The 70,925-nt window shown below is 40.1% G+C and overlaps 8 protein-coding genes across 9 annotated transcripts in view; 2 read left to right on the top strand and 6 right to left on the bottom strand.

Annotated features, from left to right (window-relative positions):
- The window catches only part of LOC108600572 (uncharacterized protein F23B12.7), a 3,676-nt gene extending 3,169 nt beyond the window's left edge, over positions 1-507 (bottom strand). Inside the window, exon 1 of the mRNA XM_017988241.2 lies at positions 1-507. This exon is cut by the window's left edge and continues 131 nt beyond it. Coding sequence (XP_017843730.2) covers positions 1-325 — 325 coding nt within the window. The 5' untranslated portion in view covers positions 326-507.
- A 3,668-nt stretch (positions 508-4,175) lies between these two features.
- Positions 4,176-5,117, bottom strand: LOC108600574. Its single transcript, XM_017988243.2, has 2 exons — positions 4,910-5,117; positions 4,176-4,858 (listed from the first exon to the last, which is right to left on the bottom strand). Exons 1-2 carry the CDS (start codon positions 5,064-5,066, stop codon positions 4,176-4,178), a joined length of 840 nt encoding a protein of 279 aa, XP_017843732.2. The 5' UTR covers positions 5,067-5,117.
- Positions 5,118-5,428: 311 nt separating this feature from the next.
- Positions 5,429-7,555, bottom strand: LOC108601107 (protein Mo25). Its single transcript, XM_017989024.2, has one exon. It carries the CDS (start codon positions 7,449-7,451, stop codon positions 6,432-6,434), a length of 1,020 nt encoding a protein of 339 aa, XP_017844513.1. The 5' UTR covers positions 7,452-7,555; the 3' UTR covers positions 5,429-6,431.
- Positions 7,556-7,814: 259 nt separating this feature from the next.
- Positions 7,815-8,985, top strand: LOC108598262 (maker765). The gene is made up of 5 exons (XM_017984878.2): positions 7,815-7,906; positions 7,965-8,081; positions 8,138-8,235; positions 8,304-8,481; positions 8,534-8,985. The coding sequence occupies exons 2-5, from the start codon at positions 8,060-8,062 to the stop codon at positions 8,983-8,985; spliced, it is 750 nt and encodes a 249-aa protein (XP_017840367.1). The 5' UTR covers positions 7,815-7,906; positions 7,965-8,059.
- Positions 8,986-11,621: 2,636 nt separating this feature from the next.
- Positions 11,622-32,766, bottom strand: LOC108600196 (tyrosine-protein kinase Abl). Its single transcript, XM_033293432.1, is given in 11 exon segments — positions 11,622-12,318; positions 12,350-14,394; positions 15,459-15,535; positions 15,610-15,730; positions 15,799-16,054; positions 16,343-16,929; positions 16,999-17,272; positions 17,274-17,415; positions 17,482-18,016; positions 19,529-19,582; positions 32,328-32,766. Coding segments are annotated over 11 exon segments (5,088 nt in total). The 5' UTR covers positions 32,680-32,766; the 3' UTR covers positions 11,622-11,673.
- Positions 32,767-34,230: 1,464 nt separating this feature from the next.
- LOC108600597 (endothelial differentiation-related factor 1 homolog) lies at positions 34,231-35,312 on the top strand. The gene is given in 4 exon segments (XM_017988275.2): positions 34,231-34,270; positions 34,356-34,479; positions 34,732-34,892; positions 34,954-35,312. Coding segments are annotated over 3 exon segments (564 nt in total). The 5' UTR covers positions 34,231-34,270; the 3' UTR covers positions 35,233-35,312.
- A 990-nt stretch (positions 35,313-36,302) lies between these two features.
- Positions 36,303-46,414, bottom strand: LOC108600596 (elongation of very long chain fatty acids protein 6). 2 transcript variants are annotated; one of them, XM_017988274.2, is made up of 4 exons: positions 46,331-46,414; positions 44,667-44,895; positions 38,356-38,493; positions 36,303-38,277 (listed from the first exon to the last, which is right to left on the bottom strand). In XM_017988274.2, exons 2-4 carry the CDS (start codon positions 44,837-44,839, stop codon positions 37,635-37,637), a joined length of 954 nt encoding a protein of 317 aa, XP_017843763.1. In that variant the 5' UTR covers positions 44,840-44,895; positions 46,331-46,414; the 3' UTR covers positions 36,303-37,634. The 2 variants fall into 2 exon arrangements, with proteins under 2 accessions (XP_017843763.1, XP_017843762.1); XM_017988273.2 differs by having other exon boundaries at positions 46,264-46,382.
- A 1,751-nt stretch (positions 46,415-48,165) lies between these two features.
- LOC108598886 (protein sprint) lies at positions 48,166-52,283 on the bottom strand. Its single transcript, XM_017985647.1, has 4 exons — positions 52,031-52,283; positions 49,084-49,357; positions 48,746-49,026; positions 48,166-48,687 (listed from the first exon to the last, which is right to left on the bottom strand). The coding sequence occupies exons 1-4, from the start codon at positions 52,067-52,069 to the stop codon at positions 48,487-48,489; spliced, it is 795 nt and encodes a 264-aa protein (XP_017841136.1). The 5' UTR covers positions 52,070-52,283; the 3' UTR covers positions 48,166-48,486.
- Positions 52,284-70,925: the final 18,642 nt, after the last annotated feature.

Here is a 70,925-nt window from a genome sequence, read left to right as displayed (position 1 = left end):
CACCGTCATCATCAAATTTGATCCTCTGTGGTTTCTTCAGCTGTTCACTGTTCGCGGCTTTCTTGTTTGACTTTTCCTTAGCAGGCTTTGCTTCAGCTTCACCGTCAGCTTTTTCCTCACCATCATCATCAAATTTGATCTTTTGTGGTTTTTTCTGCTGTCCATTTACCACATGTTTACCGTTTGCTACTTTCGGTTGTGCATGTTTCTTAGTCGGCTTTTGCTTAGCTGGCTTTGCCACAGCTTCGCCATCATCATTGAATACAATCTTTTTGTTTTTCACCGGCCCACCGATTTGCGCAACTGTTGCTACAGCTGCTGGCATATTGTCGACGTTTTAATAAACAATTTTAAACATTAAATAAAATACACAAGAGCGCTTGAGCCAACCGCACGTGTATTTTTTGCCAGTGCTGCCCTACCATTTTATTCAAATATAAAATAGTGGATGACATTGAGTTGCTCGCAGACTTAACCAACACTTAATTAAAATCTGATTGGATTATAATTTAACGCTCAGTTATATCTTAGTGAAATTATGGAGATATCTGAAATATCTCAACATCTATTTTTGGTTATTTTACATGTTATAAAATGCATTTAGTATATGATGATCAGTACAGTTCAACGAGTGTGGTGGTCTATGAGAGTAGTGAGGTTCAGACACGCTATGCGGTGCTCTTGTTCCTTAACAGCAAAAACAAAACTGTACTAAAATGTACAAAATTCTCCACACTCTATAATTTTTCATATAATATCTACCATTAGCGATGAGTTCTTAGTCAAACCATATATCACGCGTATTATGACATCTCGCACAGACGAGATCAATTTTGCTCTTCAGTATATTGAAGATATAACATTTAAAATATAATATTAGATATTTTTAATATTTTGTACAAAATAATCTAATTATGGACACTTTACCATCAATAGTATTTCAGAACGATTTCCTAAAACAGAACTGAACTATTTACCGTTACGTCGGGCTCTTTTCAATTTTTTTTACATTTAAAAAAAACTAAAAATATTGTCATAGGCAAATCTATGAAAGCTTTTCACATATTTATTATATATGAATCTCTCGCTCTATGTTTTTATTACTTAAGGCACTAATTTTCTAACAGCTGAGAATTATGCACGAGAGTTGCTGAACAAATTTCATTCACACATTATATTACATTTTTTTTTTCTTGTATGGAGACTTTAATAATGAAGTCATAAATTTTATTTTTTTTGTGTTTTTGGTTTATTGCGCTTAAATTTCACTCTCGTTTTCTGTTTAGAAAATTGGTATAAAAATGAAAAGATTTTTTGTTTTTCGGGCTTGCAAACAAGTTTGCTGCTGCCAGCTTTGGCTAGTTTCACTTTTATTAAGTAATTTTAGAGACCGCAATGCTGACACTTGTCAATTGCACACGGATGCGGAATTGCTGCCAAAGCGATACAATGAGAAAGAAATAACAAAAGCAGCCAAAGCAGCAATCGACGAATCCCGAGCTGCATATAAATATACGACCAACACACAACAAGCTAGAATCCTAGGACCATGACCCACAAGGTTGAGCTATAACCCGGCGCCAGCGGAGCAACAAGTACGAGATCTTAAGATATTATCTGTCTTTTTATAATGCGACACTTTGTCCCACTAGTCCAGCATGCATCATTACATCATAAGGAGTCACGAGACATCTAGTCCCAACTTCCAGTGCATAGACGAGGCAGGCGTTCAAGATAGACGACGCGAATGAGCTTCCACGAGATTGGGGGCGTAGCGAGCCCGCACAGATGAGAACGCAGCAATATCACGCTCCATTAGTGGGCGAAAGTTATAAGAATCCCTAGCCACCGCCTCAAGGCTGGACACAGATAAGATGTGCTATCCAGAGAGACCTTCTCCATTGCTATCTGATAGACACAAAGTAATCGGAAACATCTTCATAAAACTATGCCCGACATTAGTAGTGCTTGCGCGCCACAAGGTGCGCGCCAATTACCGAATCACAATCTAGAATATAACACACAACACGGAACAAGAGAATTAGACAGTATTCACAAAATACCAGTAAAATATACAGAATTCGATCTTTAGGATAACATCTTTGCTTCGGATATATCTAATTTTAGTGTATAATATCAGAGAGCCCTTGGGGGTTGTGTGCCTGATAAACATAGAGCGAACTATTGCCATACATGAGATGTCTTTCTAACGTTATAATGATATCTATATAGCACGGTCAGTCGCGCGTTATCATTAGAAAGTGACTAAGAGGTTACATAAGGTACTCATATAATAACAATTTAACAAATTTTGAGAAGCGTAGCACAGCATATCAGTCCGCATAAACGAGTTACCTATTTCATAGAGATCTTGTATAAAAATTACATAAACACACAGATGGGTGGAAGCACACTTGATTCAACACAGATGCGATGTGCCACTTGAAATCGGTCATATTTTTGCCTTAAATATCATAAATCGAGGCATAAAAAATATAATTGAGAGGCGAGATAATTGAACTGCTAATACAATATTCTCTTTTTAGTCAGAGCGCTCACTATGCCTTCTCCGAAGAGCGCAGCTGTAGTTCCTTGTTTATCAGAAGCTGACACACGACATGCTAAACTATCCACTACAGAGATATGATAATTAGATCTACCATTTTAGGAGACACACTTTTACCCAAAATAAGCACCAACACTTACAAACAAAGTCATATAAACTGGAGAAACAAAGTATAGATATAAGAGGAAATCTGAGATATAGAGCAAGGAACAGCAATAATCTAATTTAAGCCACATGATGGATATCCTTTTGGCATTAATATGATATATGCCGCTCTATGTTAATTGCTCCTATCTCTCTTCTCGGAAAAGTTTTTAATGCATCAATTAAATATGCCCAAAAAAAAAAAACATCTGTGGCTTCTTGTGCCTCATGCTCCTGTGCGAGTTCTCTTTCACGTCCATGTTTGAGTATATCGTAATATACAGAAACCGGTGGCTGCACCCAGCATTGTGCCAAGCAATGCTAGTTTTAAGGTACCATTAGTTTTAGTTCCATTTCCATGTCTACTGCCTGCGCCACTTGTTGCGTTTGGGTCCTGCTCTTATTTACTTCTTGCGTATGGTACAAACATTCCGAGAGAGCATTGCCTAGACGTCCAAATATGAACTTGTGCGTTAGCGCGTGTGTCTGTGCGAGCTATTAATAATGCACAGTCAGATATTTGTATCACTGAGATAATATTGTTGAGTTTATCGTATAAGAGAACCGCGCGCTTTATTGCTAATTGTAGCATGAGATATATTGATCTAGAGCTCATTTAAATATAAAGCCCATATCATACGTTGTCAACAATTTAGTAGATCTATAGCATTAAGACAAGCGTAGCAAACTATAAGTTATTATGCTCCGAGAGCTGTTAAAGAGACGAATTGCACTTATCACATCTAACTCAATACACAGATAGAGAAAAAATTCTGCCAGACTGCAAGTTCTTATCTTCTCGTATTAATAAACTAAACCGAGACCTAACACACTACGCATTTCAGCACTCTACCGTGATGAAGAGGAACAGAGCGTGAAGGGGGGTACGAGTCTCTAAGACGAGATAGGTACCATAATGAAAAAAAGAGTAATAACAAAAGAAATAATTTTGCGCAGACAGAGTGCATACTATAATATGATCAATTTCAAGGCCACGAACACTAAGTCTCTGTGAGCGTCCCTTGTCACGATTATAGATAATGGCGTAGCGAGTCGTCGAACGGATTTATTTAGTTGTCAGCTTAGCTTAGCGACCACAGCGCGACTACTCTGTACTGGTCGCACAGCTTTCTCAGACTGCCATCGAGACTAGTGCGCGACGTTGCCTCTATCGGGAGCTTGCACCATTTATCTCACACACTGGAGACCGTCTCTCCATGTCTGGAGGCACCCCAGTGAGTAGCACAGCGACTACTCTCTGCTCGCCACTTCCAGCACTTCCACCGGCAAACTAGCTTGCGAGCGAGCGTCTATCTAAAGACATACTCAGGCGAGTATTATTAAAAAATATTGCTGTGTTCGTTAAGTCGCATATTTTTTCTACACCTAATATTCTAATCTAATTTATTTTACTAATAGTAAATTACCATAATATGGCACATATCACAATTAATCGAGAACTAAATTAGAGAGCTTTTATTTTGCTATTAATACACTTATGATTCAAGTTAAATATAACAATTTTATTTGGCTGAATGTAAACCAACTCGTCGTTTTCCAACTGATATGTGTGTTCTACCTTCACGTCAAAGTGAAGCTCCAGTGTGACTCCCACTTGAATACTGGCAGCCATATTTGAAGTAATTATAACATTATAGATACTTTGCTCCTGTTGTACACGCGCCATATAAGCGCCAAAGCACTCGTGGATGCTGAGTACCTGCACTCGCTGACCTCTTATACCAAGACGTTGGTTATGCTGGATGCTGCGATGGTCCATATGCTCCCTATGCATAAGGCGCAGGTATTCCTGAAGGTATCCTCCTTTAAGGCAACGGTTTTGTGTCTTACTTTGTGCGATTTTCTTGCCATTGTTTGGGGCTGGCCGCTGCTCTGTGTTGTTTAGGAGATTAGCCTCGAGTGATGACATAGGTGAGCATTCAATAAATGATTCCTCGACTGTGCTTTCGGAAAGCGACGTTTGCAGCATGCTGCGGCTACTCTTGAGCATGCCAAGGGTTGTTCTCACGCTAAGCCAAGGCGATCGGCAAGATGATGTAGGCGTAACAGGGGTTTGTTTTGGCTGTTGCTCATATTTAGTTGCAGGAGACACAGACGAAAGACCGCAAGTGCTCTGGCTCACTGACACTGCCAATGGACGAAATTTATTCTGCGGCGTTAAGGGCGACAAGACCTTACTCCTGTTAAGGATTTGTGGACGCTTTTTGTTTTCTTGTTCCTCCTCCACTTTGTGAGTGCTGCTTTCGTCGCTGCTTGTATCCGAGATTTCGACGCCCACATAATACTTCTTACGCTTATATTTCTGCGTATTGGTTTTGCGAAACCTTTTATGCATTTTTCTAAATCATTTGATTTTCGTGCGCTCAATTTTCACAGCTGATCTGACAATCAGGGCTGCAAGCTATTATGAATTGTTTAGCGACTCTGACGGACATACCCTGTAATTTTAAGCAAGTATTAAGTGTTTAATGTCACAATTTATTCCCTACCCATACAAAAACGCAATTGCGGTCTTCTGTTTGGCTGTTATATTTAATTTTGGGAATAATAGAAATTATAATAATTATTTATTTATTATGCTGCTTGTAATGTTGTTGTTTTACTTCCCTTTTACTTTTACGTATGTATTTATGTGTGGATTTTTAAATGAATTTTTTAAGTGAATTACAATTAATATTTAAGTTTTTTCTTTTTTTCGCATATTTTTATAATAATTTACCATACTTGTTAATTTCGGCATACATTTGAAATGTTTAATGTCTAAATATTAAGTCAAACCACATGTTATCTTCATTGTCCTGGGGATTTCGTTTCAAAAACGCTAAATTTCATTACAACTATTTAAATAGGCAAAAAATGAAATTAAAAAAAAACGAACAAAACTTTTTTATAGTAGCAGCATCAAACTTACATACATATGTATGAATGTATGTAGGTATATATAGGTCTAGAATCGAGCGAGGATCGACTTAATCAGAACAACAAACCAAACTGTGTACAAGTTAAAAGCAAATTTGACATACATAGGTCGAGCCCGAGCCCAATACAGCGCTGGATTTGGACACAGGAAAATTGCGCTACACAGAACGAAAGAAAAGTTAAGGTATATATATATAATTATATACATATGTAAATTATTGTTTGTGTTTGTATATGTGTGTATCTGTGTTTTTTTTCTTCGTTTAGTTTAATTTGCAGAAAGCTGCGGCTGCATTTTCATCTTTAACACTATTACAAATACAAATAGAATGTGTACGCATGTGTGTGTGTGTGAGTTTGTATTTGTTGTTACTACTTATGTATTTTGCTTTATCGTTATTTATCGTTATCATTTTGTTGTTTGCTTTGTCTAAATTATTGTTTAGTTACTCACAAGTGCTGTCGTCATCGTCTTCGTCTTGCTGTGTTGTGACCAAATATGTGCACGCACTGCATTTGCATTTGTATTGGCTTTACCTTTGGCAGAGCATAATATGCAAATGCCACACACACACAAATAATCATATTTATTAATTTATATTGTCTGTCTTCGTCATCGTCTTTTGTCTGTCGTCCTGCGTTCGTCAGCCAAGGCATACGTGTTGCTGTTGTTGTTGTTGTTCTCCTTCTTATACTCGTTCTCATGATCTCTTTCGACGTTGCCAGCACAGTCGCAGTCACCGTCACCGTCGCCCGTTGCAGCCGCTGCCGCCACCGCCCACTAAGCCTCGGGCAGCGGTTTCAGTTCCCTTATCTGCTTAATAAGATAGGCTTTCTCGTCATTGAACTGCTCGTCCTCGGATCGATCCGTATGGAAGCTGGTGAGAAAGTCGACCAACTTCGTTTGGTTACGCAGCAGGATGTCCAGTATAGGCTTCGGCTTGTTTGGATTCGCCACAAACACCTTGAAGACGTGAAACGCCTCAAACTGTATGTTGCGCGAACGCTCCTTGAGCATGTTCATCATCAGCTTCAGGTTCTCGGGCTCTGATATATACCGCGTCATAACCGTAAAGTTGTGCCTATCCAGCAGCAGTTCGCCTAGCAGCTTCAAGCTCTGGCGCCGTGTCACATAATTCTCCGAGTTCAACAAACGCTGGTAATGTTGCGAGAAGAATTTATCGTAGTTGGCGTCCAGAAACTCGGCGCAGAGCAGCTTGTGACGCGTCAACAGCTCCTTGAATGTGGAGAAGGCGTCGGATGCTATGTCAAAGGTTGACACCTCTACATAGCGGAAGAACTTGAAGAACTCGTCCGAATGCAGCATTATCTTCGCCAGCGCCTCGTAACGTGCGCACTCACGAAGCATGGTGCCCGAGTTGAGCGCTATTTCCGGATGCGCATCCTCGTAGCCGGCCATCAGTGTAAAGAGTATCTCCGGCTTGGTGCATATGTATTCGACTGTGGGCGACCGCGTACCAATCTGTCGGCGCAACACATTGTTAAATATGAGTGCCACATGCTTCTTACCCTCAAAGTCGATGCGATGCAGATTCTGTATCAATAGCAGCAGCAAATTGCTATTGTACAACTCTTGCGACAGTTGGGCCACAACGTAATCCGCTGGGGGTTCCGAATCGCTGCTACCGTACAGCATATTCTTAATGGACACCAGATTTTTGCTAACATCTTCTTGTGCTTTCTCCACCTTGCGATCGCCCGCCTCCAGTGCGTTAATAGCCTCCTTTAGCGACTTAACCAACTCGGCTGGAGTCTTCTGTGATTTACCAAACAGTGGCATTGTATGGGCTGCTGCTGTTATTGTTATTACTGTCGCAATTAGCTTGCTATCGTTAATTTCAATTTCAATTATTACGAAAAATTCACTAGTTTTAGGCTATTGCTTTTTAGGTAGGGTTGTTGATAATATATCAATGTATCGATATATCGATATATGCACTGTGCGATTATAAACCAGATACTTATACATTTGACTTTCGATGTATTCGCTATCGATGCCTTGTACGATATTTAGCTCACACAAATTAAATCATTTTGATTTTTCTTTATTCAAATTAATGTAAGCATTAAATAACAATGACAAAACCCTTACCGTTTCAAACCTCGTTTATAATTATATCAGGCTGAACAAGTAAACTAATTTTTTTTAACCAAATTAACTCATAAATAGAAAGTTAGGGTGTTCACGAAGTGTTCTATCGTTGCAAAAGTGCAAAGCACATCATACCAAAAAGTGTAAGTATTTTTTCACGACTTTTGCAACACTCATTCTGCAACAATTTTCGCTGTCAAGGTTCGGGGTCTTGTTCACGTTGCAACTTGCAAAGTCAACATTAACGTGCAGATATTATTTAAGTGCTTCGCACTTTTGCAACGATACACATCTTCATGAACTCCCTACTTGTAAAAAGTAAGTAGTTGTTTCTATATGCAAATAGTCTCAAATAAACCGTTTTTAATCTGCAGTGAAAAAAAAACGCACAAGAGTGAACGAAGTAAAGAAATGGAATGACAAGGAGATTGTGGACATTCTCACGTTTATGCAAGCGCACAGAAACGTAGAGGTAAGACATTTTAATATTATTATTATTATTATTAGTATTATTATTATTTTTATTTTGATATTTTACAGAAGCCAACTGCGCAAATATATTACAGAAAATTGCTGGCCGAAACGAAGATCGTTGCCAGCTGGAGCATGGTACGCTTTAAGGTGCGTCACTTGAAGACCCTTTTACAGAAGGCGGAAGAACTCAAATGCTCGACTAGCGTCAGCTTGAAAGACGGCCACCATGAAAAAACTGTTGATGGTAAGTTTGATTGCATTCCAATAAAGTTTCACTTTATATTTAACATTTCTAGAAAAAATATTGAAAATGTGCCCACACTATGGCCAACTCAGTGATATATTTCCCGGCAGCAGGGAGATAAAATCGGTTGTCCGTGAAACAATGCCAATTGAGGATGACTCATCCTCAGCGATCGATATGGCTTTTAATGACTCGGTGGACTCCATGGACTCTGCTGTGAGCACTTCACTTTCAGCAAAGTTGAGAAAAAGTGCAGAGAAACCTGCCCTATCAACGCCAATGTCGATGGAGACAGAGAGGACTGAGATGCAGAGGGATTTGGAGATAGAAAAATTCCTGTGGGCCAAACAGCTGGAGGCCGACAAAATGCGTTTAGAGGAAATGCGCATTCGGATTGAGGATAAACGTCGAGAGGATGAGTTTCAGCTGAAGAAACTGGAGCTCGAGCAAAGAGAACGCATAAAAAGGCTAGAGTTAGAGCTGAAATACGGCAGAAAGAATTAAATTAAATTTAAATCAAAAAGAAAAACTTTTATTTGAGAGAGATCATAGACAGCTAATTTCTTTCAGCTGGCGAACTAACAATATCATTAATTACTAGGTCAAGTAGCCAACAAATCTTCCTCCTCTTGTTTTTGAATACATTGGAATCATGATAACCATGATAACTGCCTGGTTTCCCGTATTCGCAGCTTGTGGTCACATATATCCAGCAGCTTAACAGAATAAATCCGCTGTCATGAAAAGTAGGCTTCGTGGTCAATAGGTGGCTTCTAAAAAAACTTGCCTTCCGTCCAACAATTTATGTAACGTTTGCTCCGCAAACTGTTGGCGCTTTGCTGCGTTCGACCATTAAATGACGAAAAAAGAAAAACTCTGTCGTCTGCCATCCGCAATTCCAAATAGTGAACAAGTTTTTCGCACCAATGCACTGCTTCCAGAGGAGCCCATTCTAAGCAAAACACTGCCAATTGTAAGTCCATCAACTATTGTCTTGAGAAGCCCAGTGCTGCGAGCGCTTCATCATCATTTATGAGTTCCAAAAGCATGCAAAATTAATTTAAAACGATTAAATGAAGTATGCTAATTCGTCAAGATATTGACTTTGGCACTTTTTTAATGTCTCCTCTGCGTCGTTAATAAATGCTGACGACATCCCGAATTTCGATTACCACATAATGCATTCCCACTTACTATCAATTATTAAATTACGTTCATGAATTGCTTGGAGTGTTCTCCATTCCAAAATGTGAAAGCGTCTACTTTTATAGTCAGGTCAACATTGTAACACTTTTTGTCTACACCTTACAATGGGACCAGCAGTGTTGCAAACAATCTCTTTGGCAACGTTACAGCACTTCGTGAATGAATATAAATGTATTGCATACTTTATGCTGTTGATGATGCTCGATCATATGCCGGATATTTATTATTTGGCTCCTGGTTCATAACGATACCTTAAATGTGCGCCCACAGTTTCAGTTTTTCAATTATTCCCTATTACCAGTCATTATCCACAAACGTATTTGCTTTAAATATCATTTTATTTCTCGTTGAAGTATTTTGATCCATTTTCATTTTAAATAATATATGCTCTGTTATAGAAGTTACAGAAATATATGTATGTCTTTTGTTTTATTTGGAGTAGATATTTTGGAGTAAAGGTAAAATATATATACTTTTTAATGCTGCACATCCAAGTTAATATATATATTTATGGTAAGTATGTCAACTTGGTTTACATATGTATGTATGTATGTATGATGTAGGCATGATGCATGTATGTATGTAGTCCCACCCTAATTCGCCAGATTTATTTATTTGAAATGAATGTTTATTTGGTTTATCAGTGTTGAGTTGAGAGATAGAGTGTGTGTGTGTGTGTTTGTGTGGGTGTGCTTTACGTATAAAAGTTTTGTTTTTTAAAATTCATAAAATATCAGATAATAATTACAAATTTGTTGTGTATACATAATTATATATGTATGTCTAAAAAGCGTTTGCCATCAATGTTTTCATATTTTGTTTTTCTTGCGTTTTTAACATAAACTATTTAAACAAGTCCATTTAGTCTTTTGCAACTAACATATACATTATATCTTTCGAGTAGTTGTTAATAATAATATCTTTGGGCTTTGCTACGGTTTGTAATGCATGCCAAGTGTTATGTGTAAGTACATACATATGTAAATACACATACTAGGCAGGTATTACGAGTAAGTATACACTAAAACACGAAGAAAAGAGTCTAAACGTTGAAAAGTTTTGAGTGAGTTTTAGTTGCTCATTTAAGGGGCATTTTATATAATAATATCTTGTATAAGTAGATATAGTACTAAAACACTTTTATCGACTAGTATATATGTATATATATATTTATATATAGATTTATGTGTAAGATGTATACTGTATATGCAATTTGTAATATTTACGCGCTAGTTTATTGAGATATTCTATGAATATTTTTCATTGATCTTTTTTTTGCATGCCTATTTATGTATTTATGTATATTGCCAGAAAGTGTTTGAAGACATTCTCGCATGTCTTTCCATGCACGCTGAATATGTATGTGTGTGTGTGTATAAATATATATATGTATGTATGTAAATATAAAACGAAGCTCTAGCTTAAATTGCGTTTCTTAGTCAAAGGAACGAAAGGGATGCTTTTTTTAGAAAATTAATTTCGCGTAAGTAAAATATAATAATTTACAGTTAAAAACAAGTTTGTTTTAAAAGAAGATTTGCGAAAATATTTTGCTTTGCAACACATATCTTATGAAGTCTTCTAAGCCCAACGATTTTAGCGTATGCAAAATATGTACGTATGTATTTATGTGTATGTATATATGACTAGATGTATGTGTGAGTGTGTGGTGTGGTGAGTGTGGGTGTATGTGATAAACGTTCACGGCTAACTAAATACTAAGCTGACGTCAAGTGTATGCTTGTATATATTAGATATGATGATGAATTATGAATTAAGAGTAATAATAATTATAATTTGAGTTGTAGTTGTAGTTTTGCTGCGCTTTCTTCCTCTTCGGCTGGGCTTGAAGTTACGGTTCCAGAGTTTACTCATTGCTGTACTGTTCGTGTCGTTGTTTGGGTATGGTGCTGGTATGTTATAATGTGGTCTGGTGTGTGTGTGAGGTCTCCGACGGGGATGGTGGGTACGATGTTGGGTCTATTATCACTGTGGTTGCTTACGCTTGATGAAATTGCCCTCGGCGTCCAGCCAAATGCCTGGGCCGTTGTTGTCCGGTTCACCGCTCCGCTTGGCGTCCATCCCCGTTCTTATTATTTACCTATGCAATGCATTCGAGATCTGCTTCAGCGACTGACCTACCTCACCCATCAAGCGCTCATTGTCCTGCACATTCTTGCTGCCCGCCGAGCGCAAATTCTGCGATTGCGTCTCCACACGCGTCACCAGCTCCCGGAAATGAAACTTGGAGTGCGGCGGCATTGATTCATTCTCCGCAAAGACCACACAAGAGTTTTGCAAAATGTTGAGCTTGTCGCTGAGCTGTAGCCACTGCGAGGCCGAAATGGCGTTGGCCGGATGCTTCAATGAGCTCTCGAGCAGCGTCACCAACTCCAAGATGCTCTCGCGCGAGATTTGCGTTGAGTTGATGTTGTCACCGCCGCCGCCACCGCCACCCACGCCCACGCCCGATATTTTGGCAATGGGCGTGGCATAGATGGTAAGCTTGGTGGGCTTGTGGGGCACCGCCGGCTTATTCTGATTGATGCTGCTGGTGCTTAGTTGCTTGCTGTTGTTGGCGTTGCCGATCTGCTGCAGCTGCTCGCCGCTGTAGAGAGACTGCGTCATTAGCTCATTGGCTTCCGTCTCGCGCGTGGCCTGCGCTGCTGTGCTCCTCGTTGCCACTGCTGCTTTGACTGTGACCCTCGGCATCTGTGAAGAGTTGCGTTGAAAGAGATGTTTTTATTGCTGTTGTTGTAGTTGGGTTGTTGCTAGTGCTTGCTGCTCTTGTTGTTGTTGCTACTGCTGCTGCTACAACTATTGCTGGCTTGGATTGTGCTGGAGTAGAGGAGGTGCTTGGATTGCTGCTAACTGGGGGCGGTGGTGGCGGCGCTGCTGGCGGCGGCTTATTACCAAAGTGCTTGGACGTGGCCAATGGCAGCGAGCTCTTCAGCCCGTACTTGGGCGATAGCTGCGTGGAGTGCTGCTGCACCCCATTGCTGGCCACGCTGGGCAGCTGTGCTTGGGGGAGTGTGGTGCTGGCGTAGTCGCCGCCACTGGGCGCCTGCTCCCAGAGTTTCTTTAAATTATTAATACTACCTGTGCTGCGTCGCTTGCCGGGCTCACTGTTTGGCTCGCCAGCGGCATTTGTGTCCGTCTCGGCATTGGAATTTGTCACATCAATTTTGATTTCAGTCTTTTGATTTGCTGCTGCTGCTGCTGCTCCTGCTGCGTTGCTGCTTAATTTTTTGCCTCCCTCCTCTTTACGCGCTGGACAATTGGAATTGCCATTGGGATTGCCAGTTGACTGCGGCGATTGCTGCTGCTGCTGCTCCTTGTCCACCTTACGCAAATGCGCCTTAAAGTCAATTATGTTGGATGGTTGCTCGGTCTTGGGCAGCGGCGAATTCAGTTTCTTGGGTTCCACTTTTTTCAGCTGAGCCTTGAAGTTGTTGTTGTTGTTGCTGCTGCTATTGCTGTTGCTGTTGCTGTTGCCGTTAGTTAGCTTCGATTTGGGCAGATTCATGCTTTCGGCCAGTTCTGTGACCAGCTGCACCACAGGATCCACAGCTGGCGGTGCTGTAGACGCTACGCTACCATTGGACAGCTCCGCTGGCTTGTTGGCCGCTTTAATCTCGGTAATAAGCTTCTCCTTGAGATTCAGACCCTTCTCGGGCATGGGCATGGGCGCTGACGCAGGCGCAGGCTCGGGTGGCGACCCCAGCGAGCTGCAAGAGTCGGTGGATGGCTCACGCTTGCGTAAGGAGACGCCAAAGCGGGAGCTGGCCTCCTCAACGCTGGGCGCCGTGTTGCTGACATCGTTGCTGCTGCTGTGATGCGCATGGAGATGCTGCTGTATAGCTTGGACGGCGCTCTCTGGAGCTGGCGGCGGCGGTGGTGGCGGCAAGGCCTCAAACTCCTCCAGCGGTGGCGGCGGAAACTCTAAATTGGCCAGCGCTGCCTGCGCAGCGGCTCCGCGCTTGGGCGAATTGCTGCTGCCGGCGGCTCGGAACGAGGAGAAGGTCATCATGGTGCCTTCAGTGGTGGTGCGATGACGCTGCAGCTTGTTCAGACTGGCGGCTGCATTGTTCTGCATGGTCACGCCGCCAGAGGAGTTGCTTCTGATCATTTGCTGCGGCGACGGTTGTGTCTTGTTCGCTGACGTCGGCACCGCTGCGGGCGCACGTGCTGCTGGCGGCGTAGCATGTCCGTTGGCTGGTTGCTCGCCGCTGCTGTTGCTGCTGCTGCTGCTCTCCAAGCTATCCAAGAATGCGCCAATGCGCGCCACCTTGGGCAGCGTGCCATAGCGATTAACCACTCGCTTTACATTCATCACCTCCAAGGCGCCCACTTGTATGGGCTGGGCAGGCTGCAGCGGCACTACACCATTGCCATTGCCATTGGGCATGCCGTTGCCAGGCTGCTCCCTGGCGGGATGCTGCTGCGAGCGTTTGCTCTGACGCGTCTCCAGGCCACGGTTGCCCATAACGGGACGCTTGAAGGAGCTGTGCTGCTGCGAGGAGCGCGGCCCAATGCCGCTCGGAATGCTCGGCACGCCGCCATGCAATGAGTGCTGCATCTTGTTAGGCGGCGTTACAGTCAGACTCTGCTCCAGACTGTCGCCAGTTGCGTCTGTATCGGGATCAGCAGCTGGATCTGTTTCCGAGTCATAGCGCTGCGTCAGATTGTTTATGTCACGCGCCAGACCTGCAAGCAAAAATAAAACAGCATGAGTATGTTTGTGGTTGGGAGTGGTGCAGTTCATGCGCGTGCTGGATGTGGATGTGGTTGTGGGTTAGGTGTGTGATTAGCAGTGGCAGCTGAGAGTCATGGTCGTGGCAACAAACCCATATTGTCTCAATATTTGTCAACACCAAAACATAAAAGCAGTGAAACAAAAGTAATAGCTAAGCATAAGATAAATAAGAAATATAAAAAAAATACAAAGCAAGCACCAAAATGAAAGAAAATATAATAAATTTAGTTTAGCTAGATTCTATATAAAAAGTTTATAATTTGACGAATTAACTAGAATTTTTAGCGCAAGCATTTACTTTTAAATTGTATCTAGATAATTACAATATTCTGTAGCTAACGATTATATTATTAAGCAGTTCCGCAAGTTAAACGCAAAAGCATGTTTTTTTTTTTTTTTTGCTATTCTGTTCGCGCTGGCAGCATAATCAAGCTCATTAAAAAATGAGTCATACTAATTTGGCTGAATCAAAAGTTAAATTAAAAGTCTATTGTTTGTTAATATACGAACGTGATCAAGATACAAAAGGTAAGCGAGCAACTACATAGAAAATTAAATAAAACATAGGAGGGCCACTAAACTAAAGAAATTAATTTAAAGTTATATTACATACCATTTAAATAATTATAAACTAATACAGCAAAGGCAACCGCAATACAACAAAGTTAAATAAAATAGAAATTTTTGAAACACAAACCAATGATGGGATACAAAACGAAACATAAACGTAAATAGTAAATCTTACTCCATTGACAAATACCTCGAAATAGGAAGTCGTAAAGGAAACTACTGCAAGAGGATGATTTCTTAATAGAATACGTTTGTTCTTGCTGTTGTTGTTGTTGTTGTTGTTGTAGAACTTTATGTTGTTTTGGTTGTAGTAATTGTTGTTTTTGTTGTTGTTGTTGTGTACGTATTTGTGTCTGTGTTGGAATTTGGGTTTTAAAATTTCTACTGAGGGTCTGACTGAAAATATTGTTGGAGTTGAAGTTGAAGTGGAAGTTGCTACTACTACCATTGGTATTGAGCTCATCGATATAGTTGCGAGCATCCTCCTCACGATATGTAGAGTCACGACTGCTGGAGAGCAGGCTGGAAAATGGAAAATGCAAGTGCAATTAGACATAATGTGCCAGGCCAGAGCATGGAAACTTCTCTTTTCTCACCTGGTGCGCTTGGGGGGCGCTGGCGCCTGCTTGCCCTGCTTGTTGGTGGTGCGTCGCATTTGCACATTGCCCTTGCCCTGGCTGGAGAATGTGCTCAGCTTGGTGGAGCTGGAGCCGGTTTCTGCGACAGTATGGAATGAGTATGAGTGATTATTCGATCTCGCCTGACTGTTGCTAACAGAGACTCACCTGACATGGGCGTGCTGGCCAGTTGCTGCTGTTGTTGCTGCTGCTGCTGCTGCTGATCGACGCCGGGCAGACCCTTCTTGACCATTTGCGGTGTCAGACTGAGCGAGGCAGATGCCGATGAGCAGGCGCTGGCCGTGGCTGCTGCTCCTACCGCCGCCGTCGATGCCGTGCCCGATGTGCCCCCTGCTGAACCGGCCGAACTGGCTGTGGCTGTGGCATTTAGCTGCTTCTCGACCGCTTCGGTGATGGACGATTCCTGCGGAGCGAAGAAGGAGAGACGTGCAGCACGTGGGTCATTATTGCAATCACTACTGTTCTGGTTGTTGTTGTTCTTGTGGTTGTGGTTGATTGTGAGGCAATCGCTATCACACTTGGCGCTTTGACAATCCCGGCGCGACGTTGATGCGGACGCCAATTGCAATCAAAGCTCAATGCCATTGTCGTCATCATTGTCGTCGTTGTCGCCATCGTAATCATCGTCGATATCATCGACGTCATCATCATCATCATCCCACACCTCGATCTCGAAATCACCGTCACCCACCTGAAACATATGCTCCAACGCATGGTGTATGCTCTTAAACGTCGGCCGATCCGCCGCATCCCACTGCCAGCACTGTCGCATTAGATCGTACACCTCCGGCGGACAGCCAGGCGGTCGCTCCATGCGATAGTTCTTCTCCAGCTTGTGGTACACGTCGGTGAGATCAATGCCCGGGTACGGCGACATGCCATATGTCGCTATCTCCCACAGCAGCACCCCAAACGCCCAGACATCGGACTTGGTGCTGAACTTGTTGTACGCCAGCCCCTCGGGCGCGGTCCACTTGATGGGAAACTTGGCGCCTGCATGCGCCGTGTACGTGTCGTCACGCATCAGACGCGCCAGCCCAAAGTCGGCCACCTTGACCAGCTTATTGTCGCCCACCAGGCAATTGCGTGCCGCCAGATCGCGATGGATATAATTGCGTGACTCCAGATAGCTCATGCCTGAGGCTATCTGAGTGGCCATATAAAGCAATGCCACCGCATCTAGCGTCTCTCTGCCAGCGGAACGCAAAAAGTCTAGCAGATTGCCATGGGACATGAACTCGGTGATGATATAAAAGGGCGGCTCGCGTGTGCAGACACCTGCAAAAGGGAAAGGGATGAGATACGTTAGTTGGGCTCGCTAGCTTAGAGTTCTGGTTAGAGGTTCACCGATCAGCTGCACGAGATTCGGGTGCTTCATCTCTTTCATGATGGCCGCCTCTTCCAGGAAGTCCTTGAGCGCCATAGTGTCCTCCTTGAGCGTCTTGACCGCCACCGTATTGCCGTAGCGCTTCCACACAGCCTCGTACACCTCGCCATACTGGCCGCCACCCAATTTATGCTTCATCATAATGTCCGTGCGGCAAATCTCCCACTCGTCTGGCTCGGGACTCAATGGAAATACTGTGGGCTTGTTTTGCTTGGGCGCTGGATAGAGCAGCGGGAGTGATGAGGCCATGGCCCTCATGTGGCACGCTGTGATGATGCACCAGCTCCGCGAGCGTATTGAACTTGGCCTCCTGTGTGACAAAGACCTTGCCGTCGGGGTCCTCGGAGATGCGATAATGATACACGCGTCCCTCATACCTGCAAGCAAATCAGAGACTATAGTTTACCATTTACCCTGTGTGTGGGTGTGTGTGGGGAATCTACCTGAGGCTTATGCTGCGCTGACCGGGTGAGCTCTCGCTCTCGCGCACCAGGAAGCTGCCATTGATGCCGGAGCTCAGCAGATACTCGGCGGCATTGCGTGAGATGGGACCGTGGTACCAGGAGTGCTTCTCCAGCGAATTCAATGGCGTCACATAGTTGGAGGGCACCCAACCCACATTGCCGGAGTCGGAGTGGGCCTCACACCATTCGCCGGACTTGTTGTAGCTTAGTATGCGCACCTGCTCGCCCTTCTTCAGGCTCAGTTGGTTCTCGCCACCGGCCTGAAAGTCGTAGAGCGCCACAAACAATTGTGGATCATCCTCCTCGGGACCAGGCGCCAGCAGATTCTCTTTGGATGTCCAGCGATGCGCCGACTCGAATATCGATGTCGCCGAGCTGTGGCCACCACCACCACCAACGAGCGATGACAGCACAGGCGACTCCTGGCTCTGCAGCTCGACGGCGTCAGCGAGCAGCGAGGCGGCCGTGCTGCCGGCCGGAATGTGTGGCAATGGACGTGACTGAAGCAGCGCCTCTGCAAAAAAGAGAGAAACACATGGAATGGCAAGGTGAGTGAACGTTTAAACTGATCACGATACAATTCGAGCGAGGAGACTACAAACTCGTTTCTCCAATACTCACACACACACACACGCACACACATACAGAGACAAAGACACACCGCATCACAACACACAGGAATGCGGGCGATTTGTGGCAAGAGCGAGGGCGAGGGCGATGGGGAGACAATGTGCCTACAATTTTCAACTCTCTTTTCATTGAGAAACATAAATTATGCATAAAGCAGCATTAAAAAAAAATTACGTTGTCCACACAGGAACAAAAACAACAGCGAGCAGCTCATTCGACATTCGCATTTATTGTGGGAAATTCTAACAGATTTTCAGCGTTTGCGTCTGAGTGGCGTTCTGGGCACTCGTGTTTATCTAACTCTACGCTTGTCTGTGTGTTCCATGTGTGTGTGTGTGTGTGTGAATTACTGTACTTGTAGTTGTAGGCACGACACGCCAGACAAAGTGTTTATCATATGCACTGAGCAAGGCTTTATAACTTTTGTATGCAATTCGAAAACATTTTACACATTCACTAACAGTAAAAATATATATAATAAATTTCTAAGAAATACCACAAGGCAAAATAACAAAAACATTCAAGCTGTGACTTCAGCTTCGACTCTTTTAATACTTTTTATTTACAGTCTTGTAACTGTGGTCTCTAGTTTATATATAAATCTATATAATATAATTTGAGTCATCTCATTATCTGCCATTTGTTTTTCTCATATTAACTCTGTTTCGAATAGCGCATTTGTTGTTCGGCTCTGTTCTAATTTACAGCTTGGCTGTTAGCACAAATAATTCAGTGAAAATTTACATTTGTGTGCAACGGTTTGTTGTTTTTCATTAAGCAGCCACTTCCGTCCGCACACAGATACTGAGAGCGAGCTCTGGGCGAACTGCGTCGAGTGGACACCGGCAGTGCCTCCACCAGTTGAACCCTGAGCAGGCACACGACATCGTTTTTCCCATTTTGATGATTGAAACATTTTCAAGATTTGCCGTCTCTGTCTGGACTTTGAATTTAAAGCGCGTCTTTAAATGTAAATGTGGGTGCGCTACGATTTCGAAACTACTCATAAAATCCCAGAAAAATAATCAAAAATAAAATGTGATATTTTGAGTAGGGTTCCCCCCCATAACAGAAACTCTCTCAATTGCTCTACACTGTTAATTTATGCGCATGAGACAGGAAATATTAATAGCAATAGCAAATAGGTAGTAGAATTTATGGTGGGAGAGCGGAAACTTTAGATCTCATGGTGGTCTACGACTATTTAAAGCTCAGCTTGGTTTGGTCACCATTTGTTTTTTATAAGTTTGGGCAGCGTTGGATGATTCACTAAATTCATAAGTAAGCCACTTGGGTTTGGCTTATCTAGAATTCAGGGGATTCAGCTCCAGTTTTCATGCATTTTATGTATATTTGTTATAATTATTAAGAATGACACTACGTTTATGCTTGTTACCTAAATTCACGTGATATTTGCCGGGATGGCCGCGAAAAGAGCTGTGCTTGGTACCTGTAGAAAGAGAGAGCATGAGAAAGAGCGGTTCAGACAGAAAACCAAAAGAAATAGACGCAATAATAAATTATCATCGTTGTTAAAAAGTTCATTATACATATTTTTCTAAAAGTTGCAATGACTTCGACTTCGACTTCGACTTCAAGTGTAATTTATTTTTTACAATGACTCGACTTTGATAATGAGATGGTGCGGCGAAAAAAAAAAATGAAAAGTAAATTATAAACATAAGTACACATTACAATATATACAATTTTCTACAAGAAATCTATTTACAGTTAGTTGAATGACATGAAAGCGGCTTTGGTTTCAAGACAAAATATTTTTTATATTTTATTACTTTATTGTGCACTTATTTATTTTTACCATTAGTAGCTTGCCACAACAGCTGGCAACAAAAAGAATAAATTAAATATAATAAAACACAACAACAACAACAACGAAGCGTAATAATAACAAAGTCGCTTTAAATGCTGTAATCTGCAGCGAGAGCGCTTAAGAAGAAAATAAGAAAAGTATCTGACGGATGCCTAAGCAAGTTTTACAATGCCGTAGCCGCTGGGTTGGCTAGCCACGCCCCTTTTTACGCTACTGACATTTGACAAAAATGCTTTCTCGCCCGCCCTCAAATAAAGTTGACTGCCGAATTGAGGGCAACAAACTCTCAAGCAGCAGCCACACATACTACATGGCCCCCAAAGTCGGATACATCCGTCAGTCAGTCAGTCAGTCAGTCAGTCAGTCCCTCAGTCAGTCTAGTGGCAAAGCAAAGACTTGTGTGCAAGTTATTAACGCGAATTGGAGCAAGCACAAGCGCTGAGATTTTGTGAAATGACGCAGAGCTAATCATAGAAGTGCCGCATACTCAACTGTGAGGATGCAGCTTATCAGCCATCACCTACACCCCCACCCCCTGCCCATCATCATTGCCGCTGCATGTGGCAAATAAATAATGCAAACTGCAGCGGAAAATTACTTTGCTTAACATAGAGCCCTTACCCGATAGCAAGCACTTGCATAAAATACGCCGTGGTTTGCCATTAAGACGGACCCTTCCCTTATAGTAAAAACTACGCTGCTTCTTCTTCTTCTATCTTGTTGTGTCTGCTATTTATTAAAGTGCCGATGCATTCAAGTTGTAAGCAAACTTTTACATTTCCATTCAATAACTCATTCAGTCGTTTTGTCAGTCATTCATTAGCCGCGTTTTCTGCTTTTGTCTTTAAGCGAAAAAGAGAGAGCGAGCTCATTTGTATCTTTTGCATTTGAGCACGTCTCGTTACAACCATCATTACTCCACTGCCGCTCCCGCTCCCGCTCCCACTCCCTCTCTCCCTTGCCGCCAAGCAGCGCTCAAGGGCTTTTGTGTCACGGCCCTTGCAGCTCTGCTGCAGTGTCTGGGGCACTTGCCTCTGCCTCTGGCTAGCTTTGGGTTTCTCTTGTCGGATTTCATTTACGTCCATTTGGGGCGGGCGCAGTTCATGTCCAGTCGAGTCGCCGTCGTCAGCAGTAATAAACTTTGCAGGTTAAATTTAATTAGTCACTTCTGTGGCTTCCGTTGCAAATATGCACAGACCCAAAACACACGGACGGACGGACGGATAGTTTAGTGACCAAAGCCGTTTGGGGTTTTGATTTCTCACGTGGCATTGGCTTGCTAGAGCTTCACTTGTTAAAGTCAGTTGCTTATCCGTAGCCTTCATAATTGGCATGTTAGTCATGTTAAAAAGCAATTACAATTAATAAAGACATAAATTAACTTGGGACATTCGATACGGAATGCATTCAATTGATTTTTAGTGAGATTTGTTTCCCAATTGATTTTCCAATTAAAGCAATTTCAGAAATAGATAAATTAAAGACTTTCCAACTCATTTAAAACAATATTTCAATATATTCGCAGCTATTGCTTTAATTTTCACTATTTTCATTTAATTTGCACTGCGCAATTGCAGCTGCTCCCTTCGGAAGTACCATATGGTTATCTAGGCAAGGAATCATAGTCAATTTAAATATATATACAAGGACATATATATATGTATGTGCCTAGGCGCCCCTCAGCTCATTTTTCAATTTGACATCGCATGTTAAGTAACTGACACTTGGACATATGCTGAGGAATGTAAAAGAATTTCAGTTTGCATACCACACACACACACACACACACAGTCATGCATGTATGTGTGTGTGTGTGAGATTCGTAAAAGGTGCAAAGGCTCCTAGGGGAGGATTCTACAGAAAAAAAACTCAACAAAGTGCGAATAATATGCGACGTACGAAACTAAAGACAATGAGCAACGCAAAAAATAAACAAAAGCAAGTTTGCTTTGAGAAAATTTCAACTTGGATAGTCTATAAAACAATTTTTTATTGGCTATATGGCATAAATATTTAATTTCCGTTTTTATTTAGTCATGACTTGCTGGCTTCACAGCCATTCATTAATTTTTTTTTTGCAAGGCATAAAGCAAAGATGCAAGCAAACAAAGAAAAAGTTTAGACTAAGGGCAGGGCCATATACTGACGGCTAAGGCGGGCCAGGGGGGTGGGGGGGTGTGGCACAGTCAGTCAAGTCAGACACCATGCACTTGGCACTTGGCAAATCCACCCCATGCGCTGCAGCACTGACTCCGAGTCGAGGAAGAGAGAGAGAGAGAGCCGCAGGCACTTTTACCACTTTTGTAAGGATTCCAAACTCGAAGGCTAGTCGCAGTCCCAAGCTACTGCGTGTGGACGTCTCGTGTGCAAATACGCTTATCATGCAGGCAATGTCAAGTCGTATATATATATATATTTTTTATATATTATATAAATGTGCCCATATGCCAGGCTTTTGTAGATGAAAATCAAGTGTGTGCAATAAATAAATATTAAAAAGAATGAAAAATAAAAGAAATCAATAATCAACAAGCGGCTCTCGCTCTCTCTCTCGCTTTGTTTGAAAGCCATCAAACTAATTGAAATGCAGTGGGCTGCAGAGAGGGAGAAGTGCACTAAAAAATTTGTTAAGTATATTTTATCGATCGTTGGGCTGCTGTGCCACAAAGTGTTGCAACTATGTGGCAACTATGTAGCCGTGTCCTTGCAAGGGCCTCAAATTGTTGGCATTGACATGCATTCCCCATTCAGTGGCACGTTCATGATGAAAGGCATGCCCCAGGGCTACTAATTACACTTTCATGCACTCAGCATCAATAGAAGATGAACAAGCTACAGTGAGAGCACGCAAATAATGAATTTGAGTGAAATAAGTTAATGAATTTTAATGAATATACAAATTCAGTCCTAGACTTGCTGATTGTTTTTACTTTAAGTAGACAAATTGAAATTATCATTAGGCGTAGGCAATTGGCGAGTGCTTATCGTACTTTTCTATATATATGTATACCATATGCATGTTTGTTTAGTATAAAGGTCACTCTATTAAGCCAACTGCAAACAATAAGCTATAAAGGTCAACTGCGATATTTATTTTATCGCTGCAGTTTCATTATCGCAATATATTTTTATTATCGTCACTAACCTATCTTAATGCTAAGCCTCTTACTTGGGCCTACAAATTAAGTGTTTAGCTTTAACAAATTTACGTCACGTGATTTATTGCCAGTGTCCACTTTTCGTTTCGTGCATGAAATTACCCAAATTCTTGATTGTTGACTTTGGCCAAAGAGCAAAAAGGCATTGACATGCATAATAGTTTTTTCTTTCTATTTGTTTGTTTGTTTTTTTGTTGTTTGCTTGGCTTGCAGATATGCAAACGTGAATCAGAACATATATGTTTTTACTTCTAAGAGCGAGAATGAGCGGGCACACGACACGTATACGCCGCATTGGTCAAGTTCACATTGAAATACTGCGAAACAAATGACTCACGACAAATATGCGCGACACAGTGGAGCAAACAATTATTGAATATAATTAATACACAACTTAATAACAAATACTAAAATACATAGAATGCATTTAATACAGAAATCATTTAATTGAGTCATGTCGTTTTTAATAAGAAAGAGCAGCATGAATTAGTCATCAAATTTATGCTCAACTTTAATTTCCAAATATAAACATTTTGGTGTTAATTAATTATGCACACTTGCCCCACTGTGCACAGTTGTTCTATGCGCAATATGAAGTGTCTGTCTAAGATGTTTGTTTTGCTTGTATGTGCTGTTGTGTGCTCATGCATTCAAGTTAGCTGGCATTACGTATTCTCTCGTTTTTCTGTCTATTTCTCTGGTTTGTTTTGTTTTGTTTATGTTTTTATGGCTTATTGTTTATGCAGGCAGCGCGAGTGGAGAGTGCGTGGTATTTGTCAAGTATTTTTATTTAGTATTTTAAGCATTTTTCTGTTCCTTAATTTGCTTAATTCTCTTCGCAGTTGTGCAGTGGCTGCTTCATTCATATTCTCAGCCAAATCGCGTGGGCGTAATTTACAGATAATAAATTTAAACGATAAAAGCCATTGGGGCATAAAATTTGTAGATAAGCAAATATGAAATAAAAAGCTTATGCGACACTCCACTCGCTGCTGCTTCCCAGACAAACAAAACACATGTGAGAAAAGCCAAGATGAGGGCAAAGTTAAAAATGCAAAGAGAGTTGCTTTTTGTTTATGTCTTATTTAAAGCATGGGAAAAGATAACAAAACAAATACGTGGGTTCTTTTGCCCAAAGAAAAAAGCTCAATTATTCTATTGTGATAATTTCCTACACACTGAGTTGAGCTATAAGGTTAGTTTAAGTTTAGATTATAAACGCTTTTAAATTTAAATAAAACGCTTTGAGTTATGGCCTTGCTTTAACCTTACTGCATAACTGTTGGCGACTAGTTCATTCAACCTATGCACAGGTGCAAAACTGTTAAAAGGGCAACAAGTACTGCGCTTTCACTTTAAAGCTGATTTCATTTCATTCAGCCACCAGCCAACCAAGCAAGCAATAAAAATATTATATATTAATACAATAGAGCTGTGTAAAGTGCTCAATCAATCATTCAAGTCTATTTGCACAATAAATAGAAATCAAAAGTTGTTGCGTTAACAACAAAAAAGTTCGTCTGACTTTAGTTTCCAAAAGCTTTTCTTTCGCTCTTCTCGTCACGTTCGACTGATGCTGAAAGCCAAAATAGTAACGAAAACGAAAAGCGTCGAATAATCGAAATGCGAATATGAATAATAATCGAGAATGCTAAAGAGAATCTATTATAAAGTGCGTAATTACAAAACAGCCAGCGAAATGGAGAGTAAACACGGTCCGGGCCCGAACTGCCCAGCTACCAAAAAAGTTAATAGCTCCAGTCGTCATTAACGGCAATTAGCCGTATAAATGTTAAGTGCATGCAACTGGAACCGATTCCGGCTTTTGTTTCAAGCTGCTTTCATTTGAAAATATTTTCCAGGCCTGCCCCAAAATCAAATTTGGTTGAGCTCTTATGTAAAAAAACAAAATTGTGGAAAATGCGCTGGCGCCACCGCCATTGACAATGACAGACCCGTCAGTGGGCATAGGAGTGAGCGGGTTATGGAGGCGTTTTAAGCATTTGGCTATTAAAAAGCTTTTTGCTCAGCCAAAATCCCCAAAGAGATAATCAAATTGTATTTGTTATGGCCATGCAGCGTATATTTCAAAAATGTGATGCGAGTGCTTAGATTAAATTGATTGCTAGGTGCGTGTGTGTGTGTGTGTGTGTGAGCCACTTTATGACAAACTGTAATTACACGCTCGAGCAATGTGAAATGAAACTTTGATCTCTTCAGCTGAACTTCAACACGCTGGCCCGTCATCAATTTTGTTTATTAATATTACGAAATAGACAAGCGTACATATGTTTAAATTTTCATAGAGTTATCAAAGAGCACAAGAGTTGAACTTCAAGTCGACATAAAAGTTTTAGGCTTTATCTTTATTGCTATGACTTTGCTTTTGCCACAACGTGCGCTTATCAAAACTGTCAGCAACAGCACTAGCACTAGGTGTGGCAAGTTGCAAGAGCTGTCTGCAGTCATATCTAGATTTTGGTCGCTTTCGAGCGAATCACTCAAGCGTCGTCGTCGTCTGTCTGCTTTGCAAATAGTTGAAAATTGAAAACTTTGCCTCCTCCACAGGAATGAAACATTAAGTGTAGTGACTCGTTGGCCACATGCCCCTAATGTAAGTATTTCGAATGATTCAGTGCCAACTTTTGTTGCTCTCGCTGTGCGATTCCTGGAAACAAGTGCAATAACCAACAGCAACAGAGACGGATATAGAACCAGAGAACAGACCAGCGCGTACCAGAGACGTTGGGCGACAAACTCCGAGCTCTGGGCACTGGGCGGATGTGAATGTCGTTTAAATATTGCCAGACGGCGTTAAAATTGACAGACGTCGTTGTTGTCGTCGTCGTGCATCCAAAACACACACAACACACACGAAAACAAAAGACAACTACAAAAAATATATAAATTCTGAATGGCAGACACACCGCCATCAAATAAGGGCCTGAATATAAAATGAATAAAAACAAAAACCGCAAGTGGCGACAAAATTCAACTTCAGTGGGACGCATTGGACAGCGGCCGACAGTTCAGTCATTAGCCAGCAATTAAACGAATTAAATTTCACATTAATTATTTAAAAAAATACTTTGCACTGGAGCGAAGCATAAAGCTGTGCTCATATGCGCTATAAGAATATATAATAAAAGATTATATATCTACAAATTCCTGTAAGAAATTGCGATTAAATTACTGTAATTGAACATTAAATTTTAACTAGTCAGCAATGCCAGCTTAGTTAACTACTAACTCTTTTTTTTTTTGGGCATAATTTTCATTTCATGTTTTTCACACTGTCCGGTTCACTGACCAGCTAACAACTTTAAATCTGTAAACCAAAACACCGAACACCGGTCAGCTGAGCGAAAAAGAGACAGAAGAAGAGCGAGAGAGAGACAAAGAGCTGTTCGTTATCTCGCTGTTTCTCTATATCAGCAGACATTTCGTTATGATTGTCATTTTGAGTTTCAGAACTGGTTTCCTGATCTCTGTTCCGTTGCGAGTTTGTCATGGTTGTCTCTTTTCTTAGCAGATCGTATTTATATATGGCAATTTTCATTGATTTTGTTGCTGCTGTTATTTTTTGCAACTAATTTGGAGCTATTTTTGTTAGAAGTTGTGTGTGTGTGTGTGGTGAAATTTCGTTGGTGAAAGGAGATCTATAAATATGCACATAATTGGCAGAAATGAGATTGAGCAAAAGAAAGAGCTCAATTAGTCTCTGGTTGTAAAAATAATTTCGAAATATTTTGTTCAATTATAAGGGCCAAGATAAATTGCTAACATTAATTAACGGTATAATAAATATTTGTTATTAAATTAAATATTGTTCTGTTCTGTAATTTTGCGTTTCTAAATGGCTTGAAAGTGTTTATGCAAATTATTATTTGAATATTAACATTGAATTCTTGCGTTGCTTCAATCTTTGACTTGATTACGCTTCTATATAATTCGAACCACTTTAACTGACGCTGAAACTCAAATCAAAGTCAGCTGCTGTAATATGACTAGGAGCAGCAGCCACAGATTGTGGCACATGTGTGTGCCCGAGAGGTAAATGTATCTGTAGTTGTATCTGAACCGCAGCTAAAGTGTTGCCACACTGGCAATTGTACGTGCCGTGGCAAGCTCAAGAGAACTCAATTCTCATAACAGTTACAATTACGAACGTGATTTGTGTTGCAGTCTCCTATCCACCGAGTTTGCCTCATTGATGGATTTGCCACCGCCTTATAAAATGCAGTTCTTAAAGTAATAACCCCCCAGCCCCTCTACCCGCACGGAACAGGTTTGCCAGGTTCTAGTCGTGAAAGCGATTCGGTTGCATTTGAAATGCTTTGCAGCAGGTTTATAGACTGACCATAAGTATAAACAGCCGTGTGCCGTCGTCTGTTTGAATATATTTAATAAAAATACAATTTAACACATGCTTATATAAAAAAAAGCAGCGAAAACTTTTATATTGTTGTGGATTTTTGCACATGCTTAATATGTTCGACCTTGTGGGCCAGTTAACAGTGAAGCAACCGCAGGGGGCAAGTGCTGGGTAAACAGCTGGGGAGGGGGCTGGGGGGTGCGTCGCAAATGGTTAAGCTTAATAAGCACATCAATTGCAGCAGCAGCGGCTTTGCTCCCCTCCCACCCTCTTCTCCACGAGCTCTATATATATTTATATTTGCTTTGGCATTCTCAAATCAAAGCGTCTAAATAAAGTGCACACATAATATATTTATGTTGCCCCATTTCCCCCTCTCCACCACTCTCTTTATTTATATAAATACACACGTACATAAATATAAATTTACATATATTCATATCTGTGTAGTTTCGAGTGTCAATCAATCAACTGGCGTCAAAATTTATGACCCCAAGCATAATCACTACCAGCGCCTATATAGAAATGGATTCATGCTCTTATAATTAGTTGAACGCATTTTTCGTTCGCCCCCCAAACACTCCCAGCTTTTTGGGTAAATAAATATTCCAACAAAATTCTCTGTTTACAAATTATATTTGTTTTTGTTTTTTTCTTCTCTCCACTGTTCGCTTTCTTTTCTCCGCTCGTCAGCTAATTTATGCAAACAATTTTCAATGAGGCGCAGCCCCCAAAGGGGAGCTCACAAAATTTGTAAGGCGTGTAACAGAGAATGTGGGCGTGGGCGTGTGGGCGGCTGCAACGGTCCACTGGGAATGCAAAATGCTAAGAAAATAACACAAAATTGTGTTTGGAAATAACGACAACGTTAAGTAATCGTTTATGATATGTTTCTCGAAAACTTGATATATGCATAATTGCAACATTCATAGACGGGTAGACAGATTTATGAAGTAAATGCAGCTGAAGTGTTCCTTTCGAAACTGAAATCTTGAAAGCAAATTCTTGAGTTAGTCATAGCTAAGGTCTGCAAACAAAATAATTATAATATTGCATTTGCATGAAACATTTGTTTATTTACATTTAAGCAACTAACTAATTTTCTATATATTTCCAATTGTTGTTACAGTTACAAACTGCAAAACAAACTCCAATTCTTATTACAACACAGCTGTTGGTTCCATATGGCATTCTTGCTGGGTCTTTAAGCTTACACACACACACACCACACACACACACTCATTTGGTAGGCAACTTAAACTGGCTGGAACTGGCATTGGGCGCTAAAAATAACATCAAAGTGCATTGCTATAAGGCACGAAATGCAAGAGGCACGAAAGGATTTACGAGCTTGATCGAAAACAGCCCTTTGGCCTCAAAGCATGCAAAGTAACACCAACAACAGCAACAGCAGCAACAACAACAACAATAATAATCATGACGTTGAGTGGCACTTTGTGTTGTTGTTGTTGTTGTCGGTGCCAGGAAACTGGCAACTCGCAAGTTTTAAAATTAAAGAAAATTATAAAAAACAAAATGCAACAACATGACGAAGTAAAAGATATTGCCGCTGGGCTAATAATAGAAACTGTATGTACATATATCTTAAAGTGTGAGTGCGAGAAAAATGCGACAACGACTGCAACTTCAGCAACAACTCTCTCTCACCCTCGCTCTTTCTCTCTCTTATGACAGCAATTATGTTTAAAGCATTAAATGATTGAAGAAATAATATTTATATTTACATAAACATACTAAGCGAATGGTAAACAAGCTGCCAATCTGCTACAACACACACACACTTCACCTGTTTGCTGTGTCCACATTTCACACACACACACACCACACATATGCACACACAGGTAGCTTGCGTGCGTGTGTTGACCATTAGCCATATGAAAAGTTCATTTGCCTCGTCTCATAATTTGCCGCTTGCATGTCAGGCTAGCTAAGCAGAGTGTCCATTGGCCATTGACGCCTGTCCACCCCACCCCACCCTGCTGCCCTCTCTGCCAGCTCAAGTTACTCAAATTACAAAAGAAAGAGCGCCTAAGAGCGTCGAAGAACGAAACGTATGTGCGTAAGGAGTTGCAACTTGAGGCTATTTTGAGACGCACTCTCCCACTCTCTCGCTCTTGCTCTCCCTCTCTCTCTCTGCATATCTTGAGCTCTTTCTGCTCTCCCTTTTTTTTTTGCAATTGCTTGCTAATGACAGCTCCAGTGAAGCAGCAGCTTTCCCAGCGCCATCCAATCGCAATTACAGCTACGTCCATGTCTATTCGATCACTGCAACTTCAGCTGCAACTCCAGGCAGCAAGTATCTGATTACGCCGTGTAGCACAGTCAAATTTCGTTGTGCCAAAGGCAACGCCTACAACAACTGTTGGCAACTCTGTTGGTCACACAGTGGTGCCAAGACAAATGAAAAATGCAAACACTCCCGCTAAACTGAATGGGTTCCAACATTTGTCAACTGTAAACTTGGCTATAACTTTTAAGCCAGATTGCCGATTGAAATCACTGAAATCAACTTTAGTTGTGCAGATTATTCAATTTACAATAATACATCAAAGTCTAAAAGAAACTTTTTTATGTTATTTATAATTTTTTCTTCAAAAACAAAATAATTTAATAAATTTTTTGGTTCATCTGAATAGGCTCAAGAGCTTTATTCTTACTTTGTATACCCAGCTCTATTTTGTAACTTAAGTGGATGCTAATAATTATCTTGGAAAAAAGTCATATTAATGTTGGTACAAATCAGAGCAGTGATAACAAACTTCAAAGATGTATTGTTTTGATGATGTTGTTAATTTCGTTCGTACTGAAGCAAATTATGCTAAAAATACAAAAATTTGGTCTCAGCACGCTTGAAATTATTAACCCCACTTCGATTCACCAACATTTCGGTACTAAGATCAGTTGGGAATGCGGTGCCAAAGCAAATTAGATCGCTGTAAAGTGACTTATATGGAAAGCTAAGTATTCGAAATGGTTTTTCATATTCAGAAATACATTTTAGAAAATAGATTGCATTTTACAATTGTCTGAAATTGCAAATAAAAAAGCTCAAAAATAATTATGAAATAAATAAACTGATTATAAAGATGACTATGTAAGTTTAAATGTTATAAGATAAACAATTAATTGAAAAAGTAATTTAAATAAATATAATCCACATCATTTCCTACCATTGCTTAAAATTAATCAACATATTTCTAGATCCACTACTGAGTCTCAGTTTGCATAACCAAAACCGCTAGGCACAGTGTCATCAATTGTTGTGTTTGCTTGTCGCCCTGTCACTTTACCGTGTTGCGGGTGTAGGCCAATGTATATGTATGTGTTTACATGTGAGTGTGTGTGTGTGTATTTGTGATTGCGTTTTCAATTTGAGTTCGCGGCTGCCATTTGGTCTGCCCCTCTGGCTCTGATCTGAGAGTTCGAACTGTTGGCGATTGTGGTCGGTCTGTCTCTCCGTCTTGTAATCTGTACCCCAGACACAGTTTTACAATGTAATTTTGTAATTGCAATAACAACAACAACAGCAACAACAAAAATAGTAACGAAGGCAACATGAAACTATTCAAAAGACAATTGAAATTACATCTGCTGTGCCTCTGATGTGAATTTCAGTATTTGATTGCACAAATAGTTTTGTTATTGTGTGGGAACGGTGTGTTACCATTACCGTTACAGTTGCTCTAGTTGAGCTGCACTTTCAACTTAAAGGTGAAAATTCATTGCATTGCAAGCATTTTTATGAATGAATGAACGATGCAGCCAGCTCTATCAGCTGTTTTATTTATTAATAATATTTTAATAACAACTCATTTAGTATTGCATTAAGTAAGCTGATTAGCTTATCTTACGGCACAGCTGACAACAAATCGTTTGTCATTGCGGTAGGACAGCGGCGACAACAACAACGACAACATTTTAAGGAAAACATAAAAAAGCTATTACCAACTGGACAAGGGATATTGAAAGATTTGTCAACTGCCAAGCAAATAACAAATGTAATGGCAGAGAAAAAAATTATATAAGCGAGCAAAAAATGATGCGACAGACAGACGGACAGACAGACAGTATGGCAAATAAAAAGAGTGCGTAAAATGGATGAGGAAAAATTGCAGGAAACTGCCCGTTGTATGATTTTTCTTTTCAATGAAGGGGTGGCTGTTGCTTCAACTTCTATTTCTACTGTTGCTGCGTAGGTCACAGGCGCAATTTCAACCACTGTTAAGAATAAGAAGAAGCAGAGCACAAAAGGGAGCGGGTGCGGGTGCGGGGGTGCGTTGCATGTCTCTCTGCATTTAACTAAACGTACTTTGACTTAACAAATACACGAGTTTATCAAAGCAAATACGCTTATCAAACGTAGCCCATATGTATTCGTATGTGTATTAATATCATAGAAGAAGCGCATGCCAACTGCATTAGTCAGCTTACAAAAATGCCAAATTGAACACACACACATACATTTAAATACACTAAAACTATAGGCAATGCCGGCAACGACAGCAAGAACAACAACAACATGCATACCGCTTCTATGATAATCGGAAGCAATGAAAGAAAGAAATTGGCTCAATTGGAGAGCAGCCGCCCACTGCGTAAAGCAAAAGAGAGATAGACTGAGAGCGAGCGAGCGAGAAAGAAAGACAGAGAGTGAGCGCAAACTCTATATACATAAGTATGTATGTATGCATTGTGTACGCTTCTGTATTAGTGTGTACACACTGTAAGTGCATTTAAATGTAGCGTTACACACATATATACATCTACTAACATCCACCCACACACACACTCGCAAGTGTGTAGTACTCACCATTATGTTCGGTAAATATGTTTAAGCCCACAGTGGGATTGCAGCGATTATCCTTGTGCGTTGTGCTGGAGCCGCCGCCGCCTCCTCCGCGATGCGAGCTGGAGCCGCTTGAGCCGATGCTGGTGCTGCCACCGCTGCCACCAAAGCCCACCATTGACGTGTGCTTGATTCGTGAGCTGCGCAATGTTGAGCCTGAGTTTAAGGCATTGCCGGCGCTGATGCAGTGCGGCGAGCCAGATCCAGCAACGGGACTGCTGCTGGATACACCGATACAGCTGACGGTGCCTCCATGTCCACCGCCGCCTCCGCCGCTAGAGTGTGAGCCACGCTCCTTGCCCTGCTGTGCTCCCATCTTCAATCACCTGCACATGCACACACGCCCAGTTGTAGCTACGGCTTTTGTATTTATTTCTTTTAATATTTGCACGATTTTTTAATTTTTATCGAGCTGCGCAAGAAATTTTTTTTATTTTGTAATATTCACTTGCAATAAATAATTGTATGCACTTTTTTCTTTTATCGCATTTTGCGTTTTGCTTTATTTTAATTCGCTGCTCTACACATTTTCATTCGTGCGTCGTCGTCGTCTCTTTTCTTTCTTTCGCGAGATACGCTCTTTTGTACTCCACTCGTTCCACCGTTTCGTTTTCAACTCCACTTTGCAATTTGGAGTAGACAAAATTCAAGGATGTTGCGAAATTACTTGTGACTTTATGTATACGAAATTTCTTATTATTTAACTAGCGACAATTTAAATTGGTTTGTTTGAGCTTGCGTTAAACTTTTCTTTTCCATTTGTTAAGTGCCAGCCTGGGGGGCTGGCTGCAAACACGCCCTAAAATGCACTTTGTCTCCCCGTTATAATTTTTTTTCTTACTTTTATATTTTATTACGGCGTGTGTGTCTTGTTTGACACTTTACTCACATATTTGGCAAATAAAATTGAACACAGTAATATGCTTTACAGTAGCAGTTGTGCTGCTTTGAAGTTATCTTTTCCTATGCATTTTTCCAATTGCACATACAAATTGCCACCCGCACAACACGTCCAACCCGTTCAAAAACAACAACACTTTTGGAGATCTCAGCGATGACAAACAGACTTTTCGGCACTCGATACATCGATATAAAACGAATTGAAAAGCTTAGAGTCTCGATAGTGTATTGAGTTTGTTGTAAGCCTTTGCTTATCTATAGACACGACATAAGCATTTTCTAAGGGTTTTTAATCACAAATGTCGTTTGTAACCAAATAAAATAAATATTTATCTATAAAACTACGATGCATCGATTAAATTACACATTCCCTTATACAAACTATCGTCCTCCACCAATCTTCCAGCACTAGCTTAAAATAACTTAACAGTTTATGTTACGTTACATATCGACAGGTAACAGAAGGCTAATGTCATCCAGTTAACATATGCGTTGAACTTTAATTGGCGCGATTATTGAAAGCTGCTTAGAAAATAAATTTCAAAATATCAACAATATTTTGCAATCTCTTATTGTAAATCATTTAGAAATATATCAAATTCGAGCGTGTATTTAAGGCTTGCGAAATATAGGCCGGTTGTACTTTGCCGATATTTAGCCGGCAAGCGATAGTGTCCCTTATTTCAATGTATCGGCATGTCATGCACGTGTGAACTTAAATGAACTGTATGAACTTAAATGATCTGAAGTAATGAACAGCAATTCATAATTCGTAGTAATTATATTAATTAAATTATTTAGCAACATGTATTTTTACAAGTCTCCAATTAGACGGCTTTCTGTATGAGCCATTTTTTAAGCATCGTTTCTTGTCAAAACCAAAATGTACTCGATACTTTAAACGATTTTGTCTCCACCTCTAGATAGATAGATAGTTCTGGAATTACAAAAAATTACGAAAATAACTATTTATTCAGGATATATAAAGCAATAACAAAGCAGCCAAAGTAAGTAGTCTCAGCCCGAGCCGATACGAACAACCTGATAGCGCCATTAATATCAATTTTTGTTTCATAATTTTGCCATTTTAAGATGTCTGATTGGGATACTGTCACTGTTTTGAGGAAGAAGGCTCCTAAGTCTAGCCAACTGAAGACTGAGTCAGCTGTTAATAACGCACGCAGACAAGGCGTTGCAGTCGATACGCAGCAAAAGTGTAAGTTAAAATCTGCGAGCAGAAATAAAAATACGGGTGAAAGGGGCCTAAAGTCTCGTAGGTAATGATTGTACTGCGTGGCCGTTTGTTGTTGTTTTGCTAATCGGTTTGTATTTGTGTGTGTGTGTGTGTGTGTGTGTGTGTGTATCTTTGCATTTCACAACGTGCAGTCAGCCATATTGCTGACCCACTAACTGCTGCTGCCTAGTAATTATATTGATTTATTTTAAAACTGTGTGATTTTTTTTATAGATGGTGCTGGCACCAACAAGCAGCATGTGACTACCAAAAACACTGCCAAACTGGATCGTGAGACAGAGGAGCTGCGTCATGACAAGATACCGCTGGATGTTGGAAAGATCATACAGCAGGGACGCCAGAACAAGGGTCTCAGCCAAAAGGATTTAGCCACGGTAAAACTGTAATAGAAAATGTTTTAAGCTAAATAATGACTTTTGTTCTTCTTGTTGTTAGAAAATCTGTGAAAAACAGCAGGTGGTGACTGATTATGAGGCTGGACGTGGCATTCCCAACAACTTGATACTGGGTAAGATGGAGCGTGTGCTTGGTATGAAATTACGTGGCAAGGAACGCGGCCAAGCGCTGGCGCCTCCCGGTAAAAAGTGAGATGATGCTGCCGCGTCTACTGCAACATCCAGTGGCGCTCCATCGAATCGTAATGCCAGAAATCAGCAATACCAACAAGTGCCGGAAGAACCTGGCTGGAGCACCGTCTGCAGAAGACGCAAATGAAACACTATCGGGAGGCTGTCGAACCAAACAAAATCGGGTCAATGCCACAAGACACAAGAACAGCAGCAACTAATATTAATCTAATAAACAAACACACACACACACACATGAGAAACGAATCCAACAATGAAATGTGCGCCAACTGTGAGCACACAACTCGTATATTAACATAACATTAAATAACAAATTATTCAAAACCTTTTGTCTAACACAATTTATGATTTTGTTACAAACCTCCAAAAAATTATCCATTGTAATTTAATTAATCTTTCACACACTCGTTACAAACCAAATCAACCTTAAGACAATTGATATTAAAGGGCGGACACGCCCCTTCTCTATGTGCTCATGGCTGGAACATACTTTTATTGTTCATTTGTCATATTATTGTTTTGTTATCAACGAAATTAAGTTTTTCTTTTGCCTATGAAACTGCAACTGCATCTAATTTATAAATATACATTGAATACATAAACGCAATATTTTTCAATTTTAACCTTAAGCCACTCGTACACGTTCATGCCTAAAATAACCTAAATACATTTTAAAGACAAGCCATATATGCAACCATTTTTAGAGCTTAGCCACATCTTTTTGTAATCGACCGATACATATTGTAATATTGCCTAGGGTCTAGGATCTTGAAAATGTGCGTTTACTTACATAGAGATACATAAATGAATGAATACATTTATACATATTATATAACATATATGCGAAATGTATTTTAGCAACTTTTTCTAGTCTATATTAAATTTTAAGCGATAGTGATGTTTTGATATTTTCCTATCGCATAATTGGAGAATAAAACTTCCTTGTGTACAACTCATGTATGCAATTTATTAAGAAAATCAACTATATATATTAATATAATATACATACATATAAGTATGTGCGTTAATGTCTAGTAAACCATTCTCGAATATGAAAATGAATAAGAAAAATAAATGTTTTTCTCCGAAGATTAATCTTTAATCCAAAAGATTTTTTTCTGTGAATCAAAGATTTTTTTTGTGTTGAGCCACTCGAAATAAAAACACAATTGTCAATTCCTTTTCCTTTGTTACGTTTTTATTTATCCGTTGATTTCTTAGCTTTTTATCCTTACTTTGTTTGTATTACCCGACAATAAGTTCAATTTGTTCGCTTACTTTTGAATTTTTAGTTACATATTTTTTGGCTCAAAGTACTCTTGCGAATGCTTTGGGCTTCAGCTAGCTTTCTTCAATACTCTATCTCCATCTCTTCGTTTGCACTAAATCTAATATTTTCAAGTAGGATCTCTTCTTTACTGTTTGCTTACAAATATATATGTATTTGTTTGCTTTTTTATTTAATTAAATATATATGTTTAATTAAAACATATGTTTTGCTTTGTTTTTTGTTTACTTCATTCTTTGTTATGCTTGTGGTGTGTAGAAACTTTCCGCTCTCTCTTTCTCTCTCTTAATTCATAAGCCCCAAAAATGCATCGAAACAAATTTTTGTTGGTTTTTTCTTTTTGTTAAATATAGAAACTAAATGCATGCCCTGCGCGGTTACAAAATTATAAGTCGCATACACTTTTTTTTTATTACATTATACAATAACAATTTGCGCTTGATCTTGAACAACATGTTGTAGGACTAACTAATATAGCATTTGTAATTTGTATTTCAAATTGCATGCAATTAGCTGGATATAAATATATATAGATTTATGTATTTATATAGAAGTATGTTCGTACCTATATATATAGAGACTTAGAGTACAACTACAAAAAGGTATTTGCCAACATAAAAGTTGTAGGTAGATACACATACATATGCAACTGTATGTAGTTAGATATATATATATATATAAAGATAGAGTTAACCAACCTAGAATGTGTGTGGGATAAGAACTGAGCAGCGGTCTGAACTCAAGTCGAGAATGTGGCCTAAACAAAAAAAAAAAGATTTACAGTAGAAGCAAAGCCATAAAATTGACTCTCACTACACCTTTCGTGTCTCTCCCGCTCGCTTGCATTAAATGCAGTCTGGCGAAAAGCTCTCTCTATTCTCTCTCTCTCTCTCTATACTTTATACAAAACACTTTTCGACTTAGGCTTAGTTAAACTGCACATCAAATTAAATCTCGTTATATACATGACAATATAGTTATAGTGGGGATAGGTATGTCTAGAAGCCAGCCGCCCAGGTAAAAACTTTATGCTTATCAGTAAACTTACAAACGCCCCTAGCGCGCCTAACTGTGTGTGTGGGTGGGTGTATGTGTGTGTGTGTGTGTGGTATTGGTGGTTAAAATTAAAAAACAACTTTCACATCGGTACTGCATAAATAAATGTCCTTAGCCTTTAAGTAGGGGCGTTTGCCAGGGAGCAGCGGGTACAACACGTGGGCGCAGATGTCCTGGACAGCCCCTTACTGCGCCTTGGCCTTGCGCAGATAGGCAGCCTGGGCATCATCGTTGCCAGACAAGTATTTGCTGGAGACACTGGAATGCGGTTCACCGCTGTTGGGTCCGGACAGCTTGGCGGTATTTTGGGCAACCAACGAGGCAGCCATGCGACGACTCTTGGAGCCGCCAGGCGCTAGATAGGCCTTGTAGAAGAAGCGTGCGAAGAGCACAAAGTAGCTGAAGTACATCGCAATGGACAAATTGATGTTGCGCTGCGAAATGTTGCACGACGACGTGCCGTGCGTCTTGAGGAAGCCATTCGCCCATACATTGATGGCACAGCCGATGATCATTTGCGTCAGCTGCAGTGACGTGATGATCATGGAGATGAAACGTGGCGGATTGAAGCGTGCCGCCTTCAGCGCATAGTAGCTATACATGACCGAGTGCACACAGTAGTTCATCACAATGAACCAACGGGCCGAGGATGTGTATTCCGTGTAGCTGAACCACGAGTAGATCAGCACCGTGATGTGGTGATACCAGTGCAAGAAGATGAGCGGCTGCTTGCGCAGCACTATGAATATCGTATCGCCCAGCTCGGGCAGTTTGCTGAGCACGAACAGCCAGGTCCAGAAGCCACAGACGCGATCTTGCTCGATGTAACTGCGAAATGCGAGAGAGAATTAAAAGCTGGTTTTACAAAAACAACCCAACCTTGAGTTATATTCCAGAGACTCTTACCTGGGCACACAGACCGAGTGGAAAAGTCCGTAGTGCCGCAGCACGTGCAGCAGCTCGGGCGCAGTGCGGGCGGCGCCCATTATGCTAAACATGGCCAGCAGTGTGTTCCATATGATCAGCGGTCCACGCAATTGAAATCTGTAAGCAAATTAGTTAAAGCTATTAAATACGAGCTAGTGCAAACAATTAGCATGACAGGCGTTCTAGACGCCGCACCCAGCAAAACAAAGATCAACAAACTTTTCGACATTAGGCAACAGGTTTCTATTTTTGTTTTCGCTACAAACAAAGCTCAAGTGAATTCAAAAGCAAAAAGGTCGCCACATTGAGATTTCTTCAAGTGTATTTGCCATTTGCTCACTTTTTGAAAGCTCAACCGAGTCAGAGACTAATCATGGCCCATATAATATGTGCATACATAAGTATATATTATATACTACAGTATGCTGTCAGCTCAGCTCAGCTAACTTTGAGTTATCAGCTTAAATGACTCTGCTGACGCTTGCAAAATAACGCGCGATCAGCATTTGCCTTATAAGGTAGTCGCTCTTAGCTGATTACTGATTACAATTGATAATAGTGTTAGTACAGACTTTCGCTTCCTACTGCGCTTTATTAATGTCAGTCAATAAAGACTCAAAGTATCGTGATTTACATTTTGCACGCACAAGTTAACAAATTAAAAAATACAGTTTTTATTATCAACAATAAGCTGGCACGCTTTGCATATAAATTAAATTCAACTCTCTACTACTAGTGCATTAAATTTCTAGGGATAAATCAAAAGAAATATTGCTAATCAGTCAACAACTTAGCCACTTGAACTGCTTACTTAATCAAAGCTAATCGGCAATTATAATTAAAATGCAATTCAAATAAATATGTTATGCGATGCTTGGAAAAGTTTAGTACAATAAAATTGCTTATCAATTGCTGTGCTGCGTGGCGCGCTTATCAAACTACAATTAGTCATAAAACAAAAAAGTTAACAAATATTGCAAGCCGGCTGGGCTGGCATAATAATATTTTCCTGATATGATGTTATAAGTTCGACGGCGTGTGGCGTGTTTTCTTCAATTAAGCATTCAAAGTTCCAGGAAGTTAAATTTAGTAGTATTTTTCAAATTAGGTAGTATTTATGGATTTGTGCAGTTCTCAACTTATACGCAATGTAACTTTCGAATTTTGAAATGGAATTGCAATATTAATATGAATATTCCCATCGAAGGTTATACAAATGTTTATGCACCAGCTGGTCTAAGACTAAAATCTCTTCAGCCATTTACGATAACCTATAGCTGACTAACGTCTGAAATTTATTAGAAAGCTGAGCCACACAGCCATAAAGATAGCGAGTGAGCAACTAATCAGCGCGAATTAATATATATACTATATGCTTGTGCTAGCATGTGCATTAGTTAAGTGAATAAACAGATTCAGATTCAGATTCAGAGATTCAGATTTTTGTACATTCGCGTGTGTCGAGTGGCAAGTTAAAGACAATTTCTATATAGTGCGAGGGCATATAGAATACATTCTATGTTATTATTATTATTATTATTATCAACGTAACACATCACAGACAATTAAGCTGCGTATCAAGCGGAAATGCTGATTTCCAAGCCTTGAGCATGTCACATAAAAATAAAACCCATTTAAAATATTTTACACTCAAATCAAGCAAAGCCCAAACGCACACACACACACACGCATACATACGCAGCTACATATATTTGAATGCAAGAGTGCGCTAGTCTGTTGTGAATTCGAACATTTGCTACCCCTTATAATTCTCAAATGGTTCTAGCAGCACGTGCAACTGGAGCGAGAGCCCAAGCTTCGGCCACTCGTGCCAAAACATAATGAGTAAGGAAAACCAATAAGACCGTGTGAAAACATGGTAGTTTTGCTTCTCGGCCTGGAAGTGGGTTTTAACCGCTTTCATGAAGCTTAATTTTTTTCGTGGGCACAGGTTCGTCCCCTAATTTGATGGCGTTAAGTGGCGAGCTTTGCATCTACTTTGTGCTCGGTTTGCTGCTGTGCGTCTTGGGTGAAGCGATCTGCCCCTATGATTAATACCTTCAACTTTCTTTTCACCAATAATAACAACACAGTTTTCACTTTGTGGCAAAACACATAAAGGGTCCATAAATGCGCAAACTTGCATAAGTTTGTCAGTGTGTGTGGCAAGACGAGAGGCAATGAGCTTTTATCATTAATATAAATGACGCGCTCTTGCTTCATCTCATCCAACATCTTGTTGCTCTTTCCTTGACAGTGGTGGAGATATGTAGCAAAAAGAAAAAAGTTGGCACAAAACCTGTTTTTGCAATACAGCGGAGGGGGGTACGCTTTGAAGATTATGCAAGCTCAAACAACAGTGAATTGTAAACAAAAACATAGACGACAAAACGGCAACAAAGGCGAGCAAGAAGTAAAGAGAGAGCAGCCAGCAGCAACAAACGAAATCAAATGTCAGCTGCCCGAGTTGATTATTGTTTTTTTTTGTTTCAATTTGAAATATGCAAAATACATATGTATATATATCATACATAAGTTTTTGTGTACCAAATATGAATGCTTTGCACTTGCCTTTTAGGTCACAAAATTTGCAACATTGTCTTAAAATTGACGCGGTTTAGTTTTTGTTTTTGTTGCGATTGCCACATTTTGTTATAGTATGAAATATTAATTAAGTTAACAGTAATTAGGTTGTCAATCATATGGATTACTGATAAAAAACTATTTTACAAGCATAGCCATAGCATATCAATTTTATAATTAGCGAGCTTTTTGGTTTTAATTGTCGTTATGTGTCGCGCAATTTGAACCCAGGGAACTCCATAGCCAGTTGGTTCAAACTGGCAATAACTTGGGTTTTATTTTAGTAGTAGTACTATAAAACCAGTTAGTTGGCAAGCTTAGTCATATCGTTCAAGATTAGGGCTACAATTCCATTATCAAATTGTCTTGGAACTCTTATTCAACGCTTATCATAGCTTATTTTTGTAAAAACAAAACAATTCATTGAAATTCATTGTTTGCGGGTGTTTTTTCATTTTTGGCTGAGGAAAATTACTCATAAGTTGGTAAAGTTTTTGTTTTGAACAATTGCAAAGAGTCAGCGCGATTACAAGCCATAAAAAAGCGGGAAATATAATGTTGAAAGTAAAAGTAATGGCGTAATTTTTATGGACTCGAAGAGATGTCGCAAATACTATCGTAGGAAATCAAGTGTAACTGTGTGTGTGTAAAAGAGAGAGAAAGAGTGAGAGAGATTAAAACTGAGCAGCGAGCAGATCAAAGTAAAGAGAAATGTTTTTACACAAGCCTCTGTCTATAGGCATTTCTTCTTTGATTACATTATTGTTAACAGCTGTTGCTGCTGCTGCTGTTGTTGTTGTTGCTGCTGGTACTGTGGTCAATATTTGAATGACACACTTTTACTTAAGATCGTGGTCGATCTCCCTAACTTGTTTCTCAGCATGTATTTGATTTAACTAGCTGTGAGCCTATAACAAATTCAAAAGTCTTGTTTTCACTTTTTAAAGAAAGCGAATTCTTGGCAGTGACGACGACTTCGAATTTGTTTCTATTTGTTCTTATTGCTTATTTCATATTTTAGGCACACACCCAGCTCTACACACGTCATGGCTTTGTAGACTCAATTTGGCAACAGTTTCTATAGCCTCAAGACACTGTGCTGCTGTTATGGGATTTGCGTGACGGGTTAACATTTAAGGACATTCTTTATTGTTCACTGAGCAGAGCTCAGAGTGCGAGGGGAGCGAGTGTGAGTCACATACATACATATAGATATAGACATATGCTGGCTAGTGTAAAAATAAATCAATGACGCTATTGTTCTTTACTGCACTTAGAATTATTATTTTTTTTATTTAAATTACATGCGCCAGTCTGCAATTAAAAACTTTTGCTCATAATTTATTCATGTGTTGGAGCAAGCTTTTACAATAAATGATTGTCACATGCTATTGTCTAAATTTTTGCGCCCACCAGCTTTAGCTTTTTATGGCATTGGCCAACAGCACGCGTTGCGGCCAAGCCAAAAATATTTGCACAACTCGTGTGAAGAAATATTTACATGCCCAGTCAGTTTATTCTATTCTCTAGTCAGTAGCTGGGCTAGCTTGTGGTTTATATGGCCAATTGGCATAGTTTTGTTGACTAGTGTTATCGCTTGCTCTTGTATTTTTATTGTAATTGCTTGTCCTGTTAGCAGCGCAGCCCTTAAACAGTTGTTGCCAAGCCGCATGGGCCACACCCATTTTTGTGGCATGTTGAGGTAATTTTAAAAAAGGCAACACACACACACGCAAGCACACGCACGTACACATATGCAAATGATTATAGAGCAGGCTCAAACTTATGTTTTATTTTAAATGACTTTGACTTGACTCTTTTTCGTTGAACTATGTGCGACCGTCTGGTCCAAATAGAGGAGATATAGAGCATGTAATGGCATTTGAATAATACATTGTATGTAAATGGAACAAAAGTGCAGTCAAATACATGTCTACATTATGTACATTCCAATTGTTCACTTATGAATCATTTGCAATGATATCATTGAACTGTTATGAAAGTTTTTTGTCTGTTCTCTCTCTCTGTAACTTAATTTGCGAATGGCAACGCCAGAGCCAGAGCCGCTCGCAACTTTGGGGGCCTGCGATAAGACCGCCAACCAACATGTTGATGAATCGCCAGTCAAGCACATGGCCTGACTGACTGATAAGCATTATGGTCGGTTGTTGTTGTTGTTGCTCTAACATTTATGGCAGGCGTTTATACGATGATTGGGTCGAAATTGAAATCACAACCCGCAACACAGATTTGCAATTTTAGCCACAGTCAAGGTCGCTCTCCCCCCGGGCAAGTTCAAAAGGTTAAGCACTGAGAGTACACAACGTGATAAAAATCAACAAATAAGCTCCGTCCCCCACCAGATGACGCAGTCTGGGCAGTGGGCACTGCAGTTCCTGCTCGTACGATGACGCCCAGCTAAAGTAAACCTTGTGGCTAGTTGGGTGCAATTCACACCTGGCTCTGGTACCAAGTCCAGCTTTATATGTGTAAATATTGAGACAAGATTTTAAGACTTTAGACGTTTGTTTACCTTTTGGGAAAAAGCCGGAACCAAACCAAGCCCCTCACTTAAGTTGCGATTGTATAAGTCTATTTATAATAAAAAAAAAGCTGTCAGCACTTCAAGCGTGAGCTTTATAGGAATTCTAATCATTACCTATGATTAAATTGATTTAAATACGAAAGAGCTTAGAAGACAAACATTTATGATAAGCTCAGGGTGTAGCAAAAAGGTCGCAAAATCATTATAATAGCTCTGATATTTTTTTTTAATTATTTCGACTTTGCTTCATAAATATTTCTTGAAAATATAAATTTATGCATTTAAACTGTTGACAAATAGAGCCGCTTTAATCAATATTTATCATGTCATGTGCCCATTTTAAGTGGGGAAACTTTACTATGGAAATTTCATAACCGCAGTTGCAGTGCAAAATTTGCAGCTGACAGTTGCAGTGACAGCACTAAAGAAAATTGCAACAACAAACAAACAACTTTTGTTGCTCAATTTGACATGCAAATGTATTTGTTTGTTTTTTGTTTTGGGCCTATTACTTGGGTCTGTCCTAGACGACCCCAAAAACAGCTTGAAATTGCCATAGAATACGACTATAATTTACGTACATTAAAGCTTCATTAGTTGAGGACTTTTAATGAGCGAGGGATTAACAGCACTTGGGGCTGGCGGCTAGTGAGTGAAAACGTCATGTAATTATATATAGTTTATAACAAAACATCTGGCGTCGAATTCGCTGAAATTTGCAAATAGTTGTGTGGTTAGTAATTTCGCGTATAGAGAAGATGTTTACAAATTCTCTTTGGTTGGCAAATTAATTGCAGCCAATTATAGTTATAACATTACTTGCGGCTGCTTACTTTTTACAAAGCCAATTATATTATGTTTTTTTAATGCTCTGCCCGACTGGCTAAAATCAATATTATACGTTAATCTCGTTAATAAGCATGTACTACCTATAGCTAGATTTTTACAGATAATAACCAGACCCCACCCCTTTTGAGTGAGTGCCTCTTCACACACCACAAGCTACTTGAGAGTGCTACACAACGACGAAACTTTAAAGGGTTCAAGGTCTTGAGAAATAACTGCACCCCACTCAGGGCCAAGAGAATGTTGAAAGCAAAACAAATTATGGAATTCACAGAATGTTCTTAGTGCTGCAAAATGCAAAGAATATGATATTTACCTCGGACGATTTGCCATAAAGTGCTGACCACCGAATATGACAAGCATATAGATGCCGCAGTAGTAGAACACCCAGGTCCAGTTCTCCAGCATCCATTTGCGTGTGCGCTGATGTATGAAATCATTTTCGAAATCAAAGATGTACGAGTAGTTGGGCGTCACGCTAATGTCCATTGTTAATGGCGACTAGTTTCGAGGAGTTTGGGGGGAGTATATGTATAGGCGGGTAGCTGCAATAGAAAATGAAATTTCACTTAGTTCAAAGCACATCCCACATCACAGCTCACATATTCATTCCAAATTTATTTAGATGTGTGTGGGTAAGCATTACGTCAATATTATGAAATTTTCAAAGTAAAAAGCGCGCGTTTCAATGCACAGTGACCTTCCCAAATGCACACACAAGCCAACCGCCTACACCTACATGGATTTGCATACTCTGAGAGAGCGGAATAGAGGGAGAAAGATAGAGAGAGTTGACCGCTGATTGTGTGAGAGTTAGTTTAAGCTCTTTTGTATGCAGCTCATTCATGAATGGGCGCTTGGCTGACTCTTCTTGCGCTTTTCACACCTCAGCAGCAGCAGCATCATCAGTCGCTGCCGCTGCCTCGTGCCTTCTCTTGCATGCACTTGTTATGTTGGGAGAGGGAGGTTGCCAAGACGCGCGCCAGTCTGGCGGCTATTGCTTGGGAGACGGTTCATTCATTCATTCCCTCAATTGTTCAGTCGTGTCTCGTGCGGCAAAAAAAATAGATATGAGCGCAGCCAGGCCGAGTCAAAAGAGAGAAGCGAAACAAAGCAGACTGCAAAAAAGCAGCAGCAGCTGGCTAGTGCCGGGTGGCAGTGGGTGGTTGGTTTGCCTGTATAAACATGGCAGAAATTATAAGCATAGTAGTTGCATATTTGAAATGCCTAATTGCATGCCAGACACGCGACACACCAAAAAACTAACTCACACGCACTCACTCACAAACAACACGTCCAACATATGTAACAGGTAATATCATTTCATTTCGTTGTTGTTAGCTTTGCTTTTGAGTTAATATCCGGTTTTTTTTTCGCGGCCCAAGCGCTTTCTAGTGAAATTTTTTTGCCGTTGCCACCGAACCTAAGGCTTTTTCTTATTTGTACATAAGCATCTATATACATACATACAAATGTACGTATTAACATGCATACATAGATCGTTATATACAGACATGTATGTACATATGCTTATATATATATTTTTTTTTTCTTAATGTTGTCACACCACCATGCTGGGGACTGGCGAAAAACACGCGTTTTTGCTTCACACTCATCTTCTCTCTCTCCCATTTGGGCTTTCATCTTTGTTCTCTTTTGCCTCTTCTTATTTTATGCTGAGCGCGCCGACGTAATCGATAAAGTACACAAAACATACATACATAAATATGCAAGTTTGTATGTATGTACATATATAAAGCACGTTACAAATACATGTGGCAAAAAATTAAGCGAAACTAAGATTTCCTGATTACACTACAATGCCGCAACAACTGCTAGTCACTTTATATATTTCATATATTTTATGAGCCACGCACAGTTTATTGTTTAATGATAGTTAAGCGCTGAATTACTTTTTTTTTTATGTGTGTTGTTATTGCTGTAATGTGGTACTGGCCAGTCCTATAACGCACGCGCTACCTTTTTCGCTTTCCAAACTCTCTCTTCGCGTAGCCGGCGACTACTGAGCGCACCTGCTTGCTAAAGCGTTTTATATAAACAAATTACACCTTAGTGAGCGGGACTTTTTGTAACTCTCGTTGGTGTTGTTAGAGATGCTCATATGGAAACATCGACCATCGATGGTTTTCAGCGATACTTTCTTATGTTTTTGTTGATGGCGGCGTTTAACGATGAATCGATATAACGCGAATTATAGGCTGTTGAATTCTTTTATTATTTGACTAACTTCAAATAATCCCGCATTATTTTTTTTTAAATGATTGGAATCATTATAAATTGAATATATTTCACGTGGGACTTTTTAAATCAATTTAAATTAATTGATTAATAATGGTAATTGATATGCAACGGCTGGAAGCCTCAGCACGTTTGAATTTTTTTATATAAATGGCGATGCAGCATGACCGTAAGGTGCCCTATTACCTTGTTACTGTCTCAATCACTAAACGTTTGAATTTAAAATTTATTATACTTTACTGACATGCAAAACTTTCGAAAAGACATCGATAGTTGAGATGGTACCTCGATAGTTTTCCCACCTCTAAATTTAATGCTGGCGATCTCTACACTATACTGTCATCCGGTCATCAAAAAATCATTTTTCAAATATTTGGTACTTGATTCGTTCAATGTTCCTTTTCGTCTAAAAAGGTAAATAGAAACATTAAGTAGACTCTGACGGCACAAATGCCTACCCACAACAACAGCCGGATCCAGTCCCTTCACAAGAGTTGCCTGTATATCTCACTCATTAGCTTCGTCAGACTTCCCTGTATAAAGGTTTGAAAAATGTATATGCTATTTAGTTTTCTCTTTATATTTATATATTATAACTAAATTTAACTCATAGTTGTCCAATCCTATGTTATGCGACAACTCCTTTACATATGTATGTACCAAATGTCATGCAAATATACTATATGGTCTGGTTCACAACAGAATTTATAATTGATAGCTATTAAGATAAGTATTTATTTAATTTATGGAATAGTACATTGGCTGATACTTTTATTTTTTTTTTTTTTGTCAAGTTGGCAGCCTTTGCAGACTCATAATTTTGAGTGAAAATCTTGGGAAAAGTGAAGCCAGGGACCTATTTTTTTTTTAGTCATGAACGGCAGATTTAAAAAGGCTGCTTTCATATTCAAAAATGCCAGAATTCCCACCACTTGCTAGCTTACAATTTTTCCGGCTATTGACGATTGAAAACTGCTAGATCTGGCCAGTAAAAGGCTAAGTTGGCAGCACTGGTAATAACAATCAACCATTACTAGAAAAAAAGACAGATCTGACGGGAAACATATTCAAAATAATGCGCCACTATCGGCGGTAATTGTGACTTGACTTGACGAAGTTTTGCGGTTGGTGTCTTTGCTGAATTGGTAAATTGGCGCGAAACATTTAAAAATATCTGTGTACACGTTAAGTATTAAATATTTTATTAGACAGTTATAAACAAAACATAGCATATACCTAGCTACTTAATTCATAAATATTACACCAGGTTCAATCATTAATCATTTCTTATATATACACACTGTTTTTAAAAAAATACATATCTAAATGTAAACGAAATTGCAATAAAATATCTCTACTAAACATACAGAATACTAGCAGCTGTTGTTGCAAATTACAAAGGACCACACGCCCACAAGCATAAACATTCAATCTCTTGCCCCATGGTTGCTTTTGCTTTTGTGGCAACAAATGCAGCTGCCACTCAGCAGCGCACAAAAACAAATTGAAAATCAAGCACGAAAAAAATATGAAATATAATTGCAATATCGGCGTGCTTGTTTGCTTGTTTTAATATTGGTATCATATTTTCATATATTTTTGATTTGAACTGAATTTTTTATGTGCATGTAGACAACAAATGCCCCGGACGCCCTCCAAGCGCTGCCTTTCATTAAAAATTGTTTGTAAAATTGTTTACAATTCTTTTAGTCTTGTTCGGGGCCAGCTATGGCATGTGTATCCAGTCAGCACAGCCAATTAAGCAAATTAAACAGATTGTTATCCTGCCTAGACAGCCAGACCCAAGCTGTGTATCTCCTGGCTTAATTCAATTAACGTGACATAATAACTTAATTAATTAAGTGTGCGCCCAACGGTCACACATTCAAATCGGCCATCATTTTGCGAAAGTCGTTTAGCGAGCCATACATCTCGAAGTCTCCACCACCATTGCCGTAGATCTGTGCTCGAGTGCGATGCACTGGACGAGGCAGTGTCAGTGGCACTGGCAGCAGCTCCGGCATCACCGAATGATGTGTGATAAGCGCACGCAGTGAACTAAATTCCTTGGTAAAACCCTGCAAATGAAGCGTAGATTAGAAAACCGAAGTTGATGGGCTTTCTGGCGTTACGCACCTTAATCTTGTAGCCCCGTGGTGTGCGCAGTATGAGATAGTGCGCCACTTTCGGTGATGGCGGCGGCACACGCAAGGACAATGCAAAGCAGCCGGGCTTGGTGCTGCTCTGCCGCACTAGAAAGGCACCAGGACTTTGACGGGACAATACCTCCAATGAGATCTCTCGTGGTATGCCTGCTTGATACCAGGCGGCGCCCTTAAGTTCTTGCTGCTCCGCCAAACTGAGATTATCCAGGCGCAAGGGTGAATTGCTGGCAAGCATCTTGGGACTGGAGTTGGCTGCAAAGGTGTTATCAAATAAAATTAGGGTTTGCTAATTTCAGAAATTTCACTCACCACTGCAGGTTTCCCTCAAATACTTTTTACTGTTCGGCAGCTCGGAGTGCAGACGTTGCGTGGCCGTTTCCAGGGCAGTCAACGATTGGCGGCAGGAGTCACCAAATTTGCTTGCCACATACTTGTCTGGCTCACAGATGGCCTCGTTCACATAGCCATCGGATATTGTTTGCGAGGAGCCGGAGTTCAGCGAGGAGGAGCGGGTGTTGTGCACCAGCGGGCGGCTGTCCTCGCTGCAGCGCAGCAGACCCATGCCCATGGTGAGACGCTTCACCTGCAATAGAGTTGGCAAACAAAACTTTTGTGACGCAACATTATAATTGCAATCAAGTTGGCCTTGTTGGGCTTGTTGGGCGCCTGCCTGCAATCGATGTGTAACATTTTTGGTTACCAATAAAATGTGAACGATGTTACTTGGCTTGGATTTGGACCACCCCCGTTGGGTTGCGGTAAATTACTTTGAAATGAGTTGAGCCCCAAACTGAAACTTTTGGCTGCAGACAGTTAAAGCGTTTCTAATTAGCCAGACAGTTGCTCAAGCGTACGCCGTTCCGTTCAAGCCAAAACTGCTTTATAAGCCATTTGGCTAATTTGTTATAATTATGTTGATTTTGTGTATTGTGCCCGGAGCCACGGACACGGACACGAACAACACTGTAATGCCTTTTTGATGTGGTTCCTTTAACCAAAGTGGCTCCTACTACAGTCATGTTTGGATTAAAATTAAAAGCCAATTTGTAAGACTTTTGCAGCTTAACTTTTGAATTATGCAATCGCCTAAGTTATCTTTTATACTAAATTGTTGGCGCATAAGATTAAAGTGCAAAGTAATTGAGTTGATGTTGCTTTTGATATATTCTAAGAAATGTACAAGCAGTATATTTGTATATTTTATTTAATTAAGCTAATAAATGATGCATTTGAAATCTTAAACTCTGCTTATACTTATTATCTGCTATCAGAGTTGAGCAGATGCTTTGCAGTTTTAAATTTAAATATTTAAAAATCAATTTTTGCAATTGCAGCTAATTGAATTGACGCTCAACAGTTCATTCAACATAAGTACGCAATCAGAGGCAGCAAATGGACTTTCTATGGGTGGGGGTAGGGGAGAGACTGACAACCTAATGCCCCCATTATGCTAATGACATTGGCAAAGATGTTAAATCCTTAAGCAAGACAATGCTCAGCTGGCAAGTGCCATTCAGCAAATCTGTTGGGCGTACAAGAAAAAAGCAGAAGCGATGCACATAGATATAAAAAATGCACACCAAAAGGCAGAAGAGATAGGTAGTACATAGGCTGTGCAACAATGGCACACAACTGCCTCAGCCTCAGTTGGGGGACTTGGGGCGTGTCTAAGTTGAAAGCTTTTGTTAAGCACTCCATAGTCTGTGTTGGCATTTGATTTGCTCTTGCTCACACTTTTGTCTACACAGCAAAAAAAAAAACAGCCAATGTTGGGCACTAATTTTGTTCAATTAATTTTGAATATATCATTTATTTCGCGATTAGGCCCTTATTAGTTGGATTACTTTGACGTTTGCCTTTAGTTGTGTTTACTTTACTTTTAAATTTCGCTCAGTGCTGCTCTCATAAGTTGGCAGCCAACTTAGTTCTACTTGCAGGCAGTTGGCAGCTGCAGCAAAACTTCATATTGTAGGCCTACAGCAACTACAACAACAACAACAACAACAACAACAATTGCATAAAGCAAACTCACACCAACGCAAACGAATGCTGAACACGTGATAGCAAACGCCGGAGTGTTTTTGTCATTGTGCATTGTTGCTGCGATTTATGTGTCATAAAGTCAGTAAGTTAACGGCATTTGGCTGCCATTTGCCTGCCGAGCATGTCAGCTCAAACTTTCTATAGTGCGCTCTCACTCACACACACACCATCACACTCTGTATGTGTGCACTACAAAATGGCGCGTTGCACTTCAGTTCAGTTTTACTTTAGTTATTGTTGTTGTTGTTAGTGCTTGGCGCGTGCCAAAGTGCCGTTAGCTGTAAATTTGCATTTTTGCAAATTAATTTAATGAACGCTTTTGGGTCTTGTTTAGTGGCAAGCAGTTTTTGTCTCTTTTTTCAAACTAACACATTGCCACAGGCCTTTGCCAAGTGGCGCACTAAATTGCATTTGCATTTTTAAGTGCCACAACGCCAACAATTTGTTTAAACGCTAAAGTATTAAAGTCAAATTGGTGTCTTTGTTTTTTTAACTTTTAACTAAAACTATTGTTGGTTTGGTTATTACAAAATTTAATTTAATTACGGTCATTTGATGAATATGTACATAACATTAAAGTTCGGTTCAAGAGATATTTCAATATTTTATAATAACAATAGATTTAAATTTTTATTGATCATTTCTATAATAAAAACAATTCTTATTTCATTCATTTCAATTCATTCATAAACATTTTAATTCAATTCAACAACTATTTATTTAATAAAAAAGTATCTTGCTACAGGATACAAGACAAGGATTTGTGAAGCTTTCTCATTCTTATAATTCACTGATTTCGCTGTGAATTCTTTATTGAACTCAACTCTTATTTGCAATCGCTGATATTTAAAGCAGAGACTCAAAATAATCCGTTCTCCTCCTCTTTAATCAATCAACGCTCAAGTAGCAGAAATTATTAATATTTCTTTGCTACACTTTTTGCCTGTCTCGTTGCTTATCTGCTCATTGAAAAGACTCCCAATACTTCATTCAGATTCTTTTGCTCATCTGCTGCCAAGTTTCGTCTCAATTTGAAGATTATTTGCCTTGGCTGCAGTATTACAATTGAAATTGGTTGCTTTTGTGCTGCCAGCAACGATTTATGCGACGCATAAAAGGCAAATGATTTTGTCGCTGGTCAATAGTCTTTTGGCTATGGCTGTGGCTTTGGCTTTGATTTGGTTGTGGGTGTAAAAAAGTTGACTGCACTTACCAGCGGTGGTTTATCCGCCAGGCGACGACAATTATTCATTTCCGTTGGTGAATTATCCTCCTCGGAGCTGGGCGAGCGTGGCAATTGCGGCTCTGTTGCATGACTGTGAGCGTGATGGCTGTGCAACAGCTGCAGCTGCTCCACGTGATGACGATGTGCGGCTTTTGGTTGCAACGGCTGTGTATGTGTATGGCTATGATGATGATGATGATGATGTTGGTAGTAAAGCTGCTGCTGCTGCTGTTGCGGTGATTTACTCGCTACTGTTGTTGTTGCTTTCTCGTTGCTGTTGGGAAATAAATATTGCATACTTATGGACTCGCTTGTGGGCCGGCGGCCTGTGCTTACCTAAAGCTTAGCTGCGGCCGTCCGGTGGGCGTAGCAGCACCTGAGCCTCTGCTATTGTCTGTTTCAATAAGCGTCGTTTCTGCTGTGCCCGTGCCCGTGGCTGTGGCTGCTGCGGCTGCGGCTGTGGCTGTTGCGTTAGAGAACACGACGGTATTGTGCTGCGGCTCAAGACGTAAGCGTATATCCTGCATGGCCATGGGGCTGCTTCAGTTTATGGGTTACAGCATCTGTGGGCAAAGCAGTGGGTTAAAAACTCGTCTTAAAACTAAAGTTGTAACCACTGTGCAGTGGTCAACTTTAAGTTGCTGCCTAATGTTGATTTCTTGAATTTGCTTATTTTACTTATTGCGGTCTTTACTCAAAACTTTTGTCTCAAGAGCTCACCAAACTTTGCCAACAAGTTTTAGCTTATTGAATTTGCCACACATGGCTCTCTCTCTTTCTATGTGTGTGTGTGAGCTTGGCCTTGCTTGTAGTTTTTAAAAGTTTTTATGCAATTTTAAGCCTTTGCCACTTAGTTGCAAATGCTTGCCAAGATTTGCCAAATATTGCATTAATTTTACAGCTTGCAGCGCTTTTGCTGCCTTTCAAAAGTGTGTTGCAAATTGAAATTGAAGCTGTTGGCAAATTGGGTTAAGGTTGCGGCACTTGCCCAAGCAGACAACTTTTTAAAGCCCCAAGCGTATAAAGTACTTTTTAAAAACGAAACTCATTGGAGAGAAACTAAAGCTGGAAACAAACTTTTAAGTTTGTATATTAAATTAAGAGCAAGAAAATTTTACTCACATTTATGGAGCTATGCAAATGCAGCTGCTGTTTTCTGGCAAGTATACGCCATGTTGGCTCTGCATTAAATTAACAAACAACGTCAACAATGAGACACAAATGTGCTGACATTTGGCACTTCATGTAAAAGTTGCTTGCATAAGTAACAGAATGTCAGCGCAAACAGCGGATGTATCCACAACAACAACAACAACAACAACAACAATAAAACTGGTTTAGCTGGCATTATAATTCTCTAGCATTTCTTGCTGCAACATGTTAATTCAACTTGTCATACACGAATGCATCAAAATGTTTTTCAGCAGCAACACACATGTGTCTGTGTTTGTCTTCCTCTCTGTATCCTTCTCTCTCTCCTTATATTTATGTATCTGTGTGTGTGTGTGTGTTTATAATAACTAGGAGCAGTAAACAACAATGAGCTTGTCGTGTGACAAATTTCATAGCACGCTTTTGTGCGTCTTTCATGGCTGGCAAACTTGCAACAACTGCTTTAGTTTGCTTGTCACAACTTTAAGTTGCCAGCTATAAATTTTTTTTTATTGTGTAAAGAACTTTTTCGCGCTGTTGCTTATATTGTGTTGCCAAGTTTTCTTTTTATCTTAAAACGGACATGAAAGTGCCTAAAAACAAAACAAATTGGAAAACTGCAATTTGCTAGATAAGAAAAGAAACTGCAAGCAAAGAAAGCAACAAATGCATTTTTTTTTTTAAATTTGAACGAGTTTGATAAAAACTTTGATAAAACATGTTACACTATGTATCTTTGATATTTGAAATTAGTTTATAGTCTAAAAAATAGTTTCAGGAATTTAATGTTTTGTATTTTGATTTGACTCATGGAAAGCTTATCACTGAACAAATTATTGATTAAATTTTTTAGCGTTGCCTTTTAGATTCCAACTAATGATCTTTCGATGATTTAAAACTTTAAATTGAGTTAAAAACCAAACACAAATTTGTTGCATGCTATGATTATAACCTTATAGACATAAAGTGGATTATAACTGACAATGAATTTGGTTTTTTAAACTGTATCTTTTGAATAAATACTATTACTAAAGTTGTTAGCATCTTACACATCTATAAAGCACAGAAGTGAAAGTGTAAGCTTATACTGAACCTATATAGTATTCTATATACATTGATATTTCTTAGCTGGAGCTCAGTATCCTTATGCAAAATAAATTCGGTAAATAATCAGACATAATTTGTTAATATATTGGTTCGAAATGTTTCTTCCTTTAAGTCCTGCCACTTCTCTTTGATTGCGCAATTTAGAGAAGAGTTTCTACTGCATTAAAGTCAGAAAGTGCATCGTAAATATCTATTTACACTTTTTGTCACAGCTTTGGCTTAAGTGCTGCTTGCTTACTTGGAGCTTTAGTAAGTTGAAATTTATGTTATGTTGTTTTTCTACCTTTGCCAGTGCCAAGCAAATTACGAGAAAATCCAATAAAATTCATAGCAGACGAAACATAAGTATGACAGCTAGTTGCTTATGCTGCTGTCATCGCCATAAGCTTACTATAACTTTCTATAAATTGCCTGGGACACACACACACACACACACACACACAGGGAGCAAAAAATATATTCGCACATTTGTTTGCTGGTTTATTGAAATGGATATTATGTTTAGCCTCAGTCAGGCGTGGCAAACCTTATACTTATAACTGTCTTTCAGTGTCAGTTCAGTGCTTTGCCAGTCTGTGGTTGCCTTTATAGCTATTTTCGTTGAGATTTTGTTACGAAATTCATTGTTAAATCGTTTGGAAATATTTTGAATAGACTGCCAAAGCTGTCCATCGTTTGGATTCGTTTGGTCTGGAGATGCTTGTAGCTTGGGTTCATATTTTTGTTGACTTTTATATGCATTTTACTGTGAAATTCAATAGCTGCTTAAATGCACACACATGTGAAGCGTTCATTGTCGCTTTTATCAATCAGTTTGGCTTTGCATGCGGTGCAGCAACAAAATGTCAACAGACTTTTGAACTTTTGAGCTCGTCGCCTGGGTGGCCGTCGCTGCATTGAAATAAAATACCAAAAACAAAACCTGCAAGCCAACAAACTGTGTCGAGTGATAACTAACGGTTCAGATGACCGCTGTGAATTTGACTTTTGGCTGCACCACGTTTCATGTGCCAACATGTGGCAAGTAGGTGCGCCCTGGCTTAACAATGCAACCAAAGAGAGAGAGCAGCCACAATAAGACTTAAAATGTGAACCGCATTCAGTTTGACAGCAGCGACAATGTTGAAAAATAAAGAGACCAAAACTTAAGAGGCAGTCAGAGCTTTTCCGGTTCACAGAATCTCGCAGGTTTCGCCTTTCTATTTATATAAAATAAAATGTATAAGCTAAATGAATTCTCAAATTTAAGTTGCAACTCAACAAGCTTGAAAGCCACTAAATTTATGAAGCCTTCACGCAATGGCAATTCAATTATGAATTATGCCAACAATTGCAGTTGGCATGCTTCAGCCTGAGGTTGGGTAATGTCTGCGTCTGGCTATGCCGCGGTATTGACTAATTAAATGCAATGCAGTGCGCTCGATTTGTTGTGTGCTAATGTTGCGTAATTACAATGACGGCGGCAACATTCCAAGCGCCAAGCTCCAAGCACCAAGCTCCAAGTTGTTGCTCATACGACGCGTGTGTCAATAGAGCGAGAAGCGAGAAATGCTTTGCTAGCCGCAAAAGTTTTGCTGGCGGGTTGGCGAGGCAAGGATGTTGCTGTTGCTTGGCGTCGTGTCCGCATTTGGCATGCGCAACAACAATCGCGTCTTTGTTTTGCCAACTCCTTGTGGCAACAGCATCGCTTACACTGGTTGCTCTGGCTGCTTATTGTTGTTGCTCTTCTCTTGCTGTTGCAGTTGCTGTTGTAGCTGCAATTGTACATTGACACCTCATGGGCTGCTGCTGCTCTGTAGCGTGTTTTTTTTCACTTGTTTTTTTTGCTGGTTTTGCAATGTACATGAAATTTATGTCGCCTTAAGTGCAACGTTGACAATGTGAGCTTGTAATTTGTTGCTGTTGTTGTTGTTGCTGTTACTGTTGCTGTTGTCAGCTCTTGGCCCTGGCTATTTAATGATTGTGTCGTGCAAATACCAAACCAAAACGCTGCCGAAGAAAAACCAAACACTTCTAGCGATTTTCATGCACTTTGATTTCAAGCTCCATAAAGTAAAAGTCTTCTACATGCTCTCAGTTTATATGTAAATGTCAGCTGCAATCATAAATGCATATCGCTTGTCGCTTGGCGTTTGTCTGGGGGCCAGGCAAGTCAAGTCACACCCCAAGGCGGCGATGGCGGCAGCAGAACGCATGAGACTGTAATAATTTATACAAATGTCTGCGGCTTTTGACTTGGCACTTGTCACCTCGCTCTGTGGCGACAGTTCAATAAAAGTTATGCCACACAAAAAACGCCCGTCTGATGACACCAGTTTGTGGCCCAAAGGCGTGCCACAGAGCCAGGTGAACGCCATGAGATTGAAAAACTTTTGCCTCATTGCAGCTGAAAATGAAATATGTTTCAGCTTTTCATTTTTGTTTTCGGCAGCTGCATGCACCGACGTAAGTGTCTGTGCCACAACAGTCAGCGTGGAGACTAACAAAATGGTCTCAGCTGCCACACGCTTATGCGAGTTGAGCTAGCTTACAAATCCAGAATACTTAAGATCAAAGTCAGTTAGTTTGGGCATAACAATGGAGCACAAGCTACACTGGTCGCATTTCTAAAATAAATATCTGTATGATATTTTTATTATATTAATCAATAGAAAATTCATATTGAAGGGCGGTCCTGTTCCATTAATAATAAATACGCTTCAAAATCCTCTTAATTTTAAATAAAATTAGTTTCTTAAATTAAATCTCGAATTCGAACTGCACGATTATTAAAACCAATTAATATATTCATCATCTACGAGTCTAAGTGGTTGATGCCACAAAAAAGGTTTATATGCTTATTAAATTGCTTTCAACTTTTATATCCGGCATTTAGGTATTTCCTGTAAATCGAAATAATTCTCGTCTGAACTCTAGAAAAAGTAAATTACCTCGAATTTCGTTTGCGCCATGCAATCGTCATTTAATTCCAAGTTAATGCTTAAGGCGGCGCTCGAGACTCGTGTGGCTAATCTTAGCAGGTAAAGCCTGAGCATGCCACATGCCGCTTGCTGCTTGCCGCTTGCATGCCATTAATTAACAATTAGGCGGCATCAAAAGGCGCGGCGGCAACCAAATTCACGCAAAGGGGTAAACGCGGTAAAGCGGCAACATTACAATTCGAATGTTGCAGTTGCAGTTGCACAGTAGCTTGCCGCATTTTCAGCGTATAATGATGCAGCAACGCCTGCCTGTATTTTTGATTTTTTTTTTAGGTTGCAAGCTGCACCGTTAAGCAGCAGCAAGCAACAACACAAAGGAACAGTGAGCGATGTCAAAAGATGACAGCAAATGACGGCCCCCGAAAACTGCAGACTGACAATGACTTGTGTAATAAGTGGAAAGAATCTTGTCTAGAAACAATAACTCGTTGCGCTTTGCCTTGAACTTGAATTTCATGTTGCATGTTGCATGCAGTTGCAGCAGCAGCAGCAGCAGCAACAGCAACAAGCAACACTGGCTTAATGATGGTCTCTTAGACTTGTAGATCGCTCTCTCCCTCTCTCTTGCTCTCTCTCTGTCTTTCTGTGGCTGCGGCTGGCTGGTTATCTAGCTGGCTGCTTGTCTACGTTCGCCAGCTGACAGTGCTGAGCGCCTGTTAACTTGGCCATGAAACATACGCTGCTCTGTTAAATTTCACAACCGGCATTGGGAAATTGTACACAGCGGAAAAAGTGAGTTGAGATACACACACACACTTACACATTGGCATATAAATAGAGCCCATGGGCTACGTGTTTTTCTCGTTTTGTTTTACAGCGCATCTACGCGATCTGTTGAGCTCTCAGTTCTTGCAATGTGCAATCTCTGGAACTTGTTTCTGTCCATATTTGTGCGTGGCGTCGGCGTCAGCTTCAGCGTCGGCATCTTAACCGCAAATCCTTTCGGATATGAATTGAATTCATATATTATTTATGATCTGTTTATTTTTATTGTGCATGCCACACAATCATGAGCACGATGATGATGATAATGAAGTTATGCCGTGCTTGGCCGCACAATTGCAATTGGAGGCAATTGGAGGCTGGGAAGAAGCCACTGCAGTTTGCTCTTGCTTTTGCTTTTGCTTTTTGCTTTTGGGGCTGTGACAGGCTGAATGCTATGCCTGTCAGAAATGAGAAAAATTCTAATTGGAATTGCTAATCAAGGCTGAGGCAATTTTGGGCTGCATGTTGCTGCTGCTGCTGTTATTCTTACTGTTGCTGTTGCAAGTGTTAGCCGCAACAACAAAGCAGCAGCAATTTCTGTTAGCAAAATTGAGTCTGTGAAACTCTATAAACTGTCGCTGCTTTTGTTAACGCCAACTCTTCTGGCTCTTCTATGCTCGTTGTCCAATATCCAGTTCAGACGGAGCCAACACGACTATTAACTTTATCGCTGGGGCGCCCCACACGTTGATGCTCAAACTAAATCGTCGGCAGGGAGAATTTTGTGCCTTGATTGCCCCCCCTCCCCCTCCCCCCGCACACGACGCGGCGGCGGCGGCAGTCGCGACGCATTGGCCTGTCAGCCAGCCCAGCCCGGCGAGCCGTTGAACCTGCTCTGACTTCGCTCTGACTCTACTCTGTTTAGCCTGCCAGCAACATATGGCCTTAATAGTTTTCCTGTGCTCTGTTGGCTATAACGATTATTATTGTTGTTGACATGCCGCTCTGCAGCAGCCCCGACTGCGTTTTCTGCATTGTTCCCACAAAAACGACAACATAGTCCATCTATTTAACTATCTAACTACCTAGCTGTCTCTTTGTCTGTCTGCCTGCCTGTCAGTCAGTTAGTCCAACTGCAACTGCAGTTAGCAGTCAAAATTCAAAGCAATTAGACCGGCATGCGTTGCCATCGAATCACAATCACAATCACACATCTAAACTGCAGGCTGCCACTTGAACTTGACGTTGCTTAAGTACAGCATTTACACTTGTCTGCTGTCGTGGCAATTGGTTAGAAAAAAGTATCAAAACTGCTTTCTAATGGCGCTTCACTCTTCAGCAGCAGCAGCTAAGAGTTTTTCCGGCTCAATCTCATCACCAACACCAACAGCAGCAGCAGAAGCAGCAGCAGCAATTTACGAATGCGGCGCGGCACTTTTGACAGGCAATCACAATACAGAGAAGTAATAACAAATCACAATGTAGTTGCATTTCTAACAACTGCTACTTGACTTCTGGTAAGCACATCTTAAAAAATTCCTATGGCTGAAATAAAGTTCTTAAGTGCACTTGCTGTTAATTAGAATGTGTATGCTTTTTTTTTTATAAGTGTACTGAAGAAATTCTCTTGCAATGAAAAGTTCTTGACCAAATAGAAATCCATTCAACTCTTGTTCATTAGTTGATTATATCGAAATAAAATAATTAAATTCTTATTTATTTTCTAAGAGATTTCTTTTTAAAGATTATTTTATAAACTGGATTGCATACAGAAAGAGTTAGAGTTGGGAAATGAAGATTAAGGCTTCAAATTCGGGCGCAACCGATGGTCTAAGACTGTGTACATTACACACAACTAAATACAAATACTGAAAAGTTAATTAGCGATCAAACTGAATAAAACCGTACTGTACATTTTAGCACACAAAATTAAACATTTCCAAAGTTTTAAAGTTTTATAAGCAAACATTTTACTTATTACACAACTTTGTGACTATATTTTTGTTTTTATATTGGCCATGTATCTAAATTTCACTTTTGAAGACTAATTTTATATGACTACTTAAAGAGTTTTAATTTTAGTGTATATAAATTTGTGAATAATTCTTAGAATTTTAGCACTTAAGCGGTAAGTTTATCTTAAATCAATTGTTCCCCATTATTTTGTCTTTTTTGTGTTTTATTTAAACATTGTACAACACTTGGCTTTTCCCCTACATCCAACTAATTTCTTAGCTACTTAATTGCATATACCTAATAAATTATTCTAATTAAATTATTCTTCTATTTGGAGCAACAATTGTTTTCAGCGACAGTTAGCTGCTATATTATTTTACAAATTAAATTTGACTGTCAAAGCTCACATGGCAGCATAGCCACGGGCAGGTGGCCAATTAAATTTTGCGCTCATAATTTGGCCACATACATGCGTCAACATTTGCACAACATAGTGGAAAAAGAAGAAGAAAATGGTTTGCCAAAAAATATTTCATTATGAAATTGAAGCTGTGTTGAGGGTAAGACAAACGCAAAACCATGTTGAGAGGATGCTTGGAGTGTTTGCATTATGGGGAATGCAATTAAATTGCGCGCTGCCTGCCATAATGCTGTAACACACACACATACACACGCATGCTCATGTGTGTGTGTGTGTGTACATATGTGTGTATGTAGTTAGAGAACGGAAGCTGCAAAAGAGTTAAACAGCTTAGCGGCGCTTTAATGATAATGAAGATTATGCCGTTGCAATGAAGCGCCAGTGCCAGCAACAAAAAGGGATAAATTTGAAAAGGATGCAGTGCAGAGGATGAGAGGAGTAAGAGGAGAGCAGCACATGCTAATGCTGTTCATTGCTGCTGCTGCTGCTGCTGCTCTTGTTGTTGTTGTCGATATAATAAAATTGTAGCAGCAGCAGCAGCAGCTCGTGTGTTATTTTGGTTGGGCTGCTGTGGCAGCTGCTTACAGCTGCCTCTTGCCCCTCCCTCTGCTACTTGCAACAGCCAGTACAAGTGGCCTCTTAACGGGAATCGCTTCGCATTCGCATTGCATGTTGGCATTTTAGCATATTTGCAAGCCCGTAAAGAAGCATAAAAAATGAGAGAGAAAAAAAGAAAAACTGATGTAAACAAATTTCAAGGAAAACAATTTGGATAATTACATTATTTTGATGAAGCGCTGCCAAGCTGCATGTGCATAAATAAGCTGCTGCTAAGGCTATTAAGCAGCTGTGTGGTCGCTGGGACTTAAAGCAGCGCCAATGTGCGCTTGGGCTATAAAAATGCACAAATATTTTAAGTCGCAAGAGTAAACTTGGCTAAAACTGTAAGTTGTGGTCATAAAATTTAAACAGCAAAATGCACAACAACATTTCATTATGGTTAGAACGCTTTTCCACTTGAATTGCTGTTACACCTGCCGCTGCTGCTGCTGTTGCTGCTGCGGCTGCAATTGAATCGCAGCATAGTCCAAATATTGCTGCCGGCAGTCGTTACAATGTATTCAATTATTATTATAAGCCAATGCTGCTGGGACCACGCCCAACGGCCTGCCAGCGCCTTTGGGCGGCTGTGCGGCGGCATTTTAAATTGATTTGGCAAATGCGCGCCGCGCAGTTTCAGCAAATTGCCGAATGGCCAAAACAATTTTCCAGCATTTACATAATTTTCTTTTGTGCTTCCCCTAGCTCGCCCAACGAAAACTCTTTTCGGCTGGGGCAGCTTTTGTTTGGGCGCTCGTTAAGCTTGTGATTTTTTTCAATGAATTATCGTTAGCATTTCATTAGAAGGCGTTGCCAGCCCCATCCCCAGTCCCAGCCGCAGCTTTCAGCACAGATGTTGCTATCATGTAAATATTTGTATATCGAAATCACGTAAATATGGTCGACTAGCAGGTTTATTTACTGCACATCCAGCTGTGTCTCATTGCCAGCCGCTGTCTGCCCTTGATTTTGATTTTGTTGCAGCTACCATTCCCCCCACTGTGCGCTGCAGCTTTTGATTGTCTTTTAATTGTGGAACATGCGCAAAATACAATTAAGTAAAAAATGTCTTCAAACTGGTTTGCCTGCGCTCTCATTGTGTTGCTGTTTTCCCTACCATGCGTTTCCTTAGTTCCCAGCTGTATCCCATTTTGACATCTTTTCTACCTGCTCGTCTCGCTTTGCTTTATTGCTGTCAAATTTGCTGCTTATCAGCGTTTTACTTATCTACCTGTCGCTCGTGTGTCAACAACAACTCTATAGACTTGTAACCCAATCTCTGAGGCTCTGAGGAGAGTAGCTCTGGCCAGAGCCAGCGATCGCTTATCATGTTGCAGCAGAGTTCTTCAGCTCTTAATTGAATGCAGTCGCTTGATAAAGTTGATAAAATAGAAATGCAGTTGCATACAAAGGTGTTCTGTTAATTAAATAGTTGCCTATTTGTTTAAAACTGATCTATTGAATCTAATTAGGTCTTGGAGCTCAAAGGCACGTTGTTGAGTTAAAGTTAAAATTGTATAATTTGTTCAATTTTCCAAATGTTTGTTTGGGTAGCTTTTGGTTTTCTTGATATGCATTGATAGTTTCTCAGCAACTAGAGTTCTTAACTTATAGACCTTATAGCTCTTATATTTATTACTAGACTGTAATCAAGATAATTGACTGTCATCAATAACTACAAGACACCAATTATTTTATAAGAACGGCATTAGAAATAATTGCTAGCAGTATAATAGTAGATTTCAAATTTAAAACTTTGTGCACAAATAAATGTTTAGAAGGCTCTCCAATAAATTAAATTGAGTGTGAGCTTTCAATATTAACATTTCCTAATGGAGCCAAATGCGGATTTGGAAACTCTTGCTGTCTTTACTCATTTTAAAAAAAGTCTCAAGTTTGACATTTATTTGTTATAAAATTGAAATTGAAATACATCTGAGTTGCTCGTTTTCTCTTCGTCTGTAATTCGATATATGTATATATGATTACTCTAAAAACATATCGCATACCTTCGTAGCTGCCTTTGCAGCTGTCCTGCTCAAGTTGCTCATAATTTCCCTTGGACCTCAGAGGACCTGACAGGCCTGCACGTAGGTAAGACCCTCTCGAGCTCGCAGACCTACGCGGTCTAGTCACGCTGTTGACATAACTGCAGCCCATACCGAATGACACGACAAGTTTACAACTTTGCCTGTGTACTTGCAGTCATTTGGCTTAATTCGTCTGTCCAAATTGCTATTTATATGCAGCGCCCTCGCTTTTAATTTGTGCTGCAAATCACGAGTCGCCCATTTGGCTGTGGAGCCGGGGCGAAGACGGGCCAAGAGCCCAGGCCTGGGCCAATCTGGCAATCGCCAAAACAAAATCAACAGGTGGCGCACATATTTCAACATGAAGCTGCCAGGCAAGCTGAACGAAATATCAATAAAAATGCCATTTGTTGGCATTGCGCTATGCCACGAACTGCATAAGAACCTGCGAGCTGAGAACTAGATATGGCTATAAAAGCCAAAGGCTTTAAGCCGTACTAGCTTTGGCTCAAATAGTCGGCAGGTAATATAGAGTTTGCAGTTGCTTAAACAAATAATAAAACTATAAAAGCTTTTGCTATACACAGACTTTAATTAAACCATAAATTTATGTTGTAATTGTTTTACTTAATTAGCTGCTACGCTGTTTAGTGAGTGTATCTAAGCTTCGGCTTGCTGCCTTTTCTGTAAGTTTCTGTGATTATTTTTTCATTGCTTGCATTGCATTTAATTTATTGGCAACACTTTTGCGCGGTCGCTGCATTTAAACGACAAGTGTTGCAAATAAAAAGGCAAAATTAAAGCGGTGCAAATTAGAGAGAAAAAAATAAAAGAACTCAAGCAAGCAAGCAAGCAACCAACCAGCGGCTACGTCAACACCAGAGGGGTCCAGCTAGACTACAAAATGTTTTGACAAGCGATCCCCAGCGTAAGCGTAAAAGCGTTGCGAATTTGCTGGCCAGCGCTTTGTTGTGCTGCTGCTTTGTGCTGTTCGCTGTTGCTGATTGCAGAAGTGGCTTTGCTTGGGTTGTTGGCTTAATAAAGGCACAAGGGGGACTTGAAGCTTTAGTATGAGTTTGGGGTTAGCTTCAGCGCCAAAGGCCAAAAAGTGTTGGTAACACAAAACAAACAAAAAGCATTGCTGCTGTTGCTGTTGCGCAGGTATAGCAGCAACATGTGTAGTTGTTGCTGTTCGCATTTGTGTGCAAAAAGCCCAAAATGAAGACATGAGCTACAGTTTTAGCAGCAGCAGCTGCAGCAGCAGTAAAGTTGACGACGTCGACCTTCTTTTCTAAACGCGCTACATAATTGCAACAGCCCGTTCCGTTGCCACAAAGCTAACGAGTTCGCTGCGCTGCCTGCTGCTGGTGCAATTGCCACTTGCCACTGCCACTGACAGTTGAGAAATTAGAACGGTTTTGCTCTTTCAAATCACATGCACGTGCGTCAAGCTGCATGCAACATGCAGGTGTGTAAACCAAGAGTTGCTGTTGCCGTTGCCGTTGCTGTTGCTGTTGTGCTAGGTCAGCAATCAGTTGGCCCTTGTATTAAGGCTTGCCAATCAGTCAGCCAGCCAGCCAGCCCTGTTAGGGTGCGTTTAATCAAAGCTGCATTTTTGGCGTAATTATTGTGGCAACAAGCGCTTCACTCACGACTCTGATATCGTTGTCATGTTGCATGTTGCTGCTCATGCCACAAAACATAAACATTGTGTTGTCGGCTTCGTTTGCCGCAGCATGTTCGATTTTATTTCTCTGGCACTGTAGTTAGCTGCGTAGGTGGACATGTTGCTGTTGCAACAACCACAGCAACAGCTGCAATCGCACAGCGCTGCGTGATTGCTGCATGTTGCTGTTGCTGTTGATTATTGCCTTTTACGCGTTGCGCCTTGCGCGTATAAATCAACGTGCTTAAATCTCAAGTTAAACTTGTAAATTAAAACCTTAATGAGTGTATGTATGCAAGGGGTTTGGTCTGCTGGGTCTTGCTGTGTGCAACATGCCGCATGGCTCTGTCTCTGGCTCTGCGTTATTTATGTTGCTCACTGACGTCGCGTTCATTTTGTTGATTTAACGTTGACCAAATATCAATTAAGGCAGTTGATGCCATAGATAAGTAAGCAAAGCTATAAATCACTTGCAGCTTGAGCTGAAAACAAAAAAATAAAAGAGTTAGCTACCTGTGTTTGCTTAAAGAGTTTCTCTTCGACTGCGAATTGCAGCTGCAACTGCAACTGCAACTGTTGCTAGCGTGTCAACTGACACGTTTTTAATTTTCGAGCAATTAGTTTTTTTTTAACAACAAACATTTCCAATCTTGGCACACACGAAGCTCGCACACAACACATGAGGCATGCCTCCTGCCAAACCTGTGGGTAAATCTTTTTGTGGAGCTGCCCGCATAGTCGATTGACTTCAAATGATTTTCTTGCTAATTAATGCGCTGTGAATTTTCTCACGCTTGGCCAAAACTTGTTCTGCTCCAAACAATACAGAACAGTTAGAGTGTGGCTGCCACTTACCATTACCATTAGTATGGCCGGTTAATTAATTTAAATAGCTTATTCAGACTGCACATGCCTTGCGCTTGCTGTTAGTTGTTTAGTTCATTTGCATAATTACCAAGCACTAATTAATTATTGTCACATTGTTGCGCATACCAACCTTACAAATAAACCGCTAGCATATCCGCTTTGGAAAGTGTCAAACAGCTGCCACAGCAGCAGCAACAGGTTCGCTTGCAACTTCAGCTACGGCCACAGTTAATTAAATTTTTATTTTCGTATATTTTTAAAATATATACATATTTCTTTTTAATGACGTTGTTTTTATTAGTATGGCTTAAAATGCACTTTCAAGCAGCTTATACTGCTTGACTTTACACAACAGTATTCAAATTTATTACGAAATATGCTGAAGACTCACAATTTACGCCACAACAACCAACGACAAAGTTGAGACACACACGACTTATGCACTCAGGACTGCACTTTGTTTGGCTACCCGGACTCGTACTCGTTTTCGTTCTCGTACTCGGCTGACGATCGACGTTCGCTTCCGCTGGCTAAACATAAACGACTAAGAAGGCAACATAAATTTCAATAGGCCAGGCGGCAGTCATTCCACAGTCACAGCACTGACGTCGGCGCTGCACAGTGGGCATTTGTTGAGCAGCAGATACTGAAAATATAAATTGTAAAGCAATATTTTGTATTTAATGTCATAAAGCATTTATGATTAATGAATTAGAAGTTGATGTCATATCATTTGTATTTATAATAAATTATTTATTTTTTTCAATAATATATTTTGTGTTTTTGTACTTAGCTTCGTTTTTTTGAATATGCATTTTATTAATAATACGACGTTTAATTCAAATTGCCAAACTTATTTATATTGCTTTATCAAATATTGTTCTGTTTTGTTTTCCCATCTAATTTTAGATTAAACATATGATCATTATTTTAGATGTAACAAAACAAATGCCTTATCATAAAATGGAACATGAATTCTTTAATTGTAATTTTATTATTGTTTTATTTTTGATAGTTGATAGTTCAGTTGCAGCCAGGTATATTCCTAATTATATTCCATTATATCTAATCTTCCCACTACTAAGTATTCCATACATAAACCCCATCGAACATTAGCGTGTTTTATAAAATATTTTATTATATCTTTAACACAGCAGTCTCCGCCTACTATTAATGTCTAACTTAAAATCTTAATTTTTTTTAATGAATATAACATAATGCAATACATTTTTTCCATTGTGCAATATTTTAAAAATAAATTTAATAAAATGTTCATATCGTTAAACAAATTTGTATGTATTCAAATATGTATATATATTTTCTGAACATTATGTCCTAATCCTATACTGTGTAAAATATTCCACAAATTGCCCACTGTGCAGCAGCAACAACCAGTTTACTTCCATTCACATGGATATTGTTTGTGGAACGTAAGTAGAAACATTGCTTGTTGGCACCCACAAATGGTTTATGTGTTTATGCCGTCTGTCTGTGTGCGTGCAGGGATGCTATTGCAATTGTGGGACACAACTGTGTTTCAGGTATACATTCCAGCATCCACAGTTGTGGATGGTGGTGCGTTCATTCACAGGCAGCGACGGTCAATGCGCTATAAAGGGGGGGCAGAGTTGGCTTATCTTTAATGATAACAAGTCTTTTTATGATTACGTTAGAGTTTCATAAATATTAACTGTCAATTCAGAGTGTAACTAAAAGAGCTACTAATTGAGCAGTGCTTGGAGTTAATAAAAGTTTATTGGGTTTGAAATGAATTGATGAGCGTATTCAGGTGACTAAAAGTGAGTTTATGGCAAGAGCAATGCATTTGCGGTTAGTTACAGTTGCAGTTAATTTGAGATAATTCATTTTGTAGATAATTGAATAAGGCTTAGCCACAAAGGCAAGCAGTAAGCTGCTGAAAATAAGAAGTGAGCGAGTCTTGCAAAGCTTTTAATTCCTCTAAGCACATTTGCTGTTGTTTATTTTATCATATCTGCACTTTGTACACTGTTTGCGCCAAAAATTAATTAAAAATGCATTAAAAGTGTTTGTTACGCTCATTGCCGACCGACCGACGGACAGACAGACCAACCGACCGCCCAAGTGCCCCATTTGCCAGTTGCAGCCGTTACCCCTCAGTCCCGCCCCGCCCATTGGGAAGTCAAAGACGCGCACAGCGAAATTATCTAGTAAATACCAAATAGCAACAACAACAACAACAACGACGACGATTTAAACAGCTGCGACAGCAAATCTTTTTCCACTTTCGCAAAGCTCCAAAGTATTTACAAGCATCGTTCGCAGTCGCATCTAAAAATGTTTGGCATTTGGCAACACGCACCAATGAATAAATAGCAAGAGTCTGCGGGGGAAGAGAGATCCAGCCAGCCCAGCAGACTGCTAAAATGTTTGGATTTCAAACGAGCTCATTTTTAGTTTGTTTTTTCTTTCTTTCTTTCGCTTTTTACGTGCGTGGCTGCATTTCAAAATGATTTGCAATGCGGTGGGTGAGGCTGGGCTGGCTGGCTGGCTGGCTGGGTTGGCTGACTGGCTGTTAGTTGGCAGGAAATGCAAGGCGGTTTTAGTTTAGTTTTGTCCCGCTGTTAGCTGAACTCTCTCAGAGGCAGAGGCAGGCAAGCGTTGCATGGCGGCAGCCGCAGACGGCGTGACTTGGCTGAGGGATGAGTTATCGAGGCGACCACGCGTGAGTGTTAACTCGAAATTCGCAAAAACCCAAATGCTTGTGGGTGTTGTGCACTTAGAACTTAACAAAAGCTGCCAACACACACGCACGCACACACACATACATGCAACGCACAACAATTGCGCGCATAATTTATGACAAGGCGCAGCAGCAACATTAACTGATAAGTTTAGCTTAAGCAGAGTTTCAAAAAAATAAAGAAAGTGCGCGCGGGTGCAACACACAATGCAATTCTCAAATGGTACTTCAAAGCGCTCGCTGACAATTGTACCACAGTGCTAACAGCAGCAGCAACAGCAGCAGCAGCAGCGACAACTACAACAGCAACATCTTCAGCTTAAACAGATCCACATACACGAAGTGCCAGACAGAAGCCGAACCTGCTCAGAACGAAGCAATGTTGCTGTTGTTGCCGTGTAGTTGTTGTTGTCGCTATGGCTGTCGCTACTGCTGCTGTTGCTATTTCACTGTTGCTCTTGCTGCTGCTGCTGGCTGCTCTTATTGCTGACAACCACGTGCAGCGCGCTGCTGTGCGCCGCATCACTTGGCAGCGTCTTTTTTGTCGCCGCGTCGACGTCAGCTGCAACAAGCGACATGGCAACATGGCCTGCTGATAGAATGCCGCAATGCCACAACATGTTGCTTAGCTCTAGTTGCAAATTGGACACAGACAGGGTGTGAGCTCAAGATTGCAATTTGCCAGCAAAATTTAATCAACTAATATACAAATTTAATAAAGATTGTTCAAATATTAAAAACCCTTTTTTCTTTTCTGTTGCGCTGCATAAATCAAAAGCAAGTATTTGCCTGCTTGCTCCCTTGAGGGGCAGATTCTGAGAATTTGTGTATTTATTTTTTGCTGCACTTAAATTGTGGCCGCTTTGGGTTTGTCTACTTGACTCTTGGCTGTCAAAAGTGCGCTGTTGCATTTCATAAATAGAACTCAACTTAATTGGCGTTGTCGAAATTAATGATGCCACACATACATCTGTGTGTAGTAGTTGCAATGCTAATGAACTTTTTGTGGTTGCACGTCGAGTTGGTTTTTGGCTAAAATCGAGTACAGAGCAGAGGGTGCTGCCTCCTTGAACTTAGCCTGCGGTTAATTATTTAAAAAAAAAGGAGCGTTTTAAAGCGCTTAAGGGGGCGTGCCGCAAAGAATTTAAAAGCGACAACAGATGCGCCTCTAAGTGGCACTTGCAGCACGTTTGGGGCGTGAGCCACATGTGGGGGGACCATAAATTAAAGTGCCACAAAATAAATGAAGATTGCGCGCGCAGCAACCAAAAGTGAAATTTCAATTAATCAATGCGGTACAACAAGCCGCAACAAGACTAAAACAGTTAACACTTTACGGCCAAGACGCAGGCGATAAGATCAGAGATCAGGCTACAAGTTCAATGCGGGCAACATTGTTGCACAGTTCGTGTTGCCATTGTTTGCTCTCGTTGCTTTTGTTGTGGCACGCGCGCCAGCGCAGGTCAAAAGCGTGCAGTGGCAACAAAGCCCAAAGCCCAGTAGCCAGCCATGATAAATGTGGCACATAGAGCTGTGGCTGCCACACATTGTCAAGTGCGTTGTTGCCGTTATATTAGCAGCCATATCTTAAGTCTTAAGTTTCTCAAAAATGTTTACTTTAAATAGTCGAGCGTCCAGTATTAATTTGATATTAATTCAATACTCTTAAAAAATACAAACTAAAATTACATATAACGATTTCCATAATCGTTATGAAAGCCATGCAAAATTATTCAAAATTTTGTCGTTCCAACTTTCGGAGGCTCTGACTTCAGAGTTATTAGTTAAAGTATTAAAAAAAAGAAAGATTGTCCTTTAAGAGGGAGTCACTTTTAAAAAGTCTTTCCTTAAACTAAGCAACCAGATAATATATTAGTATTAAATATATTAATTTATTAAATTTAGAATACAGAATAACATAAACAAAAAAGACAATGTTTTGTATATTTTTTTTATTTTTACAAAAATTATAATTTGGCCATATCGACGAGGTATTCGATATAATATTTCTGAAATAATTTTAAACAGTTGTTTTGGCAATCTGCACAAATAATTTCCAATTGCGTGATTAGTTTTATGATTGATAATAAGCTTAAAAATAATTTGTACAGCTTCTATGTACGTGTTCTTATTTTAAATATATTCCAGAATAATTTATGTTCTCCCAGGCAGAGTTATGTTTGTAGTTCAACGCATGCATGCGAGTTTTGAAATACAAAAATAATCGAGTAATATTTTTGATATCTAGCTAACGGCAACTAGCCATGCTTATCCTTTGCAAGCTAAAAATAGGAATTATTTTTGTATTATTTCTAAAAGTAAAACATTTACACACAAACATTTGTGAGCAAGGAGAGCAGCACAGCAAAAAAATTTGCTCAGAGAACAGGTAAGAAATATTTTTGTAACTCAGGATTATTTTATTTTAGATTTTAGCTATCGTTGGAACATCGGAAACGATTGTAAGTGAATCAGCCACGACAACGAAGAGACATTCGCCATAACAAACTGACCCACCGGCGATGGCCAAGTGCGACTCCCAATAGCAATGGACGGTCTAGATCTCAATCACGCAATCGCAATTTGATTGCTCCAAGATGCAATGAAGACTAATATATAGACTACTAAGATAACTTGGAGGAATATAATATTCAGCGTAATCTTTTGGCCAACAGA

This window comes from Drosophila busckii, chromosome 3L (genome assembly GCF_011750605.1).
Source record: "Drosophila busckii strain San Diego stock center, stock number 13000-0081.31 chromosome 3L, ASM1175060v1, whole genome shotgun sequence".
Classification (NCBI taxonomy): Eukaryota; Metazoa; Arthropoda; class Insecta; order Diptera; family Drosophilidae; genus Drosophila; species Drosophila busckii.
This window is presented reverse-complemented; position numbering and strand designations above follow the sequence as displayed.

Coding starts and splice junctions, on each gene's coding strand:
- LOC108600596 (XM_017988274.2), bottom strand. CDS start 44,839: ATGGACATTAGCGTGACGCCCAACTACTCGTACATCTTTGATTTCGAA. Junction 38,494..44,666: donor TTTATGGCAAATCGTCCGAG/GTAAATATCATA, acceptor ATTTGCTTACAG/ATTTCAATTGCGTGGACCGC. Junction 38,278..38,355: donor CACTCGGTCTGTGTGCCCAG/GTAAGAGTCTCT, acceptor CGCATTTCGCAG/TTACATCGAGCAAGATCGCG.
- LOC108600574 (XM_017988243.2), bottom strand. CDS start 5,066: ATGCATAAAAGGTTTCGCAAAACCAATACGCAGAAATATAAGCGTAAG. Junction 4,859..4,909: donor TCCACAAATCCTTAACAGGA/GTAAGGTCTTGT, acceptor GTCCATTGGCAG/TGTCAGTGAGCCAGAGCACT.
- LOC108598262 (XM_017984878.2), top strand. CDS start 8,060: ATGAACTCCCTACTTGTAAAAA. Junction 8,082..8,137: donor GAACTCCCTACTTGTAAAAA/GTAAGTAGTTGT, acceptor TTTAATCTGCAG/TGAAAAAAAAACGCACAAGA. Junction 8,236..8,303: donor AAGCGCACAGAAACGTAGAG/GTAAGACATTTT, acceptor GATATTTTACAG/AAGCCAACTGCGCAAATATA.
- LOC108601107 (XM_017989024.2), bottom strand. CDS start 7,451: ATGCCACTGTTTGGTAAATCACAGAAGACTCCAGCCGAGTTGGTTAAG.
- LOC108598886 (XM_017985647.1), bottom strand. CDS start 52,069: ATGAATAATTGTCGTCGCCTGGCGGATAAACCACCGCTG. Junction 49,358..52,030: donor TGGCGGATAAACCACCGCTG/GTAAGTGCAGTC, acceptor ACTCTATTGCAG/GTGAAGCGTCTCACCATGGG. Junction 49,027..49,083: donor TTTGAGGGAAACCTGCAGTG/GTGAGTGAAATT, acceptor ACACCTTTGCAG/CCAACTCCAGTCCCAAGATG.